General features: G+C 37.0%; 6 protein-coding genes across 10 annotated transcripts; 3 read left to right on the forward strand and 3 right to left on the reverse strand.

Annotated features, from left to right (window-relative positions):
- Window positions 1-1,437: 1,437 nt before the first annotated feature.
- Window positions 1,438-12,328, reverse strand: LOC121408330 (transmembrane protein 231-like). Its single transcript, XM_041599757.1, has 7 exons — window positions 12,161-12,328; window positions 9,930-10,096; window positions 8,251-8,379; window positions 7,309-7,452; window positions 6,164-6,245; window positions 5,306-5,411; window positions 1,438-3,958 (listed from the first exon to the last, which is right to left on the reverse strand). Exons 1-7 carry the CDS (start codon window positions 12,297-12,299, stop codon window positions 3,784-3,786), a joined length of 942 nt encoding a protein of 313 aa, XP_041455691.1. The 5' UTR covers window positions 12,300-12,328; the 3' UTR covers window positions 1,438-3,783.
- Window positions 12,329-17,671: 5,343 nt separating this feature from the next.
- Window positions 17,672-33,265, forward strand: LOC121408331 (gamma-aminobutyric acid receptor-associated protein-like 2). Its single transcript, XM_041599758.1, has 3 exons — window positions 17,672-17,942; window positions 21,393-21,621; window positions 28,118-33,265. The coding sequence occupies exons 1-3, from the start codon at window positions 17,909-17,911 to the stop codon at window positions 28,215-28,217; spliced, it is 363 nt and encodes a 120-aa protein (XP_041455692.1). The 5' UTR covers window positions 17,672-17,908; the 3' UTR covers window positions 28,218-33,265.
- A 1,756-nt stretch (window positions 33,266-35,021) lies between these two features.
- On the forward strand, window positions 35,022-38,679 carry LOC121409512 (gamma-aminobutyric acid receptor-associated protein-like 2). Its single transcript, XM_041601429.1, has 3 exons — window positions 35,022-35,236; window positions 36,518-36,746; window positions 38,452-38,679. The coding sequence occupies exons 1-3, from the start codon at window positions 35,203-35,205 to the stop codon at window positions 38,543-38,545; spliced, it is 357 nt and encodes a 118-aa protein (XP_041457363.1). The 5' UTR covers window positions 35,022-35,202; the 3' UTR covers window positions 38,546-38,679.
- A 2,420-nt stretch (window positions 38,680-41,099) lies between these two features.
- Window positions 41,100-60,443, reverse strand: LOC121408333 (tRNA-specific adenosine deaminase 1-like). 5 transcript variants are annotated; one of them, XM_041599760.1, is made up of 8 exons: window positions 60,300-60,443; window positions 51,742-51,819; window positions 51,125-51,179; window positions 49,129-49,262; window positions 47,798-48,728; window positions 46,961-47,151; window positions 45,036-45,135; window positions 41,100-42,523 (listed from the first exon to the last, which is right to left on the reverse strand). In XM_041599760.1, the coding sequence occupies exons 1-8, from the start codon at window positions 60,364-60,366 to the stop codon at window positions 42,304-42,306; spliced, it is 1,776 nt and encodes a 591-aa protein (XP_041455694.1). In that variant the 5' UTR covers window positions 60,367-60,443; the 3' UTR covers window positions 41,100-42,303. The 5 variants fall into 5 exon arrangements, with proteins under 5 accessions (XP_041455694.1, XP_041455693.1, XP_041455698.1 ...); XM_041599759.1 differs by having other exon boundaries at window positions 60,237-60,442; XM_041599764.1 differs by having other exon boundaries at window positions 51,020-51,179; window positions 60,300-60,387.
- Window positions 60,444-66,394: 5,951 nt separating this feature from the next.
- LOC121408334 lies at window positions 66,395-68,437 on the reverse strand. Its single transcript, XM_041599765.1, has one exon. It carries the CDS (start codon window positions 67,938-67,940, stop codon window positions 66,783-66,785), a length of 1,158 nt encoding a protein of 385 aa, XP_041455699.1. The 5' UTR covers window positions 67,941-68,437; the 3' UTR covers window positions 66,395-66,782.
- A 5-nt stretch (window positions 68,438-68,442) lies between these two features.
- On the forward strand, window positions 68,443-70,901 carry LOC121406854. Its single transcript, XM_041597726.1, has 2 exons — window positions 68,443-70,071; window positions 70,110-70,901. The coding sequence occupies exons 1-2, from the start codon at window positions 68,443-68,445 to the stop codon at window positions 70,899-70,901; spliced, it is 2,421 nt and encodes an 806-aa protein (XP_041453660.1).
- Window positions 70,902-72,089: the final 1,188 nt, after the last annotated feature.

Below are 72,089 nucleotides of genomic sequence, written 5' to 3' on the forward strand. Positions count from 1 at the left end.
ATAAGCGGGGTGTTTCTGAAATTTATGATAAAGAATGAGATTCGTTAGCTTGCTTTTAAATCAAATTTTATACAATTTCATGATATATTACATCATTTTATAAACAAATATTTTGTTTATTTGAACGGACGAATGAAATATGTTTGCAGATGATTTATTTAAAATGCGTTTCACATGGCGCATCATAAAAGATGGGCGACACGAAAGACGGACCTTGCAAAGACCTTTTCGTGCAATCGGCCCCTGGTTACGCTATCTCTATATATGGAGTTTGCTTTGGCAACGTGATAGAGCACAGTCATAGTATTTAATATCGACATTCTGCGTGCACGCGATTTTTATTGTGAAAGTGGTTTGTCACAATCAAGATCGGAGGCAATATTTCGTTGGCCATAGTGCTCAGACACCTAAAAAAATTATATTGTTCAAATAAGTGGCAAATATAGATATATATCTATGGCAAATATATATATATAGGTGTGTGTGTGTGCTAATGTGTGTTGTGTATAGAGCCAGACATTTTGAGAGGGCACAATATTGCGTATGGTGGAAAATTCCCTACATTTGGAGTGGTTCCTCGCATATTTTCTATTTGAAAGATTTAAGAGGTCAAACTTTCCGCTCGCAATTTTTAAAACCATATATCCCCATACGGCATTTTGTGATATATTTTGAAATAATTCTCAGACGGTACATCGTGTCTAACATTTTTCTCCCCCCCCCCCCCCTTTTACCCCTAACCCCCTTCTTGGTATTGAAACTGTTTTGGAAGGGGGGTCCCATGCAAGGGTTACACTTCGTAATTCCGAAGGTTCGTAATTCCAAAACACGTAAATTGCCTATACCTCGATGTTCGTTAATCCGAAAACGAAAAAGGGTTAGTTAATCCAAACATTTGTGGCGTAATTCCGAAGGTTCGTTAGTTCGAAAACGAAATGAGGTTCGTAATTCCGAAGGTTCGTTGATCAGAAAACAAAATGAGGTTCGTATTTCTGAAGGTTCGTTAGTCCGAAAACGAAATGAACAACGAACCTCATTTCATTTTTGGATAAACGAACCTTCGGAACAATGAACCCTATTTCGTTTTTAAATTAACGAACCATCGGAACAACGAACCTCTATCGTTTTCGGATTGTCGAACCTTCGGAACAATGAACCTTATTTCGCTTTCGGATTAACAAACCTTCGGAATATCCGAACCTTCGGAATAACGAAGCTTCGGAATTACGAATGTATATGTCATGCAAGCACCCCCATGTGTGTGCCAGTATGTGTGGGAGTATACATTTGTACACAATTATGTGAGTACACCATGGTGTACACAGTACACCCACTCTTCCACGTATTGCTCATCAATACCGCCATCTGTCTACGTCTCTGAATCTGTATTCTTTTAAATAATAACAATAAAAATGCTACGTAAGTTTTGGTGCAAAGTATCTCCTCGGCCCAGACAAAATTGGTGTCGCCCATGAAAACCCCCTTTCCACCAATAAGACATGAGAGTGAAAATATACAACACACCTCACCTGTCCTGCCGCCCCCATAGAACACAAAATCTGCAATCAAGGCAGATCTGGTTCCGAGGTGAGAAGGGTGCACAGTTGCACCCTTTAAAGGGGCTCCAAGAGTGACATTGGGTTACACATGAAAAAAGGGGGCTGTTACTTATATTCATAGAGTGTAGAACAATGAGAAGTAATGAAAAGTCTAACTTTTGAACAATTTTTTTTCAATAAGTTAATCAACGGCAAGGTGAAAATCACTTGATTTACAACTGATGTACATTACATTATAAAAAGAAATTTACAACTTTTCTTTGTACACTATTTACAATGCTATTATACAAAACAATGCAAAATAAAGTCAATGTGCTATTGGTTCCTGCTCAGGTAATCAATCCATCCTATACTGAAGTTTTGTCCTAAAACCTACATTTCTCTTACCCGCCAAATCGGTTTTGGCATCACATTTGTTTGAATATTAATGAGAACACACAACTAGACTCTGTTAAGCCCACCTTCCAAAAGTCAAATAATGAGCTATTAAGGGATATTTTGTAGGCAAGAAAATGTAAACATCAGCTTATTACATCTTTTAATATGCTTTTCACACTGCACTTATTTTCCTTAACCCCTTAAATCAGTGGGGCTAAGAGGGGGGGTCTTAGCCCCACCAATTTCCCGGGATTAAGCTTAGCCCACTTTGGTTTCACACTATGTTTTAGAAAAGTGGGCTTGCATATTACATAGTACAGTACTATCTTGGCCTGCAAAAAGGCAGGGTTAACTGGCTTCTTGCGTGCTAGCACCACAATTGCCATGCTAAGAGATGCATTATGAAACAAAACCGGGCTAAGGAAATGTGGGGCTAAGCATTAGCCAATCACAGAAGTCAATATTGCATGTTAATCATGCTCTGTGTGGCAGCAGGCAAAATCATCAATATTCATGACCTGTGCGATAGTCTGGGTTAAGGATAGTGCGGCCGGGGGTCAAGGATAGTATGGGGTTAAGGAAATGCAGTGTGAAAAGCATACAAGTCAAATCTGCCAAAGTCGGACAAATTTCTGTGATCCCAAAAGATTGTCTTCGGTAGATTCATCTGCATATCACACTCATGCAAATCCAACATTATTACCCTGGCTTTAACAGAGCAGCTGTTACTCTTCTCCGTTTCAGGGAACAAATTCCTGCAAAGATACATAATTGTCAAACTACATCAAAATGAGATGTAAAGATACATGATTATCTATTTTCCCTATTTTTTCCAACAAAACATTGATTTGCATTACACTTTCGGGATAGCTTATCAAGACTCAAGTATTCACTATTCCTTTGATCCTCCATTAATCCGAGGAACAGTGCATTTATTGAATAGTTTTGTATCATAAACTACATGAAAATAAACAAATATTTGAAAAAAAAATGTAATAGAATAAATATCAAAGAATTATTTAGTGTATTACATAATGATTTCTAGAGGTCAATTGCATGACTGAAGACCACATTATTTCAGGCTGGATATCGGACTTTTTCATCATTCCATTTAGTGAAAATCAGCCTTGCATAAAGTCTTTTGTTAACCATACTAGTGCAACGATAGGAAAGTCATGAAAATGCAACTGCTTAATAAAATTATCAAATTCAAGGGTAGATATGGAAATTTTTAAGGCATTTGATTTTCGCTTTGAAATTCAGATACCATCCAACAGGTGACTTATGGGTATCCTTTCTTTGAATTTTGTTTTCAATCACTTATGCATGAATGAGGGATCACATAGGTTGTACTATATCAAAGAGGAAACTCAAAGCTTTTATCAATTTTATTTGTGATTAAATTGTTATATAAACTAATAATTCTTAGTTTGTTTTTTTTCTTCTGAGATGCAATGTACAGTTAAGAAAAAAAATGTACATGCAAGCCTATCATAATCTTTAATATAAAAACAGGTACCTGGTACAAAAATCAAGTACCCCCTCAAATTTTAAATTTTGTACAGCAGCCAATGACAGAAGTCTTAGGAAATTCCTATGCATACATGTAGTTACAAAGACAACTAAGAATGATCCCTAGTATTCTTCCAATGTTTTCTTGAGTGACTACACAATCCAATTCACCTGGCATTGCGGAAGCCTCATGCTGCCTGATGTTGCCACAGTAAACAAAGGATTCATAACTCAACGATTCCCACTGGAACCCCATGATCCCTGTACTAAGCCAGGAATGCACAGTAGTCGAAGACTTACTGAAAAAATTACAAGCAAGCTTGATTATCAACTATCACGTGAAATGATTCTTGTAAGTCAGAGGGACCGGATGCTGCACGATGGTGTTGACGATCTGGTTCTCAAAGACAAATGCCTTGACACGCTCCATCAGAAATATGAAGAGGAACAAAACCGAGAGGTATTGAATCCAACCGTACTTGATGACCTGCCAGAAACCTGGAATATATGTGCACTGGAATTAAGGAAAACAAGCTATTCTTCAATTTGTATTTTAAAGAAGGGGTGTTGATTTGCCATTTTTGAAAAAAAAAGTTCAACAAGCACACACAAAAAAAGGTTTTCACTCCCAGATGAAGGTGACTTTGGTCAACTCTCTACATGATTAGATACCAACCTAATTTCCAGGTATACATGTACTGCATTAAAATCTGGGGGGGGTGCTTAAACAACCCCCCAGCACCCCTGCTTCCCATGGCATTAGGAAATAAGCAGTAGCTATAATCCTTAGGTAAATGACAGGCTAGTCCAATCATTCAGGCTCTCAAATCTTTTTTACATTGTAAAAGCAGTTCCTTCCATAATTCAGTAAAATGACATATAAGGCTTATGCTGCATCTTTTAGCAATAATCCGTCTTTGTATAGCAATAATCCGTCTTTGTATAGTGGCTTTCTTGGCATTCCCCATTGTTCTGTCTGTGATGAAATATGAGAAATGGAAAAGCCAATTATGGGTTTCCTGTCGGAAAGATAACTTTTGACAAGGTGCTTTAAGTTTCTTCTTGATACTACTATTCAATTACGTAATGCATAAAGGCTCAAAGGGCCATTTTTTAAGAAAAGGTATATCATTACCAAAAGAGGCCACGAGATATGTAATACATGTAAATTGAAATTTGAAATTGTTATAGAAAAAGAATGAATGACCACTACAAATTTGTGAGACTGGCATGTTACATAATACTCAACTATGACTGGCTTTAAATGACTGTGAAACAAATAGTTTACTACATTAAGGATTGGATACCCCTTCTATTTCTCAATCACCAACACTCGCATGAAGGAGTGCATTTTGTGGTGGGGTTCACTAACTTTTGTGCACAACCGTACATATTATGGCCACCGCACACCTTACGACTGTTCGCGATCCGATTTTGGAAAAAATCACATTTTGCTCATTTTCTGAAAATGTGAATGGAACATATCATTTTATTTAGATGTTTAAATTAATTGAAAGAATACTAGTGAAACCATTTTGAAAGATTGCAAGCGTTTATTTCGAAGTAAAGGCCTAATTAGTTTCAAATCGTAGCCAATCGTACGACTGCTATGACGTCATTACAACTAGATATTAAATTTGCTTTTATTCTAAGAAGAATGATAGCATAGTCACAGATTTGAACATAGGTAAGGTATTCGTACGATGATTTAGAACATTACACAGTAAGATAATCTAAATCTCAATTTTAGCATCAAATTCTACTACATTTTAATCTGAAATCCGGTCGCAGACCAATCGTAAGGTGTGCAGTTGCCTTCAAAGTTCAAACTACTGGAGTTAGTATGAAAAGGATATACAATGGTCTCTTCTGGGTAGTAAATGGTTCCCTTGATGGTAAAAGGCTGGCCTGCTCCCCTTCCTGTCAACCAGATTGGGTAGTCACACTCAAAACGTGTGGAAACTAAGAGAGAAAGAGAAGAGGTGAGAAAGAGAGAGAGGGGGGGAGGGAGACAAAGAGAGAGAGAATGAGAGGGGGTGAGAGGAAAAGGGGACAGAAAATTTTTGTGAGAGAAAGATGAAAGAAAGAGAAAGATGTACAGAGAGAGGAGGAAAGAGGGAGAGGTAAGGAGAGACATACAACAGGAAGGAGTGAGGAGCATAGATGAGCAAGATGGAGGACAGAAATGAGTATGTGGAAGAGGGATAGAAAAAAAAAGTTAGTATGAGTAAGGTCAAAAATAAGATGGATAAAATACTGGTCAGTAACTACTTCCTAATCATACATAAGTACAACTACAAGAATAAAGTAAACAATAAGGAATTCATTATCTGCATCTAGTGCTTTATCATTCCAGGTATAAGTAATTCAGTTATAAGAAATATTGTGATCATACGGGCTACTGCTATTTTTAATGAACCACTATAATAACACTTTCTTGATCTTCATTTAACTTGCTCTGAATTTTACTCCACTGCAAGTGTGAAAATTCATTTCAAAGGCTTAGCTAATAATCATTTCAACCTAATCCAAGACAGTTCGCTCCAGGAGCATATGTGATATTTATGTTGTTATCCCTAGTCTGATTCCTTGAAAACTTTATTTCCCTCTCTCTCTCTCTCTCCTTTTTTACAAATCATTTTATCACAAGGATTGAATTCCCCTACAACGCCCCCAACACAGATTAGACCACTCAATTACTTTTTTGAACTCACTATTTCTCTGTTGATAGGAGGCAAAGATCTTGCTTAACGTATAATCTTCAGCAAATACACTGGTTGAGTCAATAATGGGGACCTGAAGAAATAAAAAACAAAAACAAATACCATTATTCAATTTGAACAGAGTAATTAAATGATTACATGTCAACTCAACTAAAATTCAAAGTACAGTCAAACAAACACTTTGATGTCTCTGATACAAAACTATTTATAAATTGGGTAATCAACAAACTTAATTAACGAAAGCCATCAATATCATAGTTTATCAACTAATGACATGTGCACTACCCTTTGCAAACAAAAATGAATGACTTGACACCTTGTAAACTTGAAAAAAATTGAAAACTTGACACGTCACAAAACCCCACTGTAAGGATAAATAATAATAATAATAGGCATTTATATAGCGCCATCTATCTAGAAATATTCTATTCCGAGGCGTGTTGTTATTATTACCCCGGCTTTAGCTTGAGCTGCCTTTCAGCACTCATGCATTCAAGGAATTAATCCTGCCGGGTACCCATTCACCTCACCTGGGTTGAGTGCAGCACAATGTGGATAAATTTCTTACCAAAGGAAATAACGCCATGGCTGGGATAAATATGTCATGAGCACATGATAATTATATACCTCTATGACTGGAAAGGGTATCTTCTCCCAAATAATTTGATACAATATTTATATGGTATATCTTCATGCTTGGATAATCAGTCTAGGTATTCTTTGCAGTGATGGAAATTTGATTTGCGCCAAAGTAAGGCATGACTGCAATGAATGAATCCTGATGTCAATGATGTCATAATCCTATATGAGTTAGTAAGCATATGTGTAAATTCGTTTTTCAATGTAAATAACTTGAGAAATGCTACTTAAGAGTGTTTATTAAAGGTGTTATGAACTAGATTTTAATACAGCCCGTGATATTCAAGGTTATTTATTTAGAAAATCAATATTCAAACTACGGCAAGATTTGCCATTTATTGCATAATTGCTTGTTACCCCAAAAAGTAACCCTTAGAAGAAAGGAAATCGCTCCCCAAATTCTGCTATCACCCCTATGTGAAGAACAGCCCCTAAAACCTGTTATTGACCCAGGTATGAAACACTTCAGCCAGGATAAGGAATCATATTCTACTTACTTCATATCTTGTGTCATATCCCTTGTGGGCTAGAGGCTGTTTAAGTCTAAGACGAAGATCTCCATCCATATTCAGCTCTGCACCAGGTATGGCTGAGGTATGACTGACATATCCCATGGCTTCCATTCTAACATCACTGAATCTCTGTATTTCAAAAGTAAAAATTAAATAACACATCTTTGTTGTATAAAATACAATGTTCATGTACGCCGTAAACTAGGGTGACTTCTTTGGCCCCAACCAAAAAAGCGTGTTGTTTTATTTTTTGATAATAATAATAATAATAATAGTTACATTTATATAGTGCTTAGAAACCAACGTACAAAGCACTATATAAATGTAAATATTATCATTATCATTCAATGTAATAATACTTATTTTTTGTTGTGTCTAAAGTCTCCCCAGTTTATAACTGAACTCTCTATTTAGGGTACTCTTGGAAAATTCAACTATTCTTTTCTGCTGGCATGCCTGAATGAATAAATTTAAACATTTGTAATTCAGAGCTACCTGTAAAAACAACAACATATATTCATGCCTCACAACTCAATAATTACTATTTGGAAGACATTTCATAGCACTTATTAATACAATTGTATGTATGTTTTATTTATTTAAATACGGGATTAAAAAACCTGCTTTCAGCCGCAAGGCTGTTTTTCAGCAAGTCTGTACATAAAAAGTTGAAAAAACATATAACAATAAATTATAAATCATGAAACAAAATGATAAAATACAAACATTTAAACACACATAAGTTACATTGTACATGATAAAAATAAAGATTTGAGATAAGAAAATAAGAACTAAAAAAGCAACAAAAAAATATATATATACACATTTAAAACATAAACAAAAGTACAATCAAATATACATGATAAAAAATGAAAACAATACAATGGTCAGAAATTCAGTTTTCTGTTGTTGTTTTTTAATACTCACATATAATCTGTAGTCAAAAATGAAAATGAGTTGAGCTCCATGTACTTTCTCAGAATCAAGAACAGGTACCTCAATAGAGAAAATAAATTTATCCTTCTTTCCATCTCTGTTTGAGTCTTCTTCTCTCGACTGCATCCATAAATAAAACGGGAGAATAGAAAAATATAATTGGATCATTGCTTTCAATGAGGTACATTTGAAGTTTAACCCTCAAATGGTTCTTATATCCTCTTTAGAGGACAAATCCACCCAAACAAATGGTAGATTTGAATAAAAAGAGAAAAATCAAACAAGAATAACACTGAAAATTTCATCAAAATCAGATATAAAATAAGAAAGTTATGACACTTCAAAATTTCGCTTAATTTAAGAAAACAGGTTTTGGATATCCTGGTCGGTTTGCAAATGAGGGAATTGATGATATCACCCACTCACTTCCTATTGTATTTTATTATCTGAAATATGCCTACACCATATTTTAATTTTCTCCTCATTACAATGTAAAATAAAGTTTTATTCCTCATTAAATATGTGGAACTGTCATTGTTTTATCATCTAGCGGTTAGGTCACATTGGTCACTATTGTCAAATTTGTAAGAATTGAAATACTGTATGATTCAAACAATAAAAAACAAAAGAAACAGTAAATTAGTGACATCATCAACTCTCTCATATCATTGAATTGTGCATATAACTGTTTTGTGAAAAATAAGCAAAGCTTTAAAATATCATAACTTTCCAAGTTATCTGATTTTGATGAAATTTTCATTGTTATGGTTGTTTGATTTTTCACTATATGATTAAAATCAACATTTTCTGGGGTGGACTTGTCATTTATAACATTGTGGTCCCCCCCCCCCCAAATCAAATAAGATCAATGTCTCTCCCACAAATTAAAACTAAGTATGAAGTTGATCCCTTAAATTTCTTAGTTAATGCAAGAACAATATTTGTCAATGTATATTGACTTTTGTGTACTTTGGCCTTGATATCCCCAAAACTAATTAGATCAGATATTCCCATATATATATATACACGCATACTTGAGTCTTGACAAAAAAAAATAATTCGATCTGTTATTTTCAAATACATTTTAGTTATTTTGAGAATGATGGACAGACAACCCCAAACCATAATGCTTCTGCCAAACACCTACGGTTGGAAAAGCTACTGAGATGAAATGACGGGGTCAAGAGATTTCCCTTTTCCCATCATAAACAATTACAAAAAAAATGCTACTCCAGAAATTATTCTGCTGAAAGTAAACATGGGAGGCAAAGCCTGAAAGACTTTAACAATATCACATTGCACATGGTACTTTATTTCCACAAAGAGGTTTGCAAAACAGGTAATGAAGATTTGCTCTTTAATAAAACCTGAAAGTGAAGTTTAAAAAAAATCATGGAAAACCTGTTTGTACCTTCCAACTTCATATGTAATTAAAGTGCTCCTTATCTACCTGCCCCACATGTCATTTACATGCATTCCCACCAAGAAGTTTGCAAAACTGGTAATGAAGAATTGAAGATTATGCTCTTTAAAACTTGAAAGCGAAATAAAAACATTTTATGAAAACCTGCTTGTGCCTTCACATGTAATAAAGTGGTCCCTTACTGTCCCTATCTACCAACCCCCCCCCCCCGAAAAAAAAATCTTGACTGGAAAATAAAAATTCTTACCTTGACAAGAGGTATCCGAAGGTTTGCTTGTTCAAGAAGATTAAAGTTGAGGTACGTACTCCAAGTAATATAACCATTCTGTGAATCAGTTTGGAGGATGAGAAGGATCTGATGTTTGAACTTCACATCAGGTTGCTCTCTGTAGTATGCTTGTTTGATCCAAAAACCTGAACATATTTGAGAGAGGGAGTAGGAAAAGGAAAGGAGATGACGGGGGATAAGTGAGAGAGAACGAGAGAGAAAGGGATTTTAATTACAGCAGATGAATGGATAAAGTCAGTAGGCCAAAAATCAAGTCCACCTCAGAAAAATGTTGATTTGAATCAATAGAGAAAAATCAGACAAGCACAATGCTGAAAATTTCATCAAAATCGGATGCAAAATAAGAAAGTTATGACATTTCAAAGTTTCACTTATTTTTAACAAAATAGTTATATGAACGAGCCAGCTACATCCAAATGTGAGAGTCGATGATGTCACTCACTTACTATTTCTTTTGTTTTTTTATTGTTTGAATTGTGCAATATTTCAATTTTTACGAATTTGATGATTAAGACCTCCTTGCCTGAAGCACAAAATGTTAAAATAATGGAATTCCACGTGTTCAGGGAGGAATGAAACTTCATTTCACATGACAATGACGAGAAAATCAAAAATTTTCATATTTCATATAATAAAATACAAAAGAAATAGTGAGTGAGTGATGTCATCAGTTCCCTCATTTGCATACCGACCAAGATGTGCATATAACTGTTTTGTGAAATGAAGCGAAACTTTAAAATGTCATAGCTTTCTTATTTTACATCCGATTTTGATGAAATTTTCAGTGTTATGCTTGTTGAATTTTTCTCTTTTTATTCAAATCAAGATTTTGTTAGGGTGGACTTGTCCTTTAAGAAAATAGAAATGGAACTTTCTACTTCTAGTTCTAATTAGTGTCAGGAAAACTTTTCATTGCAACCAACTCATGAGGTCATTGTATGCCGCGGGGGGGGGACACTCACATATATTGGTGGTACAGGGATGTGCCGCTTTGTTGACCCCCTCTTTCATACCTAATTTTCAGTTCTCTAGATACTCCGAATGACAAAGTTCCGTTCAGAAGCCGCCCCGCCCACTTGCAAGACCCTCGTTACAAAACATTTCAGTTCCCTTGACCTGCCAAAATTGTCCACCGCAAGCTCCGCATGCTAGAGCTTCCCAAGCACGGCTTCACAACTCCCATGGCTGGCAGCTCTATGCACCAATGGCACCCATATATACATGCACAGCACTAGCGTGCACCATACCTACTGTCCGCGATCCTGTTTTTCACACTGCCTAGTAAAAAAAGTATGTATTTAGTTCCCAAAAACTAAATATTTTACCCTTGTGGTCAGTTCGTTAGACCACCATTTCAGGGATTCGAGAGGCACACCCCCATCAAAAAATGATTTAAATGCGCACTCTAGCTCTGTGTATGAAGCTGTGACTGCAGAGTGACGAACGATCCCTATTCAATTTTTCTACAGAGGCTGCAATAAATCCTTGAATGCAGAGAAAACCATGTTTGTAGTTTTTTTGAGTTATATTTCATTTTAATTTCATATTTTCCTATAATAATGCGGACATATTCTAGACAAAATTTGAGGCACAGGAAATACTATTTCTTTGCATGATAAATTGAGTGCGTAGCTTTAGGACCCCTTTTACATCGGGCGGCAAAATCAAGCGTTCAGAAAACACAGTGACAGTGGGAATTTTGTATCAGTGAGTTTCGGATATTTTCTTCCTGGTTAAGGATATTTAGAATACTTCTTACAAATTAGTGAAAGATAATTTGTTCAAATATTAAAATTGGCAGAGGTTTTAACATTTGAAAACAAAGTGCGTAGCTTTTAAAATGTTCCCCCATTACACTAACCTCGTGTGTGTGAATACCGGTCTAAAAAACAGCCATTATGATTTGTCATAAATATGATTTGTGAAAATTAAGTAACAAGCAAGAAAAGCAAGGTTCTAAATTTCATTTTTAGTGCAATGTCTTTGGCAATATTATAGAGAAATAAACTGAAAAGGTTACAACTATCGAATTCATATTTTTGTACAATCCGAAGACAAAATGAGAAGGTTTCAATTTTAGAGTCCGGACACATAAAAAGAACTGACAGAAAAACAAGTAGGTGGGACTGAACAATAAAATAGGTATTGACATTTTCATTATGATAGCATATTATACAGCATTTACTAACCTTCACTTCTGTACGCGATCAAGAATGGTGGTATTACTGTAAAAAGAAAAGCTATAACAGCAAATATAGTAGCTTTGGTGCAAATGCTGGCATTATATCTTGTCCGAATTGGACTCGAAAAAAGTTCCAGAACCGCCATTTTGACGCTTGTCGGCTGCTATGGAATTCATGAATACCGGTACACCTATAATTAATTATAACTGGATCATCAGGATCAGATTGAGTCTGATGTCACATAATGAATATGCATATTTACACATTGGTTGAACTCGAGCAAGTACTAATTGTTCATTTTTTTTCCATCTTTTTTATTAAATCCATGAAAATCCATGAAATCACAGAAAATATGATTAGGATTTTGATGATAATAATAATAATAATATATATGATTTGTATGGCGCCAAATCCATAAGAATATCAAATGCTCTAGGCGCACTAGTGCAAAGTAGAGGTGAAAAAGAAGGAAAAGTATTTAGATTAAAAGTGCTGAAGACAAATAGAAGCGATAAATATCAATTGTAGGCCAAATTAAACATATAGGTTTTAAGATTAGATTTAAACATTTCAACAGAGCTACTATCTTTAATGGTCCGAGGAAGAGAATTCCATGCGGATGGCCCAGCATAGGCAAATGTACCCCCCACTTTGATGATATATCCTCAATTACAATAATTAATGACCATGGGCGTCATGCATTATAGATCCATTACTTGAAATAATTCATCATCATCAGCTAGCATCGCCGCGAAGTTTAAAAAGTGATTCAATTCATTGTGATTCAATTCAATATGATTGAATTGCATTTATTTCATTCAACAACTTCAATTTGATGTTGAGGCAATGGAAGTGATGAGCAAAAATATTTGGGTCTTTGCAAAGAGCAAAGCCACTAACCCTGATGGAGTGTCTATTATTTTTTTTTTTAATTCAGATCCAAAGAAAAAATTATTATTTCATGTATAGGCCTACTTTCAATCATACATGCGATCCGTATCTCACTAAATAAATAAAGCAAGCTCTGAAAGCGAGCTGATATGCTACCCTAAATGTATTATTTTCATTAATTGTTTGATATAATTACTGTGGAAAATATCTCCCAAAATGTCATAGCAAGCGAAGTATGCAAGCAAATATTGGTCCTGGTCATTATATCGAATTTCCTCATAACCCCATTTTCATTTCCTTTTCTCTACTTTTTTTTGGGGGGGATCGAGTCTTGAAAGTTTTTGCGGGGGCAGTCCCCAACTACTATGCCAGTGCTTTAGGCATTATACTCATAATAATGCACGGTCCTTAATCTGTTTTGTTGATGTTTGTATGGATATTGCCTAACTCCTTTGATTACTTTTGTCTACATTGAGTTTGAAAACTCGAATTAGCACTTGGAAAATGTACTGTATATCGGGTAATAATAATTTGCGCACAATTTATTCAAAAATTATCATGAAATTGATTTTCATACAAAAATTCTCACAGTTAAAAGTACAATTAAAATGATTAATTGAAGTCAAGGATTTTGCTGGATCTCAAAATTCGAAGGCTTGTGCGCACTAGGCTGAAAATATATCTTTAAAAAGGATGCTCCAGGCGGTCTGAAGATATTTATACTTCAATAAATAGTGTAAAATTCTCAGAGCAAAATGTTGAAAATTTCTCGGATAACAAAGTTTTTTTAATTTTAAAGAGTGACGGGTGAAACAGTAGGCATGTCTTCATGAATATTATTTAGGTGGGCTGATGATATCACATCCCCACATTCTTTTTCTAATGTTATTACATGAAATCATAATTGTTTCATATTTCCAAAAACGTGTAAAAGAAGTGTCTCCATTGTGGTGAAATAAGGTGCAGCAAGAAATAACTAATGCTCTTAATCACTTGCAAGGGCGCCGGAAGCGGGGGGGCAGGGGGGGCACTTGCCCCCCCCCCCCAAAGAAAATTTTTTGGGGGCAAAACGAGATTTTGCCCCCCCCCCCCAATGTGCCCCCCTAAAAGTAGAAAAATGATATTATTTAAGGACAAAAGTAAACGATGAAGGCACTTTTCTGCCTAAGAATTGTCATTTCTTTTGTCAAAAATGAAAAAATTTCGCCCCTTACGGGGCAATTACACATCTTAGTAAGCCTTGCGTCTTTTGACGAACATGTCCCTCTCTGAAACATACTTTTGATAAGCCCCTTTTTCCATCTTATTACAGTGTGTGTGATAACGGTTAACCTTTTAAACCCCCATTCCACAGAGAACAAGACCGCTGGAAGACCTTTAAAAGACCATGAATTTTGGTTGATCTTTCAGAGGTCTCTCAATGAACCTACAATGGTCTTTGAGGTCTTACACGAGTCCTGACCAATCTTTCAGTGGTCTTCGTGGTCTTCATGGGCTCCAAAACTTTTTGAAACGGTTCAAAACAGTCTTACAACGGTCTTACAGGAAAATTGTCTTTCAGTGGTCTTTCAGCAGTCTTTCAGCGGTCTTTCGATGAACTTTCAAAGGTCTTCATAGTCTTTTATTGATCTTTCGGCAGTCTCTCAAGATTTTTGCGGAGATCACTGTAAGACTCATGAGAGATTATTGAAAGATCATTGAAAGACCAGGCAAAGTCCATGGAAAGAATTCAGAAAGATCACTTATTGCATAAAAGATCTCTGAAAGACCAATTGAAAGATCTCGAGAGGACTAGTCTAAGACCAGTACGACAAGAAATATCCATCAGTCTTTCAGAGTTCTTTGAGGGGTCTTTCTGAGCCATTCCACAGAGATGACAAATTTCATTGATCTTGAAAACCGCTGTAAGACCTCACCAATTTTAAGTCTTTCAGTGGTCTTTCAATGGTCTCCGTTCTGTGGAATGGGGGCCTATTAATGAATACATTTCAGATTAAAAAATTTGCATGCTGGCTGTGTCGGCTAACAAACGCGCGGTCGCCCAGAAACTCTCAGACCGGGGTGGTGTTTCATCAACATTTTCGTCCGACAAGTTGTAAGATCTGACAACTTTCCTGTATTCTGATTGGTTGAGAAACATTGTTACCATATTAACGATAAAACATGACTTGTCGGATAAAACGTCCTACAAGTCCTTTCATGAAACGCTCCCCGGACCCGATATCACCAACGCGCGTCAACGCTAGTTTTATCTGGAATCTGGAAATAGCTGTAAAACCGAAAAGTACTGTTATAGAGGAATGAGTAGTTGCTAAATGAGAAGATGCTAGCTTGAGTCGGCGAATGGAGTGCAGAGCAGGAGTACTCATCTATCAAATAATCAAGCCTTTTCTTCAACCTTTTCTGGTTTACCATGTTTACCGTCTTTATCAGGACTACGCTCGTTTGAACAAAAAATTACTCGACTATCAACCGTCTACTTCTTCCTATCAATTTCACTTCTTCCTCTATCCACTTTTTTCGAAAACTCCACAATGTACCGTCAACCACATCCGCTGTTGAAATGTAATCGTTTTCTTCTAAATAATGTTACATAATGTACATTATGAACTGCCGTAGTTTGTTAGTTCATGAGTATTTACAAATGAATATTTCCTGGAATTTGATATTCATCATTTCCTAGTTATGGTCACATTTTCCCCAGAAAATATGTAAAGAAAAAAGAAGATTTTGAAGGGGTCATCCAAAAGTGCTTTACCAGCCATACAAAACATGCCAAAGGAAACACATAAATCGCGTAATGTTTTAAATTTTCAGAAAAAGTTTTAAATTGTTAGACAATAATTAAGCAGGTCATATTTCTTTTTCCTCCAGTATCAAAATATGAAATGTTTTGCCTATGCATGGATAATCAGGGACTCTCTCCAATGCTTAGGTCAGAAATGATTTAAATAGAATGGGGATTTAAGCGCTTATCGTCGTCTGCCACGTCAGAACAGTATGACATTTTGAATTTAAAAAGACATTCATTAGAATGTATTTTGTTTCTGTTGTTACGCTTCTTCTGCTTACACTCTTTGAAACTTATGATAATTATGCTCTCTCGCGTCGTCCGTGTATGTAAATGTACATAAATAAATATTTCTGAAAGGATATTGCATGAAAAATGTAATTTCTGGTATTTTGAGTCAATATAAGCGTATTACGTAATTTAATTGATCAGACACGAAAACCACATTCCGAATTAAGCGATCGTTTTGCGCGTAGATTTCATACGTTCTCATAAACTCTGAGTATAGTCTTTCGTAGTGAATTCTATGTTTAATTCTCAAGAAATTTATTTTTGAATTCTCTTAGAAACGTAACTTTTAAACTCCATTTTTACACAAAGTCCTTACCGTGGGGGCACGCCCTCTCCCCCTCGATCGCTTCGGTATCTCACGCTGTCAAAAATATTGTGCCCCCTTCGGGATTTTGCCCCCCAAAAAACTGAAAGTGTTCCCGCGCGCCTGATCACTTGTCAATCAAATTGTTTTAATTCTTAATTGGAAGATTTTTTTTTCAATAAACCTAATTTCATGTAATAAAATACAAAAGAAAAAATGGGGATATGAATATTCATGAAGACACAGTATAACTGTTTCACCGGAAGTATAATGGAAATCTTTAAGATTCAATAGTTCATTAATTGTTTTCCACTTTTGAGCAACTTTTCAATCATTTGGCAAAAATTTAGAAAAGAAATCAAGCAGATACAATTTATCATTTTATCAGATTGAGGTTAAAAATGAAAATCGGTTGATTGTTATCGCATTTGGCTAACTTGTTTGAACAGACAAGACTACTGCTTAATGGCGATTTCAGTTTCCTCGGAACGGACGCAAAATGTAACAAAATTTGCTGGTTTGCCAATATTTTCACAAAAAGTAATTTTTTTTTAGGTCTCGATCTTTTCATAAGTTCACACCACTATACCTTATTTTCTGTATATTCCTTAGTTTATTCATATATTGCATGTCTTTATTTCTCTCTGGATTTTTTTTTATGTTTCGTTTCCATTGGTTTCATGAGAATGTTACTTTTTGTTGGATAAAAATTATAAACTATTTCAGGAATTTGAATTGATATTTTGCTCTTTCTGAGGGTTCACATAATTTTGTGTTATCCGGTTAACGATTTAGGCTACTTTTAACTAGACTTAACTGATTTACTTTCAGAATAATTACTATTAAATAATTCAAGCGAAGTTTTATCAATTTTTAGTACAAAATGTTAGGAAATATTATAGAGAACAAAATAGAAGATGATTACAACTTATTGAATTCACAATTTCAGTGTAATCTAAAGACAAAAAAGAAGGCTTCAAAATATAATGTCCGGACACTCGACCCCCATCCTACTGAACATGCATGAAAATCGCAATTTGATGGTATTATGATTTTTTTTACATATTTACTGCACACATATGGGGGCTGAAGCCCTCCCCCCCCATGCATGCCGAGCTAGACGTATCACATGAATATTCACGATATACGAAACGCGCCGAAATAAACAATGACGTTATCACGAGATGCTGACACGGAAGTAGATGCGGTATTATAGCTTCAGCTGTTTTTGTGCAATGCCAATGAATATTGTAAACAACAGACAGCTAACCGCAGCAGAGTTGTTTCATATAGGAAAATCGGAAAGTCGAGATCATCTCAACAGTAACTTGTTACAAGCAGAACATTTATATGATTTCTCTCATATTATTGTTGGTGAAGCTATAGAACATTTTGTCGGGATTATTTCTGTGTGTGCTACGAGTGCGACAGGACATTTTTTCTGTTGGAAAAAGGAAACCAAGCACAAGACAAGAAGATGAAGTGGGAGTTCAAAGAGGAACATTCGGAAGGTGAATGACTATTTTCAATTCAATTAGATTGAACATGTAAAGGGGAGAGGCTAGAGGAGGCGGGATAGAGCCAGAGGTCAACCAAGAGGATTTTGTGATGATTTTTATAAATGTGATATTGATATTCAATTGACAAAGAGTCCTTACGACCTAGGCTTAGTAACTCTTCTTGGCGAGGTCAGTCAGGGCCGGGCATGGGGCGGGCAATGCCCGGGGGGGGGCCACTTACATTGACGAGTGGATACCATGCGCGACCAAAAAACACGTAAAAAGGATGTCTTTTTACAATAGGGCACGTTACGTACGTAACGTGGTAAGGGTGTCAAAAACACAAAAATAATGAAAAAAGGGTAGCCTATCTATTTTACTAGGAAACTTACGCGTTTAGGGTCGAATTTGAGGGGATGATGAAATAGAATTAAAATTTTTTATAAAGGATGGCCTTTTTGCCCCAACACTTCGTGTTTAGAGTCCGATTTGCGCGAGGTGTAGAAGGTGGGGTCGTACTAAACCAAATAAGGTAAAGCCGACGACCGAATGACCCGTAACAATAAAGCATTCCTGTACTTGTTTAGGGGCTCATTTCAGGGAATATTTGCCAAGAGTATCGTTTTGTTTCCAATACTTGTTAAGGGTTGGGTTTTACACGCCAATACTTGTTAAGGGGTGTATTTTCAGAATATTTAAATTACGTGTTTAGGGTGCTTTTCGAGACCCCATGGTCGCGCATGGTATCCACTCGTGAATGGAAGTGGCCCCCCCGGGGGGCAATGACTATACACTTGCCTTGCAATAATTAATGGAGGGGGCCCGTAGCCAGGCCAGGCGGCTTCTTGAGAGTCAGTAAATGAATTTTACTCTCAAGAATCCGCCTGGCTGGGGACGCCGGGGGAGGAGGAGTGGGAATAAGTCTTGAGGACTCCTACCTCGAGCGAAGTTCGTGCAGGCTCCACTCCACTTCAGTCTTCACTACCGCTACGCTACGCTCCACATTAAATTCTGTAATTAGAATGAATACATGTGTGTGATGCTGATCTTACTACTTCTCTTCCTTCAGTATTTGGAAACGTGTCTCATTCTAACTTGGTTCAGTAGTGGGGTCACAAAATAAAATTGACATATTCCATGTCAGACTAAGAAATGATTTAGGGGTGTTACGATACTGCAACAAATAACAATAAAATAATTTGAAATTTAATTTCCCTTTTTTTTATTACAGGAAATAATTACCCATATACAAACAAATCATAAATGATTACAGGAAATAATTAACCACATACAAACAAATCATAAATGATAATGGTCTTACGTCTAGGCCTTACGTCTCTTGAAATCAGTTCTGGCAATAATTCCAAATGATAGTATCCAAATAAAAGTCCAAGTTGGCTGGCGAAAATTCTTGTAAGTTAAAGTTCACAAGGATGGCGATGATGAAACTGATGTCGAAGCACGATAAATAACAAGAGTCACTGTAACGAGTTGAAATGTCCATGAAGACGATGTTGATGATTAATAGTCAATTTCAGCAATCCATGGGTTGAAGAGTGTTCATTAAACAGGTTGATGATCTCGATGAGAACTGAGAATTCCTCTCTCAAAATAACTTCAAACAGTTCATTGATGGCGGAAATAAAATTTTTTTCAAAAGTTATATATACGACTGGTTGCGCTTTCTTCGGAACGATGCTTATCTACAGTAGTGTGTATCATTGACTACAAGAATTGATCACCGGTCATTCATAAAGGTGGAAATAAAACTCTGCTCTGACGTAAAGTCTGGCGTGAAATTCTTAGCTCTGATCTGATGTGATGATGTCCTTGAAGAAACCGACAGTTATAAATACAAAATTTCAACTATTCTAGAAGCTTCTGGTATTGTCTTTAAAAAGAATGTTCTTCTTTCTGGGGCAATGACCTCAGTGAAATTAACATGTCAATATCATATAATCCTACTGTTCTTTTCACTGCAGGCTGGCTATTGCAGTGTAGGGTGTACATTTTTAAGGCATGCCATTCTGCCCTAGTTTATAAATGCAGCGATTCAGGAATCAACTTAGTTGCTCTTTGAACACCTTAAATTTTCACAGCATTTTCCTTAAGCCTTGGCCACCATACTATGTTCCAATAAAAGCCATAAACAAACTTTGTAAAGTTGGTCATGTGTCCCTGGTGATATCAGTAAGGTTTCTTTTACTTTTTAGGACAATTATAGAACAGAAATATATTTGCTAAAATTTTGCTACTGAAATTTATGATTCTTGAGTTTGCTTTTCTTTTTTTTTGCAATAATTTTGTAAGTGGCTTCATAAGCCACACTATGATAATTGAATTGCTTCAAACTAGGGAGAATATTTGTAATGTAAGATGAATCATTTACTGATTAAACTTAGAAGAGCAAATGCTGAGATGGCTTAACTCATTGCTTCAACTACTCCAAGTAAAATTGTTACATAGACATAAACAAATAAAAGAAAATAATAAGGATTGATATCAGTTACTCCTCTATGCAATGTTTTACAAATAATTTTTTTAGGGTTAGAGATTTTAAGAGTCCTCCAAGATCTGATTCAACTAGTTTGAATGAATTCCTTTTTTTTCCAGAAAGCACCCATGTCCTTGACCTCTGATGTTGCCAGAAGGAAACCTGATTCATTTCAACATTACATTGGTGGCTCAGTGAACTGAATATGATTTTTAATAAATCTTTCTTGCTAACCCAGACCACAGGACATCAGAGTCCTCCAAGATTCCATTTAAGTATCCAGAAAGGATTCCCGTCATCTTCTAGAAAGAGCCAAAGTCCCAGATCCCTGATATTGACAAGAAGACCTTCCTGGGAGGTGTTTCACAAAGATGTTCGTAAGTTACGAAGGATGTTCAAAAGTTATATACGACTGGTTGCACTTTCTTCGGAACGATGCTTATCCACAGTAGTGTGTATCATTGACTACAAGAATTGATCACCAGTCATTCATAAAGTTGCTCATAACTTATGAACACCTCTATGAAATACTTACCTAATGGCTAATCCCTGTCGACGTCGCATTGGCTCAGTTAACTGAATGTGATTTTAACAAATCTTTTTAACCCAGACCACAGGACATCACAGTCCAAGTCTCTTAGTCAACTACTGTGAAAGACTTCATATCTTGTTTAAAAAGCACCAAAGTCCAAAACCTCTGATATTGCGAGAAGTAAACCTCTGATTCGTTTCGACATTACATTGGCTCAGTGAACTGAATATATTTAATTTAATCTTTTGCTTTCTTGCTAACCCAGGCCACAGGACATCCTCCAAGATCATATTCAGGTACCCAAAAAGGATCCCTGTCATCTTCCAGAAAGCAACAACTTCCAGATCTCTGATATTGACAAAAGGAAACCCCAGATTCCTACCGACATCACATTGGCTCAGTATATGATTTTTTATATTTTGTTTTCTTTACCCAGACCACAGGACATCAGAGTCCTCCAAGATCCGATTCAAATATCCAGAAAGGATTCCCGTCATCGTCCAGAAAGCGCCAAAGTCCCAGATCCCTGACATCGACAAAAGGAAATTCCTGATTCCTGCTGACATCACAGTGGCCCAGTTTATGTGGATTATCAGAAAGAGGATACAGCTGCCTGCCGAAAAAGCCATCTTTTTATTTGTTGGCAAAGTACTCCCACAGTCAAGGTAATTTTTTTAACAGTCATGACTAGAAATTAAAATTATAATAATGATGATAATGATATGATTATGATAATGCTGATGATGATAATGATAATACTAATAATGATAATGAATAGTTATAATAATAGTACTGATGACAATACTAGCAATAAAACATTCATGATACTATAATTTATTCTAAGATATCTTTTTTTTACAGAATTGGCAGAATTATTATAACTATTCATTATCATTATTAGTATCGGCTATCTAGAAACTATAGTTTAACAGTTCTTGTAGGTATGGGTCCAGTTTTCATGCCTCCACCGACCATACATGTAGGTAGATACCAGAGGCATTATAGGGATTCCTGATAATTATATTTCCTTTTTTATGTTGTTTCTACAATATTTAGCATGAATTGGCACAAAAGAAAGAAATTCTAGGCAGATGATGTCCGGCAATGGATTCTTTCCTTTCAGATAAAGAATATACATGTAATAAGCAGTTGATCATGAGATCATAAATCTTTCACATGTTCATGAATCGTATCACAATGACTCATAACAATAAGAGAATTACAATCACATGAACGTGTACATTATGAAGTCAGAAAACAAACAGCATGTACATGTCAGGTCACATAGTTCACAGTCAGTATGGGGATTTCCCATTCATGCAGTTTATGCAGTTACACCCTTTGTAACACAGAACTCAAGCATTTTGAGCTCTAAATTTAGGTGGTTACATTTCCTTATTTCCATGTGCATGTACAGTTCATCTGGGCCCTGTTGCAGAAAAGTTACCGTTATGGTAACTTTACCATTCAGTGGTAACCACCATGGTAATGCTGATCAACAGCCAATCAGAATCAAGGATTCCATGCAACTTACCGCTGGATGGCAAAGTTACCATAATGATAACTTTTATACAACGGGGTTTTTTTTTATGAATGGAATTTCAAATTAAAAGAGAAATGCCAGTAGTTTCAGTAAACACTGATTTCATGAGAAAGTCTGTAAAACCAGGCTTAATTGTCAGTATATCATCGAGGATCTAGATCTCGTACAGTTACATAAACTTAACTTTGTGAAATCTTGAAATCTACGCTGAAAAATGTTCACACTGAAGATCACCAACACAGATAAGCGCACGTGGGACAGTGTATTATTATTGCTTTGAATGTCGGCCCAACGCTTGACCCGAATCCTGTGCTTATTTGCTAATTTCTCAGCAATTACACAATTTCTTCCAGAATCCTTTGGCACATATCTTTTGTTTATAATACAAACAGACAATTTGGTGGTCTTTTCATTGGATTCTGTACGAACTCATTTTGATGTCATTACCACAACTGGAAGTTACCTTCAAATGAACAACTAAAATATAGAGGATTGATGCTCGGCAGCAGATATTGGTCACCTTGAATGTCAAGTTGCATACATGTATGATGAAAGATATAAATCAGAATATTACAATTACAGTTGAAGGCTGTACTTGTGATACATGTATATTGTAAATTTGTACCCTGCATTTTTCAAACATTTACCGGTACATGGAATTACACATTTGTGTTGGTAGTGGTATACATGGAGTACAGGGCCTATATTCTATCTGTGGCCTTGCTCTACAAACAATGTTAGTGTGGCTATTTCACAACCATCCAAATGATCCAATGAACATGGTAGTCTAGGTTTTTTGTAAACAGTGGTAAGACAAGTCTAAAAATGTAGATGGGCAGCACATACAGTGCATACGGGGAGGTTTTCTAAATAGTCACGAGCAAATGAAGTGAGCAAGTGACAACTTTGACATTTCCAAAATGAAAACAAAGTTTGTTACAGATTTTAACACAGTATTCAATCTTCATATTTTTCCCTTATTTTCTTCCTTGATCATAGAACTTTTTAAAGAGAAAATGCCCCTCCCTTAATTGTTTGCTAGTCCTTGTAAATAGGAAGGAAAAAATCCAACCATTCTAATTAGAAAGTAAACTATATTTCAGAACGCAAACATGGATTGGTTCTGTTAAATGTCTGGTTTCTGTAGGTGAAAAAATGGTTGTTTAAACGTAGCCCCTACAAGACCTACATGAAGCAACTTTGAGATCAGCCAGGGATTAAATTTTCATTTTGATGTGAGTCAGAAAATAAACTGTAGTCATGACAACATCCAATGTATGTAGATAAAGAGGATGAGAAGGCTCAAATGTCAAAACTACATACAGTACTTGGGTATAAGTTACAATAGTGATATAAAAAAAGTGATGGTAATGTCGAAAGGGGAGAGGGTAAAAACAATCTGAATTCTTTTTAATCATGGACATTTAAAGAAAAAAAATCCTTGTTTAGTTTCTTTCAAGCTTTTCATTTCTCCAAATTTCAATTCTTCTTATCCTTTTTTTTTCATCCTATACTTTTTTTTTGCTTTCTTTCAAATCAGTAAAATCAGTGTGTCTGTCACTGCATTGAGGCCTGATGCATACTCTTGAAGAACATTTTCTGACAATGCCAGTGTGTCATTAACATTGAAATATTTTTGAATGGTCCTCATACTACATGTAGTAACTATAATGACCTAATTTAAATGATACTTTGACAACTTAAAGTAATCTGGTGTCCAGCTGATCATTCCGCTTGAGTTTCAGGTCATGTGATCAAGGCCAAAGAAAGTTCTGAACTTTGGCCATGTTGTGGCATCAGTGTATAAAAAGAATCATTTTGAATGTATTTTGATACTTGATCCTGTTCTTCCTTCCATTGATCATCTTTGAATGATTATCTATTTTGTATAAGTAAATATGAGTGAAAAAGGGATATGACATCAAAAGGTCATGAATTGAATATTAATGATACAAAACTGGAACAGTATAATAATGAGCACTACACTGTTGAAAATGCATGTACAGTTGTACATGTAGTGTTGTTTTTTTTATCAAATTTGAATGAATTTTTAGTACTTTGCTTGCTTAATTCTAACCAATAATTTCAACCTTGGATTTGTGTCCTGAAAGGAAGGTTTCAGGCCTTTATCTCACAAAGTATGTTTTATCTGTCAGTTACCATAGTAACAGTGCTTCTCAGGCAATCATAATCAAGGAAAGTTGTAATACCAGACAACTTGTTGAGCAAAAATGTTGATGAAATGCCCCCCCCCCCCCGACTAGTCCTCTAAAGTTGAACTCAGCCACATTAAAGCTAAATGACAGTAGTTGCAGTAAAACACTGATTTCGTGAGAAAGTCTGTAAAACCAATGTTTAAGTATTACTATATCATCGTCGATCTAGATCTGGTACAGTTACGTAAACTGAACTTTGTGAAATCATAAAATCTAAGCTGAAAAACAATCACACTGAAGTTCGCCAACACAGACAGGCACACGTGGGACAGTGTATATTATATTGCTGGAATAAAGACCCGACGAAAGTGCCCGAATCCGCGCTTATTTTGCTTATTTCTCCGCAATTACACAATTTCTTCCAAAATCCTTCGGCACATTTTTTTTTATTCATATAAACAGACACTGGGGTGGTCATTATATTGGATTCTGTAAAAAGTCATTTTGAGATCGTAACCAGGTCTCCGTAACACAAAGATTACCGATCAATTGCTAAACGAAATGACCAATCAATATGAATGTTACGCACGCATTTGGTTTAAAATACCGACCAGGGACCAATCAGTGCCGTTATTGCTTTTTTGCAATTCATCGCAAACCTTTGTGTTACGGAGCCCAGAACTGGAATTTATCTTTAAAATCCCATACTAGGCAAGACCAAAACTTGGAGTTTGTTTTTGGCATCATATCACATGTACATGTATGTTACATGAATGGATGGAATGATAGACACTACAGGAGTTCATTATTTTTGCTGGTTGGTGATATTAGAGTGAAAGGAAATGACAGTTTATTGCAGTGGACCAATTTGTCATTTGATATGACATTGATAACTTGATTACTCTGCCAATGACTCTATTGCAGAACAGATTAAGGCTTTCCTTATTTCCTGGCTTTTCACATTCTGCAAATGGGTAGACGTTGAGTTGGGATTCTAAATTTGTCAAATGGTTGGTTATTGCGTATGCAGCCTTGGGTGGTGTCAGGGTATTTGGATACATTTGGATACACACATTGATGTGTGCCAGTGCGGGACACTTTATGGCACGACTTGGCTATATCAGATCATGAAATGTCCTGACACTTTCACGACGTGTTTGCACATAGTTCACACAGTGTTCACGCACTGTCCCGACGTGCTTTCAGCAAATATTCACGACACCCTATTTTTTTACGTATCTAGCGCAAATTTAAATATTCAACGTTCTGGTGTTGACAGCTTGACACCCTGTATGTTCGTTGATCAGGACGACTCACACTGATCACGTGGTCTGCACTCACAATTTTGCACATATCATTCGCAAACTATGCGTGAAGTATGCGCGACCCTGTCTTGAACTGCGTGCCACTACCCTGGGGGTGTGCCTACTATTTTTTGAGCCATGAAATTTCTATTTCAATGCCACGCAGTGGCACAACTAGGTTGCGCATAGTTCACGAACAGTTCGTGAATTTGTGATGTGTGCCAAAATTTTCAACATGTTGAAAATTTTGATTTCACACACTGGCACGCACTGTCACGCACCTATCGTCAAGCTGGCGCGCATAGTTTACGCACATGAGTGCGTGCCCATGCGCAAAATATGTGGTAACCACAATGCGTGCAAGTGTCAACCAGGGTTGGTGATTTTTTTGATTTTTTTAAAAAAATCAAAAAAATCGATTTATTTGATTTAAATCAGATTTTTTTTATTTAAATCAGATTTTTTTTATTTTTTTTATTTTTTTAAAAGTTCCTTTGAAAAAAAGGGTAATTATCCCCCCCCCCCTTACTCTTACAATGACATCAATATTGATGTTATACATTTCACCCCTAATATTGTTCTTAACCACATATTTTGTAATTAAAATCCAGTAAAAATGGACAATTCAAAATAAATTTGAGGAATCATGTATCTGAACTTAATTCTATCATACATAGGCCTATGAAGGAATATTCCATAGGGAATTCCCAGTGAGTAGAGAAAATTCCCCTCTGGGATTTTTCATTCAAATATTTAAAAAATCCAAGAGAAAAAAAATCCCTTATCAAAACTGCCAACAAACCCTTTGCCAATTACTAATAATTCAAATCAATGATTTTTTTCAATTAGTCACAGCTTTACAATAGTCGAAGAGAGACTACAACTGTACATGTTTAGGATCTTTTTAGTTTGATAAAAAGCTCTTCTCTTGCTACAGATATAGATGCAAAACTCTCAGTTTTGGAGAACAATATAAGAGATAGCTTTAATAGTCAAAGGGTGACTTTACTTAACTATGTCACTGTGATTTTTTTTACATTAATCTACAATTTTTATTCCCATATTCTCTACAAAAAAATCTGTTTGATCCATGAAGTATGAAAAAGAATCTACTTACTTTTAACTTAAAGGATAAAAACTGCAAAACTGCTTAAATTACAACATATGTATTACAAAAAGAAGTATTTTATTTTAAATGAGACACAGCTTACAACTGCCAATGATTGTAACTGAAGTACCTGCATCTTAACATTTAAATGCAGTGTTAAATGTTTATTCTGAGTTTAGCAAATTGTTGTTATGGAGCTCTTTCCATTATTACATGCAGATACAAAACTTCCATTATTTGTGGCACTGAACATAAAATGGGCTGCAGTGACTTAAAAGGTTTATAAGAGAAAGCTTTTCTCAACAGTCAAATTATGACTGTACTACAATATGTTAATGCGATTTTTATAATTATGTTATTTAAAACATCAAATGTATGATAAATGTAACAATACGAAATAAGAGGCATGTTAAATATGTTGATTACATACAGGTATCATTTTTTATTTTACATGACAGAAGTAGTTACCGTATGTGTAGGCGAAGGATCAAAACTGGAAAACTGCCAACAAACCTTTTCTCATTGACTTTTATATATTATATATCTTTTTTTTACAAATTGCTCTCTGAAAAGTCTTTGGATTATGTGAAAACTTTATGTTAAAGAAATTGACTAATAATTGAAAAAGAATCTAAAATTTCAGAAGAAAAACTCGACATAATTTACAAAAAATGAGTACCTATTGACAACATACATCTGTATTTTTTTAAGGAATTACCTGATTTTATTAATTTGATTTTAATTTGTTTTAAGTAGATATGAATACTCTGTTGATCTTTTGTTGATATAAAGTTAATTCAAAGTTTTTCAGCTGACTTGAAGAATTAAAACTGCATTGAACAAATACTTTGTCCATGATTTGTACATTTTTCAATGGAAGTGATTTAAATCAATGATTTTTTAAAAAAAAAATCATGGTGATTTAAATCGCGATTTAAATCACGATTTAAATCGAAGTGATTTAAATCCGCCAACCCTGCGTGCAAGTGTCAACCGAGCTTTACACTATAATAACAACCTCTCTTTTTTCTACCTCTCTCCCATGCTCAGTGCCACTATGGGCCAGATCTACCAGGAGCACCGGGATTCGGATGGATTCCTCTACGTTGCCTACAGTGGGGAGAACACCTTTGGAGCTCCCTCACTATGAGGAGCCAGGATGGATCCCTCTCTTGCCATGTCCAGGGGACCCCTTCTCCTTGCATGGAGAACCACAGTGACTGAAACTGGAGATTGAGAACTTCTTGTTAGACTTTGGAAGAAAGAGCAAGCTGTGGCAGCAAAAGCCGTGGAAATCGATACCCATGCGGGGTCATTACCAGACCCAATCATTCTAAGTGCGGAGAACAGTACCATGAAGAAATTTTACAACGATATGATTTCCTTGATGATTTTACTTCACACTCATATGGGAAATGCTTCCTCTTTTTTCTTTTTATTTTCTGAGCAAAATAATTGGGTTTTTTTACTATTTGAAAGGAGTTTAATGCAGCTCTGAATTACCACTTGTAAGTAGTGTGTTGCTTCATACCTTTTGGAGTTTGGTATGTTGTGAGGATAAGTATATTTAAGGCTAAGTTCTATGATGATGATCATGATGAACTCTGGTAATCCTACATGTCTCTATGTACACCAGAAAAATATACAATGTGTGTAAATTGATCTCACCATTTGAGAGATTTCTTCAAGTGTTATTTTCCTCCAAACTCCAAATTGATAGTTTAGAAAAAAACAATTAAATAATTACAATTTTTCTTGAGTTATGGTGTCGTAACTTCACTGTATTTTTTATGCTTTATTGCATTTTGAATTGTATAGTACTGTACAAGTAAACACAAACGTATTGACCTGGAAGTAGTGTTGAACACATCATCTGAAACCATGTCGTTCACATCGAATCTGATTCCATCTGAGGCATTGTTTTGCAGGTCATCCATCCGTCCTTCCCTCCATGCGTCTGTCCATCCTTCTCGTTTTCATTCTCCTGATAACTAAAGAACTGCTTGAGGGTTAAACTTCATTGTTGGTTCATTTAGGTGTACAGAATGGATAATGATCTGTTAAAATTTTGAGGTCAGAGATCATTCTATACATTTTATCTGAAAATATCTTGATCTTGTAACAACTTGGAGAACCGGTTATGGGTTAAAATTTAAACTTTGCTCATGTAGTTTTTGTATGCGAGTGGGGATGATTTGATTAGATTTTGAGGTCAAAGTTCGCAGAGGTCATTATTCAAAATGTGAGGTGATAGGTGTGTGATATATACTTGATCTGCGAATGACTGAGGCATAAATTTTGAATGCCTGCGGATGAAACTCCATCTAGTTTTCACTTCAATTAATGCATTGAATACACCAAAATATCATCCTATAATCAAAGCACTCATACGTGTAGGCTAGTATGTCATAGGGGGCTAATTTATGGTTACTCTGTATATTTGACCAGCCACCCCAAAACCAACAAAATGTTACCAAAATTAATTTTGAGATTTTCATTAAGCCTTGAAAAAGTTCAAAATTGATAACCATCACAAAAATATGAAGACAAGGTTTGAAATTTGGGGTTCATTACAAGCAGTCGGCAAAGAAAATAGTGCCAAAGAAACTCCTGTATAATTTTTACATTTTGAAGACCAAATCACCATTTTGGCTATTTACCAAGAACCTGCACTGGGGACTTATCATTAGTTTTGGGGGTGGCTGGTCATATACTCTATGTGTTGATTCCACTGTTCGTAGTTTCTAAAAGCAAAAAAAATTATTAACATCTTTTGTTAATTCGGTGGCAGACTCCCCCCCCCCCCCTTTGAAAGTCACATCAAATATTTGTAATGGGAATATGAATACTGTGTATATCGTTCATACACAAATGAGGACCTTTTTTGCTTGTAAATTTTTTTAAAGGAAATCCTGGTTCTGCCCCATGCATTAACACTAGAGTAATAAGCATGAATTTAGTGCAGTGTGACCAAAGTATATAGCCATTAGTGAAGCCTTTCTCTATATATGGACTTGATTATTTTTTTTTTATTAATGCATGAACTCTGGTTTCAGACCAATGATTTAAACCCGTATTTGCATCTCAACTATTATGTAGTGTACATTTACCCAACTAATACTGTGTGTAGTGCAATACATGATGTATGTCATTTATGAAACTTAGAGGCCAACAGAATCAATTTACTAACAGATAATCTGTTTTTTTTTTACTTAGAAATAGAATATTGAGCCAAAAACTGATTCGTATGTTATTAATTTAAACAGAAAAACAGGCATTTTTCATTAATTTGTATCCAGGCAAAAAAAATCAAGCATTGGAATTTCCAGTTCATCATTGTCTAAAAATTGATTTTTTGTATTTTTTTCTGTGTAAGGAAATCCAACAGCCTTTTTTTTAAAACTTTTTTGTTTGTTTTGTATTAAAATTTAATCATGTGCCATGCCAATTTCATATTTTCTGACAATCCAGTACAACTTGTCAAGCTAAAATTGTTAAAAATGTTGCCAAACTGTATAAGTTATTAAATCCAAGTTATAGAATTTAGTATATATGTAGGTGGTGACTTGTAGACTTCCATATCAGACCACTGCTGACGTTTTGCGTAACAGCATCGGACTCTTATAAAGGCAAAGACAAAAACTGCATGCAGCCTCCGCTTTTATCATGGGCAGTCAAAACAATGCTACAATCATATCTGGTTTAAAGAGGCCACCTGCGTTGAAGTATCATTTGTCTGCTTATATGTAAGTTTGGTTTAGTATTCTCCATTGAAATAAGTATTTACACTACAGGAACTTGTCTGTATGACCAGCTGCTCATATAATCAATCGTTTTCTTTTCTCGGTCGATAAAAAGAAGCAAGTAACTAAACCAAACTAATACCTCGGTCACATTTGCTCTATGGGGGCCGTACGGCGAGTCGAAAACAGCCATTTTATTCATTTTTATTCAAACCACCTTATGGAGCTGTTACCACAAAAAAGGTACCGTAAAGCAAATGTGACCGAGGTACATGTATTACATCCCAACCATTCCATTTTCGGAACACATCCAGAGGTGGACTCGGTCCGAGCTGGCCTCAGTCCTGCTTTTAAAACTGGTGGTATTGCACGTGTCGAGCCGCCCCCAGGGCCGTATGTGTAACATCACCCTTACATGTAGATGTTTTAGATGCAGAAATTTTGGTAATTCCCTCTCATGTACTAACATGTAACCGGGGTCCCGTAACACAAAGGTTAGCGATTAATCGTACGCTTGATTTTCATGATCGACTGTACGTTGTAGTCAATGCAATCAATCATAAAAAGGTGCTATGATGATTGCTGAGTTTTGTGATATGAACCCCCAGATATTTTTTCGTTATGAGACAGCTGGTCACAAATATGTTCAGCTTAACAGTGCCTTTTTTTATTGATTGCAGATATTTGTAGCTTTTTTTATGGTTCATTTTCACATTTCACTTTTTTTTGTGTGCATTTTACATTTAGGCAAGTGTATCACTCACATGAAACTATTGCTTTCTTTGTAATATAATTTTTGAAAATGAATAGAATGTGTTGCCATTGCAGAATAATGATATTCATATTTACAGTCAGTTGCTATATAATGTTGCTTTTTAAATATTGCCTAATTTCATTCATGGTGCGCATTTATAATGTATATCAGAAAGTTTTTTTTTACAAATAACCATTTGGTGCTCCCCTCTTGTCCCCATGTTGACCCTCTTTCTCCTGTCTCTCTCTCTCTCTCTCTCGCTCTACTCTGTCTTCTCACCCCCCCCCATCTTTATGTACTCAGTTTAATGATACATGCACAGAAGGGTACATTTAGGTACATGTATTATAGAAAATATATTTTTCATGTTGTGATTGCCAATTTGACATGATAATGCCAACATTCCAAGCCAGGTTCAGTGCAGAGCTCATCTCATACAATAAACTTTGTGTAATAAAGCGAGGGTACCGACAATCAGGGTTTGGTAACTGACAACGTGCATATATGTACAAGAGAATCCAACAGCAGGGACCTGTTAAACAAAGGTTATCAATTAATCGCTAAGTGGAATGGCCTATCAAGACCAACGTTGCATTCGCATTTTGCTTAGTTGCCTGACTAGGTAGGAACCAATCAGTATTGTTCCTTGAAAATTAGTGATTAATCGCTAATCTCTGTGGTACGGGGCCATAATCAAGTCATGGAAATAAAGGATTTGGTATTATTAAAATTTAAGCTGCATGATGATAAATAACTGATTATTTTTTAAAGATTTTTTTTTTTTACAATCTCATCTAATTGGTGTTGTCTCAAAGCATAAATGGCAGGGGGGCACCCCATGATTTTTCAAGTTTGGTAGAAAAAAGAGAACGGGAGGGGGATGTCACCTTTGGTTTGTCTCCCCCCCCATCAATTTACCATGGCCCCATCACTTTCTACCGGTAATTTACAGGAATATTCATGTGATTGATTTGTAAAATAGATGACACTGTCAGGCTAAAGATGATGTTACAAGAAATATAATGGTATTTATTTGTAATTGATTGAAAATTTCTTTTGTAAATTCGAAACTGCAGAACCAAAAGCTTCTTTGTTTTCAAATCTACCCCAAAAATTATGAAATACACAAAATAGAACTTTGATTACATTTTCAGTGCTAAGCTTGTTTGATTTTTTTTTCAATTCAAGTCAACCCCTTGCTGGGCATGCAGGGCTTGACCTCTATTCATACCTGCAGGCCCCAATTTGAATTTGCATTTTGAAGATGAAATAATATAGATTAATGAAAATTTATGGTTTTTGAAATATTTTACTTGATCAGGCTCTCATTAAATTACCAAATCTCTGATATTAAGGAAAAATTCCCATATGTGTGTAATGTGCATACATTTATCATGTACATATGTAATGAATACATCAAAATTATGAAGAAGATATTTATGTACTAAAAGTTTAAAAGACTCTAGTTTATATATCATACAAGTGCAGTTTTTATGACAATAATATATGGTGTTTTTGTTATTGTACCATATTTGATCTTATCATTCCATTTTTCCTCAGAAATAATCTCATATTTTATCCGATTGTGATTGAATTGAAAAAAAATGAATTGATTATAGTGTGTAAATAGACTAATAGATAATTGAATTGCATACTTTATTGGATGTGTGAATGAAATGAAGGTTATAAATAAATAATGGTTAAAAAAGGAACAGAGGCATTCTATCTTGGTTTATTGGTTGTTAGAAGACGAAAGAGACTGTCCCGTTACCTTGCCCCACCACACAAAATTTGATATGTCAAATATATTATCGTGATTGGGATGTACGTCAACATAAAAGTATTCAGACGTGATGAACTGTGTGTATAAGACTCGTGTGAAAGGGGAGATCAAGGAGTACATAACAGCTGTGACAGAGATCACTCATGATGTAAACTGCACATATACAATGGCCCAGTAACACATGACTTAGCAATTGATTGTACTGTTGATTTTTATGATCAACTTCGCACAATGATCACTGCAGTAAAATGGAAACGACACTACAATCAACTGATAAGCTTTTTATAACAGGAATTAGAATTGAACATCTTTGCTGAGCAAACCCTTCACTTGAGTCAAGGGTCTGAATGTGAAGCCTATAATGCCTGGTGTACTGTGAAGGCCCTGCAAGTTCTATATGTGCTAGTCTTTGCATGGAGACCCACTTGTTGATCAAAGTTTCAATCAGACTATGAAAATACTTCCATGTTCCCTCCTCCCTCACTGCAGTAAGTAAACTATTTCTTTTTACTAGAAAATGGGAAATAGGAAAGAGAAAGAGAGTGGCCTCAAATATACTAAAAAAAGAACTATGGGCGCATGTAGGCTAATTACTATAATACTAATTACTAATACTTTGAAGACGGGTAATGGTGTTGATTTTTACCTGATTGCTAGGAAAGCACGAATGCTTGTAAGCAAGCAACTAGAGGACCGATGGGTTAAGGTCCTCTCTGAGGGACCTAGTAATGAGGGTAAATGCCTTACCAAAGGGCACTAGCGCACCAAGTGGGATTCGAACCCGGGTCACCGGAATCCAAACCCCCTGCTCTACCAACCGAGCTATTGCGCCTCCTCTACACACTAAAATATAATCCCAAATACACTAAAACTAATCCCAAATTTAGTGAACAAGTTTGTCATATAATTCCTGAGGATTTATTGATTTTGCAATTGATTCAGTCGGTTTGTAAGATTGCTTGTTGAAATGTTTTTTGCCTCTGGCCTTTCATCATTGAAATCAATAAAATATCAATAGACAAAAAATAAGACCATATGGTCTGCAGCCTCTTCTGTATTCAAGCATGCATTATAAGGAGCCTATACACAAAATTTCAAGATCCATGTCGATAAAGTGCATTGACCTGTGGCATGTAAGCAGTACTGGTGTAACGTTACACTGGATCAAGAGCTAGCTGTAATTTTTGCTTGAAAACTTATTATTTTTATCATGGACCTACAAAAAGTGATTTTATCAACAGACCATATTCACTTATAAATGATCAGAAAGGAAAACTAGAAATATAAGAAGCTTGCTCTGAAATTAACTATACATTTAGGCATGAAATTTTTGGTAATTGCAATGGTATCATTTGCAGGGATAATTGATTATCTATGATTAGTGAATACTATATTTGCACATGAAAAATTGAAGGGATAGAGCTAGTCAATCTGGCGCTGCACAGCTAGCGGCTGCTGAGCGCATGATCAACTGGGCAAAGCAAATTTTTGGAGTATTTCATTTCATGTCTACTTTCAAACAATAAAATATGGATTTTCATCTTTACCTTTTCATCTTTTGGACTGTCAAAGCTCATGTGACCACCGGTGTAACCATGCATGCACAAGGCCTATTCACTTCAAAGCTCCATCTCAATGAGTGCATTGACCTGTGACATAACTAACAATCCTGGTGTAGAAGTTACAGTGGATTAATTGCTGGTTGTTAGAGAGTACTACATGTACAAGGAACATATAAAAACAGGGTTTAAGTTGTTGTTTGCACAGAATCAGTGAATAGTCTTCTGCACAACCTACCCTGGAGAGAATCGTCTGGCATTTCATCTCGTAATTTATTTCCCAGTTAAGAGTCAAGATGAAGTGGGCTTTCAAAGAAGAACACTCCCTCGGTAAGCAAACATACTGTCAAGAAAGTAGCTTGGGGTACGTGTGTTCAATCTCGGTTTCTAAATTTAGACAGCAACTTGAATCATAAACGCCATTTCGAAACAAAGGGTGTGTTCAATATATATCTTCCATTCCCGGTCGTAAAAAGCAATCGTCTTTCAAATCACGATTCAGAGGAGAATATAGAAATAAAAAAACAGTTGGAAAGCCGTCAGCTCAGATTTTACGACCTCCAGGATCGCAAAATGTGACATATAACATTTAGTTTTGTTTGCAACGTCTTTAAATTTGCTATGGCAGTGGAAACATTTTTTATCACTCCTATACTGTACAACTTTGTGTGATGTTTAAATTTTCAGTGTTGCAAAATCTCATAATATAATGATCAACTAAGGTCAATAAAGAGTGCATTACATGTACATCTATAATGGAAAGGATGTATATTTATATTGAAGCATATTTGAGGAGAAGATCTATTCATTATATGCTCCTATATGTTTTATTGTTTGAAAATTGAAGATTTTATCAACATTCCATTTTGACTTTCTAAATGAGAAACAAAAACTAGAGAGTAGAGGCTTGTTTCCAATTAACCATATTTTTTAAGCATGAAAGTATGAACCATCTAACGGTTGCATACTGCTTTAATAGTACAGGGCCCGTCTTACAAAGATCGAGTTACAAGGATCCGCTCAATAACAACTGTGGACGGCCAGCAACATCAACATCTAAAAAATGCAAATTTGTTCAAAATATAAATGTGATGTACATTAAGACATTTATTGTTCTCTTCAAGATTCTGTGTGATTCTTTTTCTTTTAAGGAGATGTGCACATTCCCTGTAGAAAAATATTATGACACTGATGGATTTCCACAGTTATGATTGATTGGATCAATCATATCTCTTTGTAAGACGGGGCCCAGAGGGTCCATGCAAAAAGCCCATGTGAACTACAGGGGCCCGTAACAGAAAGCTTAACAATGATCGTAGAATAATTTTCTATGATTGATTCCACTGACTGCAATGTACAAACAATCACCAAATTCAAGTATACGATTAGTGGCTAACCTTTGTGTTACAGGACCCAGAATTCTAAGTCTTTAACTTAACAAGATTGGAGGGGGTGGTTCAGTATCACCCCCCCCCACAACTCAGAAGGCTAATTAATGCCATTAAGTTACAGACATCATTCAATCCTATTTTACTACATGGATGGTAAATTCAATTAAATTCATTCTAAAATTAGATTATTTCATATCTCAAAATGATCTCCACGATCCAGAATCCCGGTCAGCCGAATCTGCGAAAATCCGAAACAAATACCCAGACCGTGTATCAGTTATAGTGGAGAAAGCACCAAAGTCCAAAATTCAAGACATCGACAAGAGACAGTTCTTGGTGCCATCGGACCTGACTGTGGCACAGTTTATGTACATCATTAGAAAGAGGATTCAACTCCCTCCTGAGAAAGCAATGTTCTTGTTTGTCAATAAAGTACTCCCAGCAACAAGGTGAACATTCTATTTCCTTATTTATTCATTATTCATCAATCCATTCATTAAAAGGGTATTCCCTCCTGAAAATACAAACATTTATGGAGCAAATGCTGTCAAACATTTATCAAAATCTGATTACAAATAACAAAGACATTGAATTTTAAAGTTTGGAGACATTTTGTGAAAACAGTTATATGCTCGCCATCATGAATATTCAAGTGAGCTACGGTATACAGTATGTTCCCACTTTCCTTTTTCTTATGTTTCTTATATTGCATAAAATCGTAAACTATTTAATATTCTCAAGCATGCCTCCCTACTAATGGAATAATTTAAAGCAATGATTACCTTGCACATGATCAATCAGTTGTTAATCCATTTTTTTTTCATTCTCGGTGGACAAAATTTGAATAAATATGATTTCATATAATAAAATACAAAAATATAATTTGGGATATGACATCATCAGCAGCCTCATTTATTCATTAAGACATGAATAGAACTGTTTTACCGTAATTCTAAAGTTTCAAATGTCATAACTTTATTCCTTGTCTGACTTTGATGATTTTCTAGTATTTTGTTTGTCTGATTTGAAGGACAAGTCCACCTCAGGAAAATGTTGATTTGAATCAATAGAGAAAAATCAGACAAGCACAAAGCTGAAAATTTCATCAAAATCGGATGTAAAATAAGAAAGTTATGACATTTCAAAGTTTCGCTTATTTTCAACAAAATAGTTATACGAACGAGCCAGTTACATCCAAATGAGAGAGTCGATGATGTCACTCACTCACTATTTCTTTTGTTTTTTATTGTTTGAATTATACAATATTTCAATTTTTACGAATTTGACGATTAGGACCTCCTTGCCTGAAGCACAAAATGTTAAAATAATGGAATTCCACGTGTTCAGGGAGGAATGAAACTTCATTTCACATGACAATGGCGAGAAAATCAAAATATTCATATTTCATATAATAAAATACAAAAGAAATAGTGAGTGATGTCATCAACTCTCTCATTTGGATGTAACTGGCTCGTTCATATAACTGTTTTGCTGAAAATAAGCAAAACTTTACAATGCTATAACTTTATTTTACATCTGATTTTGATGAAATTTTCAGCGTTATGCTTGTTGAATTTTTCTCTTTTTATTCAAATCAAGTTTTTGTTTTGTTTTTTGAGAAAACAGAGGATTATGAAAGTGCTTTGTAATAATGAAATTGATAATTATTTCTTACTTGCCTCGAGACTAATTCAACAGTTACTAGTAAACATTTATTTACCTGTTCTCTCATCATCTATTTTTCTCAGATTTCTCATTGCATTTGTATGTTCATTGTAACATACATTTAGGAGCATTTATTTAATTGCATTGTGACGTACGGGTTTCTCAGATTCATGTTTCTGCTCATTAACAGCATCATCATTCTGTATCATTGTGCTTTTTTCTGAATAATCAGACATTATTACATTTTGATATAAAAGCATCAATACTAAACACTTTAGTTTGTATTTCATTAACATACTTCCATATTCTTTTGTTATGCATGTTCATTTAAAACAATAAAATTTGATAAAATTCTAATCAAATTATTATTGGTAGTTTTTCAAAGTACTCTTGTTCATTGAAAGCTATTTCATCACAAATCCTCTTAAACACTTACATACAATGTTTATGAGTATATATCCTTCTGTTCATCATACTTTCACTATACAGTGCCACGATGGGAGCAATATATGAGGAACATAAAGATGAAGATGGATTTCTATACATAGCCTACAGTGGAGATAATACCTTTGGTGCTTTTTGATATCTGAACAACATCAAGGATGGTATTCTTATAATTAATCTTCAGACTAAACCACAGTTTAAGTCTAGTTCTATGGTATACCAGGTATCATCTTTCTTTTGATCAACATTAATGAATGTAATAATACTGGTATAAATTTCATTACTTATATCGTCTAATTGTTCTCACTTCATAGTACAAAATTTGGGGGGGCATCATTGCCGTATACATTCGTAATTCCGAAGCTTCGTTATTCCGAAGGTTCAGATATTCCAAAGGTTCGTTAATCCGAAAGCGAAATAAGGTTCGTTATTCCGAAGGTTCGACAATCCGAAAACGGAATGAGGTTTGTTGTTCCGAAGGTTCGTTAATCCGAAAACGAAATAAGGTTCGTTGTTCCGAAGGTTCGTTTATCCGAAAACGAAATGAGGTTCGTTGTTCATTTCGTTTTCGGACTAACGAACCTTCGGAATTACGAACCTCATTTCGTTTTCGGATTAACAAACCTTCGGAATTACGAACCTCATTCCGTTTTCGGACTAATGAACCTTTGGAATTACGACTCTCATTTCCTTTTCGGATTAACGAACCCTTTTTCGTTTTCGGATTAACGAACATCGAGGTATAGGCAATTTATGTGTTTCGGAATTACGAACCTTCGGAATAAAGAACCTTTGGAATTACTAAGTGTAACCCATCATTGCATTCTGGAGGATTAAAATGATTTTTAGTTGGTGAGTAGGCAACTGGCACTTCATTAAAAAAAATGGTTTTAAATTTGATTAACATATAGGTCACCTTTATCAATCAAAACAATGAGAACACCAGCCTATATCATTTTGTACACTGGAAACCATACGTGTATGTATCATATATTCTGCTCAGCTACCTTAAGTCCAGTATCATCTCTCCTTGAGCACTAGCTCTGGCTCTCCAACTATTACTGATATATGCATTATGCTCCACATATGGGCATGCAAGAGTATCTCTTTTGGTCAAATCTTCCTCCCTGAAAAATCTTGTTAATTACTTTCTCTAAGAATTAACAATTTTTTTCCTCAAGTTAAATTCAATCCAAATGCACAGTTGGAAAGAGTTAATGCTTCAATTCAGTAATGGTAATTCTTTAGTGTAAAATATTTTGATAACCTGGGGATGTTTTCAGGCCTGAAAACTGATGCATCAAAAACAGTGTTTCCTTCTTGTGTTCTCTTGCTAATTGTACAGTTTTCTTTGAATTCTGAGCCCAAATATCTACATCATTAGAAAGCTCACAAAATCATTCTCAAGATGTTGCACCTTTTAATTTGGCCAAGATCACCATTTTCCCACCAAGATACAAATCAAGAAAATCTGAAATTTCAGAGTTGCATGAAATCCTGATTTCTGATTGCCTGCATAAAAGGTTTTCAAAATAGCAGGTGCTTGGCCTAGAAAAGGTGTGATCTTGATCCGATTAAATTAGTCCTTATTTTTAAACTTATTTGACTCTTTTGCTTCATCATTATGATGTAAAAACCAATCAAAACAAAAATAAAGTGTAAAAAAAAACTTTTGTCAGGTGAAAATAATGTACATGATTTCACATTTTAGAGCCAAATTTTCACCTTGAAGACAAAACTTTTTAATAAATTAAAAACACAAGGTTCGATTCTTCTCCCTTTCATGATACTAAAAGCATGAAATTTGATAGAGATCTAGAGCAGCGATGATAGATAAAATAAGTGTTTGGATCCACTTCAAAGATATTTTGGCTTGCCAAAATTTGTTTGTTGTTATGTAAATTGCTTACATGAAAGATTTTTCTTTATATTGAGGACCTATCTACTGCAGTTTTTTTACAGAATGAGTGTCTTTTCTTTTTCAATTTCAAATTACTTTCCCATCTCCAATATCAAGTTCAGATCCAATTTCAATTTGAATTTACACAAAAAATGTCCTATATCCTATGCACATATATATTTGTATATATTATAATTGAGCATTGACTTTCTGTAAATATGCTAATTTTCTATGTAATGTTATGTATGTTCAAAATGCTATGTTTAAATGCAAATTTCCATTTATTTATGTATTTATTGGACAATAAATGCTACCTTATGAATCTTTAGGTGTACAAACTTGGCCATAACTGAGGATCGTCACTAGACAAACAAGAACAGATCATAGTGGGATGAGATTTGTGATATGGAAAAAGAGGAGGAAAGGTAAGATGATGAAGAACATGAAGAGTACGAATCAGATTGAAAGGAGATGAAAGAGGAAAGAAGGGGGAAGGAAGGAAGAGGAAGGAGGAAGAGGAAGGAGGAGGAAGAGAAGAAGAAGAAGAAGAAAGAGGAAGGAGGAAGAGAAGAAGAAAGGAGGAAGGAGGAGGAGGGAGAGAAGAAGAAGAAGAAGAAAGAGGAAGAAGGAGGAAAGGAAGAGAAGAAGAAGAAGGAGTAAGAGGAGAGGGGGGAGAAGGAAGAGGAAGAAGGAGGAATATGAATAGGAAGAAGAGGAAGGGGAGAAGGAAGAGGAAGAAACCCAGCCCCTTCAGACAAAAAAATGATTTCAACCACATTCATAATATCACAAATACAAATTAGTGCAAATAGTTTATTTCCCATCACAGTCTCTCAAAGATCTTTATACAATATTTCCGATTGCACAATCGTTGTAAATACTAAGAAACAGTCTCCAGGTGATATATCTATATTAAACTATTTTCAAACATTTCTTTGACATATTAAGTGTTTTCTATCAATTCCAAAAGTTGTAAATGTATACCAAGCGAGCTTATAAAATAACCTACAATAACTTACCAAATTGTAACTTTACTTTCAGAAAGAATAGCTTTTATTTTTACTTACTGTCAAAATTTGCAAAATAGACAAAACAAAAATAGACAAAAGTGCATCATTGAGGGCATTTCTTTCCTGAAAGCTATTTCAGCAGATCTTGCACAGTATGCTATTACTTAAGAGAACCTCACATGGACTAGGTTGTTCCATGCGATAAAAATCTCGTGATTCATTTTCAGAGATGCCGAGTTCAAAGACCAGCGATGTATGATATTTCAAGCAGGGAGCCAGGACTTGGCAAAAGATCACCAGCCACATTGGAAGTTATTTAAAAAAAAAGAATATGAAATAGACATTATAAAAGCAGACATAGGTAAAAATTAAATAAATTAGAAATTTAAATTCTTAACTTCTGTGAGAATACTGTCATCTCAATAATGGTTGCGTTGGTAATGTTATTGTGATGTTGGTCAGGTACTACTCAATATACTCCGCTACAAAAAATGAATAAAATGCCATCAAAAATTTGCTCAGAATGATAATATTTTACTATTACAATGAAATATAACAATATGCTTTCTATGTGACATTTGAGTATGCCCTGCAGTAGTGTAATGAGGCATTTGAGGGGCCAGAGCTGGCGTTTGGGGCAAAAATTCTCAAATGTTGTGAGCAAGCAAAATGTTGACCTTTATAAAACAAAACTCTTATTTTGTTGTAGATTTTAACATGATATTAAAAAATGATGTTTTGAAAACTTTGAACAATAAAAGTAGCAGTGTAACAAGGCATTGCACTGAATGGGGTTCTTAACATCCGTTTTAACTTTAATACCACACCCGCAAAACATTTCAAACATTATAATGAACAAGAGAATGTGGTGCTTGAGGAGAAAATTGTCAAAGTGAAATTTGCAAAGCACTATTTTGAATTTGTTTATAAATTTTCATGCACAGCGGATTGTGCCAAAGATCTGATCTCTGTGCAACGGTGCCCTGCTCATTGAAACTGGGATAATTCAACCGGCTTTGTAACCCATGAGCTGAAAACCTTTAAAAGCTGTGTCCATGCCTTCTGGTAGTGACTGGCGGCCATCTTGAAATCATGGTATGTCTCGAGGTCTGCGTGGCATTGAAGTGTCTGGGGCAACTTGTCCTTGTGTACATCTGCTAAAAGCTTCTTGAAGAGACGAAAGAGTTCGTACTTGCAATTTTTGCTCCTGCAGCATACAAAAGATAAAGAATGAATCAAATATTGAACATATTAGGAAATTAAATCAGAAATGATAATACATGTACACATCTCACATTGATACCATAATTCATGTTTTATTGACCTCCAACAATTTTTTTTTAAATATCACACTTATTCTTCACTCTCAGTTGCTTAACTCTTCGTACTTGAACTGTAAACCCCTTAGACGTCAATACAGCAGCAAATTATAATTTGGGATTTAAAAAATATACATATAATCTGTTAATTTGAAGGCTATTGCTAAAAACATTAGCATTTTGAAAGAAAATATGATTGAATGTTTGCATGGTGGTATAGACGATCTCAGAAGTGATTTACGTATGCCATTTGTCGAGTCCCAAGTCCTAAAGCCAGCCTTCCTTCCAACTACTCAAGCCTCTTTTTAACTTTATCTGGTTTACAGTCCTTTTAAGGACTACACTCATTTCTGAAAGATACTCTATTTTCCATCCTTCCACTTTCTTGCCTCTCCATTTCACTTCTAAATCTATCCACCTTTCTATGACTCAACACATGGTAAACTATAAACCACTTCTGTGAAATATCATGTAGCAAGATTTTGAAGTTTTGATGGACTTTCCAATCTTAAAATAGTTGGAAAACTAACGTACAGTACATGTTACATGTATTAATCTACATAACTTTTTGTTGCCTTAACATACTTTTGTGCATTTCACAAAGACATGAATGCAAATACAGCCTTGATGTCACCCATGGGCATAAATCCTTTCTGGTTGGTCAACCATGCACAGTGTACACAACACCATGCATTATTCACAATGATTCTCATTCAAAAAGATTACAAACCGTATCGCCTAATTTTCCTGGGATCTCATGGCTTGTTCTACCCATTAAACCTTCTTCACTGCGCTTGGGATACATCATTCAGTTCAATAATTCTTTTAAAGGTCAAGTCCACCCCAGAAAAATGTTGATTTGAATAAATAAAGAAAAATCAAACCAGCATAACGCTGGAAATTTCATCTTAATCGGATGTAAAATAAGTTATGGCATTTCAAAGTTTTGCTTATTTTTCAAAAAATAATAATAAGCACAACTCAGTGACATGCAAATTAGTCAGTCAATGATGTCCATCACTCACTATTTCTTTTGTTTTTTATTGTTTGAATTATACAATATTTCATTTTTTTAAATTTGACAATACAGACCAACTTGACTGAACCATATAATATCAAACAATGTTAATTCCACGTGTTCAGGGAGGAATTACATGTAATCGTTGTTTCACTTGACAATGAGGAGAAAATTAGAATATCTCATATTTCATATAATACAATACAAAAGAAATAGTGAGTGGATGACCTCATCAGTCTCCTTATTTGCACACCGACCACGATGTGCATATAACAGTTCATTGTGAAATAAAGGGAAACTTAAAAATGTCATAACTTTCTTATTTTACATCTGATTTTGATGAAATTTTCAGTGTTATGCTTGTTGGACTATTCTTTTTATACAGATCATTTATTTGTTGGGGTGTACTTGTCCTTTAATTTTCAATTCTCCCTCATGTCCTGCGCTATCTTGTATGTCTTAGGGGAAAAAAGGGTCCAACCATATCTCATGCTAATGAACCTTTGTGGCACATGAAATGCACAAATTTACCTTAACAGATATTAGGTAAGCTTTTCAGTGATACCACAAACGATGATAATCTGACTTCCAGGATGTGCTCTCCTATTAGAGTGTATTGATTTTTTTCCTTCTATTTTCACTTCAAAGATCCCACAATAAGTCACCCATTAATAGCACTTTAGAAAAGAAATCCACAGAGGGACCTCCAATCAGGTCCTTCATAAGATAAATATGTAAATTTGTACACAAATTTTCAGATTTTCCTTATTATCTTTCAAATTGCATCTTGCCTCCTTCTGAGCACAACATATGTCATGGGACAATATAATTCACACCACATATGTCAAGATCAGGAGGAGATAATGTGTAATATGTAAAATAGAGGGGAAAATCTGAAAATTTTTGCACAAAACAGTGGAGAGTTGTCCACAAAATCAGCCATTTTGAAGCATGTTTGCCAATTTGAGGATCTCCATAGAAAGTACAAGACTTTTTAAACGTCCATAACTTGCTTATTTCATAACCAATTTTGATGAAACTTTTTTTTAATTGTTCCTCTCATTTGACTCTTTCCAATAGGATTCTTATGTTTTGGTTTCCTTTAACACATAACCAATTTGGAAGGCGAGTCAACTAAACCCAGTGCTCAACAAAATGAGCAACTACCACCCTATGTTCCAATACAATAACAGACATTTTGTTTTCTCTAAATATCTTCTCAAGCTTTACAATTTACATATGATTCTACAGGAATTTCATGGCTTTCTTATTTTTCAAGGGCTCTTCAGGGCATTTTAGGGGCTAATTCGCCCCACCGAGCCCCGCATAATTTTTTTCTACTAGGGCATCATATAGATGCACCAGTCGAAATACCAAAATACCTTGATTGGGGATCATTCCACCTCTTAGCCGTTGTACCTTGTCTCTTTCCATTGGCTGTCACCTCAAAGGGATGCTCAGGTACATCACTCCAAATGATAGCTGGATATACAGAGAAGTAGAAAGAAATATAAAGATTCATTTAATTTCTCTTCATTTCAGTAATCATTTAGGCACCTTAAGCAAAGGTCTGTACTATATTTTGATAATAGGCATTGATATAGCACCATCTACCTATTCCGAATTTGAATTCAAACTCACCTCATTTATACATGTATTATTTTTGTTAATGAATGAACCAAGATGATGGATGTCCGGGTGTGCTTTTGTGTGTGATGACGATGTTTCTCGGAGGGTGTGACTGTGTGTGAATGAGCATATTTCGCTTTCCCCCTCTTCATCTGATGTGTACATATATTAATAACTGTATTCTTTGGAGGCTTCTTATTTTCAAGTGTAAGCTTTTTGTTGCCCTCCTTTTCTTGTAATGATATTTCTACATACGAATGTACAATTTGAAGATGTTTCAATTATTATCAAGAATAAATTCAATTTGAATTTTTGAATTAGAATTATCTAGAAATAATCTATTCCGAGGCACATTGTTATCGTTATTACCCTGCTATGGCTTGAACTGCCTTCCTGCTGCGCTCAATGCATTCAAGGAATTAATCCTGCCTGGTACCCAGTCACCTCATCTGGGTTGAGTGCAGCAAAATGCAGGATAAATCTCTTGCTACAGGAAATTATGCCATGGCTGGAATTTGAATACACGTCCCACTGATTGAAAGACGAGAGTTGTAACCACAAGACCACGACGCCCCACAGGTGGGTAAAGTAGGTACCCTGCTCAGTGTCTTTCACAAAGGCATTCAAGCATTCCCGTATAAGGCTGAAATGGAAGGAACACACTCTAAGAGATACTGAGCTGGATTCTATGCTGAAAGAAGTCGCTCAGAGTTGTGGTAAGGTGCATAAAAATATAGACTGATGATGCACATGCAGTTTATAGTTCCTGTCTACATGTACATTAAGACAAAGAGAGCAATGTGCTGTATCTTTGGGACAAGAATGCCCGTTTCTCAAACCACTTCTTAAGCCTAGAATAGGCTGAAAACTTCATGACATATTCTTTGTCTGTGGCTACTATCCAATTAATGAATTGTATAGGGGCAAGTGCTAAAATTGCCATTTTAAAAGAAAAAAAATAATAAAACATTACCAAGAGAGGGTGCTGGATTATCCCTGGATACAAAATAACTCCAAATATAAATTTCAGTGGTAGAAAAGAGATCCAATAGCCACTACACTCTTGTAAGATTGGAATGGTAGATGATACTCAAGTACAATTAGCAATATTTGTCCTTTAGCATAGCTTCAGATAGACTTTAATTGACCTCATTCTTCATGATACACCTTAAATGCAAATTGTGTGTATTACAAAATTAATACATAGTGAAAATGGGTAATCTATCTATCAATTTTCAACTCAATTTCAATTCAATTTTCAAATTCACTGTGACCTCTGACCTGTGGGCTCTGAATTCAAATCTGACCTGCATTCATTCAAAGCAATCATTTTCAAGTTATAATCAGGCATGATATTCTCCTCTGAAAATTAGCCAAGGGTCGCTAAGTCACCGCCGAAATCCGAGGCGCCTTGGTCGGGTTTACAAGCTCTTGCATAGTAAAGAAATCAAAGTTATTTTTTTTTTAAGGTGATTCCTCATGATAGTTTTATCATTTGACTTAAAAGCAGTAAAAAACAGCATGAAAATGTTCTTGGGCAAAGGATTTCACATTAAAAAAAATTATATTAAATTTTTTTTTTTAATCTGAAAAAAAAATATGGGAATTCTGATTTTAATCGGGAGAATATCCTGCCTGGTTACAATACAGAAACCCATTTGGGGGACATTCTCCTCACCTGCTCCAGCTGGAGTCATCTTGCCCTTTCCTGGATCTCTCCTCCTCCCCACCTCCCCCTTAGAGTCTGGGAAGATGACCTTGGACTGCATCACGGTAGGCGAGTTCTGATGGTAACCAGGTGGAAGATGGCTCACAGACTGCACTCTTCCAATGATGGCACGATGCATGGCATCACTGCTATATGGACACCTACAAGTAGAAGCAAAGTAAACGTAATACCTGTGGAGTGTCCCCTCATAATAAATACGATGAGTTTGTGGGGGTGAGCAAGGAATAGTTTTGGTGACCGAGTAAAGTGCATTCATTATTGGGATACAATAGCCCCCCATCAATATTACTAGAAAGGATTAGACACCCATGGCCAAGAACAAGACCTGAAGTTCCAAGGCCAAGTAATCGTCCACAAGGCCATTAGGCTGGCTTGAGTCACACAACACTACAAAACATTTTCCTTACGATTAGTAAGGCCTATTGACTAATTCATCACACACTTATTTAATGTTTGTGGTCATTCATTCAGATTCTTTTTTATTTCTGAAATATTTCCTAGAGTTTTACGGCCTCATCACAGCCTCATCTGAGGACCTACATTTACCAAAGGCTATGGACTTAAGACCTCAAAGACCAAGAGTGGCAAAGACTTTTTAAGGGCCTTCCCGGGCATAAACAGATCTCGAACATGGGATAGCTATTCTGTTAATTACTGAACAACTTTTTTCAAGAATCACAAGAGTTTCTGTCTGTTTGTAGCCTCATACACTATAATACTCATAACACACAAGTAAAGACATGTTGCTAAAATGGCATCAACAATGAACATCTATCATAAACTCACTTTCCAATCGTTACTGATGATAAATACAAAGGTTCTGAGATGAAATGGGACAGCAGAGCCCCCTGTAGACCTAAAACATTCCACTTTGCCATTTTATCACTGCAAGACATTGACATAGTCCTGTCCCCACGACCTGGTTTGATTCGCAGGAGTCCAACAATATGGTATTCTTCGCCCCCTGAGCGCTTCTCCTGAGGTCCAATGGGTGTTGGCTTAGCACCAGTCCTGTAAATATCTTTCTTTGGTGGTACGGGTATTGAATTTGTTATTTCGGAAGCACTACTATGTACAGTACGGACAGTACATTGACAAGATGGTGATTCTTCAGAAGCACTCATTGATTCTTGTGAAGTGTTCAAAGTTTCAAAAGTTACTGGTTTTTCACTTTTTACAGATGAAAATCCAGAAGGGCACTCCCTTAATTTGTCTGAATCCTGGACACCTGGATTTCCCAGAGTATCACATTTGAATAAATGATCCTTACTCTTGGATAGCACTTCTTCATTCAGATTAGAAGGCTCAAACCTGTTAGGTTGCTTTTCAGCAGTTCTTGAAAGCTCTTTTGAAGTGTCACTATCATCATTAGGGCTAGGTGAGCATGCACATTTTTCTCCAAGTTTGTTGAAACATGCTTTTTTCTTGATACAGTTTTTATTTTTTGAATCAGCAGGGCTTGAGCTGGGCTCCAAACTGTCTCCTGCATAATCCAGATGCAGCATCCTATCTGCTCCACAGTGACAGCTTGAATCCGGTCTTATTTTCTGTGCCATCGGGAGAATGGAACCATGTGACTCATCTTCTTCCGCCTTCCTCTTACTTGAATTTACCATGGAACTGTTGATTGGAAGGTTCTGTCTAACTTCGTGCTCTGACGTTGTCTTGGTGTCTGTACAACCTTGGTCAGCTTTTGGGAATATAGATGCGTCGCCACCTGCAAGGATCAGAACAGAACAGAACTAAAGTAGAAATCTGACTGAGAAAGAAATTAATCCCCAGTAGAGTATTATCATGTAAGCATGATGTACTCAGTGTGCACCACAGGGTCACTTGCAAAAATCATCAATATCCATTACCTAATCGTTTGAATTGAAATAAATTGTTTTAACCTTAAATATTGAATTTAGAAGAAAGTAAAACTTTCATAAAGAGTATACTGACACAGATGGATTCTTGACTATGTGCAATTTTGCCATTGCCAGATCTGAATTTCATTTCAGTTCTGTTCAGTTCAATTTCATTCCACTTTATACAGGAAATACACATCTTTCAATAAAAATGCATAATGTAAAATATAGATAAAGATTTATGCAGCCACCAAAGAAATGACTTACATGGGGTATGGCTGGTATAGAAATGAAATCTCACTCCTTCTTTCAGCCTGCATCTCCCATCTCCTCCTGGGCCTGAAAAGATGCTGTTGTCATGACAACCCATCAAAGCCAATCTCAACTGATGATAGAGATACCTAAAATTGACAGAAGAAGGTATACTTAGACTTCCCTGCAACTCTTCCTTTATTTTGTAAGATAAACATATTCACAGAGGAGAGAAGTTAGAAATAGTAAAACAAAAAATGACAGTCAAAAACATGTATCACAATGATTAGTGCATTGTAATGATTGTGCCATTGGGATTGTAAATGCTTATTCTTTTGCAATCTGGTCCATTGTTATAGGTGCAAAATCAAAATAATTTTCTAATAATTTTGAGAAATAAAAATATAATTTATAAACCAAGAACCTGTGAGACTAGGGCTCTGTCCAATTGTAAATTTGGTCAAAAATGTAATACATGTGTCCCCTGCATGCCCATGTGTCTTCCCCAGACCTGCTTTAAGCATTCCATTAAATCCATATTTTTATTCTTTGAAATAGATAAGAAATGAAATACTCCTAAAATTTGCTTTGCCCAATTGATCGTGGGCCCAGCAGCCGCTGTGCAGCGCCAGATCGACAAGGCTCTATCCCTTTAATCATTGAATGATACTATAACAACAGGGTAGCAACAACTCCAATCTTTTGCTGTACTAATTGAGCCAACACACCAGTCCATTATAGTCTCCATTCTTTCCTATCATACTTCTTTCACCATGGATTATAATGTGCTACATTAAAAATATGGCAATCAATGTTATAAAGCATGTATCAATATTTTTTGCAAAGCCTGCTATAATCATGACTGAAGAAGATTGATTGATGCTCTGAAGTCTATCAGATGTCACCAAATATCAAATTTTTATCCATAATGGATGTTGAAATAGGCTAGTGCAAGATTAAAGAAATAGGCACAGTGAAAACCGCAGTACAAATATTCTGAATTTTTGAATCAGAGTAGAGTAGACTTTAGATCATCTTCGATCATCATCAACAATATCTAATTGTGCAAATGAGGATGCACTTGGCAGTGATATGCACGTATAAGCATGTTGTTATTATTATCTGTCAGTATCAAAAAGTGCACTTTGTTATGACAGCTTGATGCACACTGTATAATATAAAGGAGGGCAGTAACATGTAACTTGCTTGCCAGTCATAAACATTCTTTCAAGGTCAGCTTCATGCATTACTAGCCAGAAACAATTGGAATATACAGTGCTTTACATAACATTTGTCTATCATAACACTCTTCACATTCAAAGGCAACGGACAACGCCCGTTTCTGGAAAATGGTGTTAAAGTTTCCTTAGGAAAGGTGAAGAATGATACCTTTTGCCAGTGGTTGACGTTAGGGTTACCAAAGACACTGCGAGGGGAAGACTGGACACTTAAGGAAGTTCTTTAAATGATCAACTAACTTCGTACAGAGGACACCCAACAGCACTGGTTATATAGACTTTCACATATCGGCATAGGACTGTGCATAAAACATATGGGGATAATGTTTGAGGGATGAAGGAGACGAAAAAGCGGCAAGACAAGGGGATGACCCCAAACTCTCAATTCCCAGAAATCTCTCAGATATATTGACAATTTTGTAAGTAATTCATTTTTTAAGAAAAAAAAACTTGAAATGTTTTAATCACCCCCTCTATCACCACCATACCACTTTTGACATATAACTGGGCGTTGTTCGAGCCCTGGTCACGTCTTTCGGATGGTGACGTTAAAGGTCGGTCCCAGACGTAAATAATCATATCTGATTATACACGTCTGACAAAACTCAAATACACACACACACATATATTTTGTACGCAACCCCACATGATGATATGCAAATATATACCTTACGGATTCTGTTGGGCTCCCTCTCCCCGTGTTTCATTAAATATGCTATTGAGTGTCCAGTCAGCCCCTTGGATTGTTTTGTATCGTCTTGTATTAGGGTTACCTGAGGAAGCCTCTCCTTGCCAGAACCTCTGCATGACTATCATTCAGTATGTCACCTTCAGTGGGAGAACAGAAAATCATTTATATTGAGACCAAATTCATATAGTCACAGTGGAAATAACTGTGAGAAACCAATGTAGATTGTTATATCATGACAGTGAGATCTGACATGAATTATGCAATCTATACATTGAGACAGTGAAATAACAAAAACTACTTGAATATTAAAACATGCTAAAAATCATGAATAAGCACACATGTCACGGACATGTGTTATACCATACCTTGGAATTACATATTAATCACTCACCTAATGCAGAATTGATCATCATTATTTGACCTTGGCATATAACCTGAAACTTAATGTACATAGTCTTTGTTGTACTTGATTACCAATATGTCAAAGTTTCATGAAATAGGTCCATATATATACTTTCTAAGTTATGATGACATTTCAAAACCTCAATCACAGTTAAGGTTTCAATATTGAGGATGCAGCCGCCATAGTAAAAATGGCGCCTATATCTTGCTTCAGCTATGCAGGTGAGACATAAATCTTACTTTATTGTGTACATTATCATCCTAAATTTGTGGTGTTCTCCTTCAATACAAGCATACCTGTTTTGCTCATCTTTGAGGCACCTATGCACTTTGAGCCTGATGCCATGGCCACCACTTTCCATTCTCCTTCTGAACCTGTCATTGATGAAACAGAAGAAAATTAGTTGCAAAAAAAAGTAATTCATGATCAAGAAATGTGCAGATGATGCAGTTCTGTAAATGAAAAAAATATATATTATCAACAGTTCTTTAGAAAACAAGTTAACTAATAATACTGAAAAGCTTTTTGACTTACCTACATGTATCAACAACAAGAAATGTACAGTAAAAATATACAGAAGATATGACAAATAAATGGTGTGATAAATAGAGCTCCGAGTGACTGTCACAAGATGTTAATTTAAACGCCGCATTTGATACATAAGGCAGACAATCACCAAGATATGTCAGCAGATAAAAAGATTGCCTCCAAAGATCGACAAACGACAACCACAGCAAACGACACTGGCCAATATAAAATGGTTACTTTTTTGGTCGAATTCTGTATTTTCAGGTTCTTTTTCAAATGAATTTACACTATCATTATCAATTCATACTCGAAAAAAATAGCCAAAAGCAGGAATGAAACCCAAGTCATTATACAGTGCGTCTCACAAAAAACGAAACCAAGATTTATTGATGATTTATCATAACTTAATCACAAATACAATAGACAAATGACCTACCATTTTAAAGCTTACAATCTCCTCTTTCATCTGGAATTACTTAAATTATTTCTCATTCACGCATGAGTGAGCAAAAACAATTTGAAAAGGGGATTCCAAAAAGTCACTTGGCGGGCCGTATCTGGGTTTTAAAAAGAAAACCACATTTTCAAAAAGTTCAATATCTGCTCTTTAATTTGATACCTAAATTACAGAAAATGGTCAAGGAATAACAAAGTTCTGGTTATTTGAAATAAGGCTTGAATTTCAATAATTTCATAAAATGAAGAGGTTTTACAGGCTAGCGTTCAAACTCACTCAATGCTCTGTTTTGTTGACGATCAGCCATGCATTAACTCTTGTTACCGTGCGATAGCTTCTGACCCCTTATGCTTTCTCATTAGATAATCAACATGAAAACAAATTAAAGAAAACAATTTATGGTCAAAAATGTTCAGCAAAAAAAAATTATAATGAAAACAAAATAAAGATAAATAAATGATTTAGCATGTTTAGTAACATCTTAGTTTTGTATCATTTTTTTTTCTTGCTGAACGTTATTATTTAACTTCTCCTGGTTATATAGGCCCAAATAATCAATTTTCATTGATTGAAATTAATCTCAGCAAAAACAAAAAATTATAATGAAAACAAAACATAGATAAATAAATGATTTAGCATGTTCAGTAAAATCTTAGTTTTTTATCATGTTTTTTTTTTGCTGAGATTAATTTTAATCAATGAAAATTAATTGTTGGATTTGTGCTAACTTGAGATGATGAATGAAAAAAATATCTGCAGTATAAAAATTGCTAATAGAATTTAAGATACAGGTAGGGCCTATAGCTTATGAACCCATCACAGTCATTACATATGAAGATAAGTTCATTGGGTAATTTAAAGTACGGTGTTGAAATCTGGTGTTGGTGTTGTGACAACGCCAACACAAGCCACAACATCGAACTTGAAATCAGGCTGGGGTTGGGATTGACCTTCAAAAATATGACGTATATGGTGTTGAATGTCGTCTGCTGAACCCAGCACTGCGGCTGGTGTTGACGATCTACGTACAATTTCCCCATTCACCAACATCAACACCCAGGGACTGGGAAAATCATTATTTCAAGTTCGATGTTGGTGTTGGCAATCTCAAGCTAGTGAACAGGCGGCGAACACGATGAAACACCCCCGTAAATTAGCTTTTACAGTTAAGACGAGTATAAATCATTTGAGCTTTATATATTTTGATGCAGAATAATGTTCACTCTTCCGAATTCTTGAAATAATTAAAGCAATGGTAATTAAAGCATTTCTCTCCGATTTCATTTTCGTCGTCGAGACTTCTCACGTAAAGTTGAGATGATTTAGCAGCGCAGGGCAGAGGCGTGACGTCATGTGCTATCGATAACGCATTTGGTATCGTTCCTCTGAATCCAGCTCGGTGTTGGAGCTCCGTTCAGCGGCCTTTTTACGCTCTCAACACCAACACTGTACTTGAAATCACCCATTGTTATCAGCCCATATGTCATGTTAAAGCAAATAGTCTCGACTCCTCAACTTTAAAATAGTACATATATATTTTTTATATTCTTAAAGCTTATATTCTTATATAAACTTCCATAAAGTTATCATTTAAATATGACCAACGCAGCGTTCTCGCCAGAAAAAAATTCACCCATGTCGGGGACTCCCGGGGGGTGGGTGTGGGAGCGCGGAAGCGACGGCCTTTTCATCATATACAGTGCGTATCAAAAAAAAGTTTACACTTTGAAAAAATCCTATAAAATTATACATTTGTAATATCCTGAAGATTTTTCCACATTTTAACATTGGTACAGATCCATTTAATCAAATGACGATATAAATGTCGAAAAATATTTCCGCTTGAGTGAGCACCACTTACTTTTGAAAAGTTAGTGAAAAATGATTTGCGCAGAACTTTGAAATAGTTATGCGAATAAAAGTAGACCTTAATCATGAAGAACATGTATAATTCAGCTATTAGAATTGATTTGAAGATATCTTTTACCTTTTTTGACTTGTTTCCTTGCCCAAAACACTTCGAAGAGAGCATTTCACCCCACCCCTCTCCCCCACATACCGAGGCCATCGTGACGATATTTGCTTTACACTGAGCTGTGATTTACATGGAATGGCTTAAGCTTGATTTTCATTTTGTTAATCGTTGCCAAGCTTGGGAAAAGTGTGGAGAAACAAGTATTAAATGAAAAATGAAATGTAAACCCACTTTCAATGATAAAAATTTAGTGAAATAATGCTGGAGATGTCTGATATAAACTTTTGTTCAGATTCAGTTATGTCCTCAGATCCAGCTGGCACAAAAAGGGTAAAGGTTGTGCTTACTAAGTGTTGAAATTTCAATTTGGGTGGCAAAATCGTTACAAAATGCTTGAATGTATCCGTCTTATTTCAACTGACTAAAAGTGCAAGGGAAATGTATGAGAAATGTTTCGCAGGGTAAGTTTGATTTCGCTGTTTCCCCTTAACACAGCGTGAAAACAAGCATTTCTGCGCAAACTGATTTCTGCGAGCTTTACAAAAATGGACAGTGCTCACTCAAGTGTAACATTCTGACAAAACTTTTACTTTCATTGGATAGATGAGACCCAAACCCAAGATGATATGTGAAAAAATTACCCACATGTTGTATATTTTTTAATTCCCAGGGCTTTTTCAAAGTGTAAACTTTTTTTTGATACGCACTGTAGAGACGCTAAGGAAGCCCCATTGTGGCGTATTTTTAAGCCCACACAAATGCACATAAATGCTAGGCCTGGGAGTAAACATCGATTGATCGAATGGTTCGATTGGCATGCCGCCAATCACCAATCGATTAGCAAAACTTACACAAATCGAATGTTCGGGAGATCCCGATTATGACATTGGGATTTGGGAGAACTCGAATACCCAAGTAATAATAACAAAATGACAAGAAAACAATGATGACACTTCATACAGGTTTAAAAATTATGTTACCGAGATAATTTTTCAAAAATAATCAATGATTGTATTACATTCACAGTTACACACCAACATGAAAGCGCTCCGAATTTTTTTTAATCCCACCCAACCTTGCCCTTGATACACAAAATGAGTTCATTGTCTGCGTGCACAAAACAATAAGAAAACACACAACCAAGCTCACTTGAGCTGATTGGACCTTCGGATAGCCAATGAAACTGGGGAAACAAAGAAGAAGGCAGTGGTTCCCTTATCAGGAGAGGTCATGACTTCAGAAATAAATTGACCCCTTCCCCATCTGTGTGTCTGTGAGGGAGAGAGAAAGATAAGGGTGGGAGCCGGAGAATTCCTTTCATGTTTCAAAACAATAATGCAACCTTTTCTCTATCCCCCTCACACAATGAAAACTACATTCCAACATGCGCCCGTCTTCACCGGTACTTTCTCGACTAGTCTCCAAAAACTCCTTTGCTATTCGTTCATTGTGTGCAGAGAGGGCGGGATAAAATGACAAACACAGTACAACTCCTTTGCTATTCGTTCATTGTGTGTATAGAGGGCGGAATAAATGACAAACACAGTACAAGTACATGTTCCTTGTATATGCATTTATTCCAAGTTCCACTCCCATCATATCAGTAAGCGCAGCTACCGGTAGGTCATGGAGCATAGCCGGTGTGATGTGCGGGGCAGACGGAGGAATAGGTAACGGAACGACCGTACCGTGCCGTTATATGCCAGCAATAGCAGCCGCGAGCTAGCTGGGCGCCTTCCCACTTTGTGGTCTTAAGTTGGTGGGACTTCGGCGCAACCTGATAAATGAAGTTGATATCACTAAGATGAGTTCATGGAGTGTATTATTTTTTTCTGAATATTTCCATTTAATTATTCCACGCATGTCGCTGAAATTTTACGCATGGTTCCACTTGGTCTTCATTTCCGCACGCATGGTGTTTGAACCATGTGTATTATACACTGGCGAGAACGCTGGACCAACGTTTATGATCGTTGTCATTTTTAGCATTGTTTCTGTAATTAGTCATTGTTCAATTGCGGATTGATTTTTTACACACTTTTCTGTTTTATCATTGCAATTAAAGCACTTCATTACCCACTTTGACATGTTTGCAGCAATTTTCACATTTTGCTTGTGTTCGGTTACTCGTCATTCAAAGGAATGTTTAGACTCTAAACACTCACATTTGTATTTCTTGCTTTATATCTGTCAAATGAAAATAAATTAGATTTTTCACATGCAGCCTCTCATATTTTCCTGTTTAGTCTAGTACAATCAGACACATTGATTTTGTTTACTCCATTCAAACCCTATTTTTACCTCAACAAATAACATTTAACACATATATTTGCAAAATTATCATTATAAATAAGTATTCTATGAAAAATCAAAATATTGAAGTAATCACGTCGAAATTACTTAATTATACAATTTTTATGTCGGACAAGTGTGTGTGTGTGTTTGAGTTTTGTCAAACGTGTATCAATCAGAAATGATTATTCACGTTTGCGACCGACCTTTAACCTCACTAGATGTCCGAAAGACGTGACCAGGGCTCGAACCTCTGCATCAATTTGTAACTTCCCCACAGCTTGGATTACAGGCGCACGCCACAACACCCAGTTGTGTCGGACAAGGGTCTCTTTCGTTGAAATATCAATGAAAGGTGTCTCTAAAAGGACACCGTGTTCTAAATAAGGGAAACAATGAAAATTTTTATTTTATCCAGTTGTGTTTGTGAATCCTTAAAGTTTTTTCTCTTTTTACCTTATAAAGTAAGCTCCATACATCGATTCTACAATCAGTAATAAATAAAACATTACTTGATCTCCAAATGTATAATTTTGTGAAAAATCATCATTCCGAAATAAAAGGTTCAGGTGGCGATGAAGACTAAATATTTTTTTGATACTATCAATATCAAACGATGTCACGGACTTGGAAGACAAAATTGCCTTCATGAAACAGAAAGCGTTGATTTGTCGCCAATCTTCTTATCTCGGCAACAGGCCCCGGATTCCCCACAGGCAGGATGGTAACTAACCCAGGGAGCCCAGGGGCTTACCGTGTATTTGGCCATAGACACAGGACTTGGGTAATTTATGGTCAAAATATTTATCAAACTGAATTGTGAAAACAGAAATTATGCACTTACCACGATTATATGGATGAAGGTCTAACGTGTGGCAGTATCCTGACATCAAAGCACAGACTGGAACCTCAAAAAAATGAAAGTTCTCTCCTTCTACCCCAGTCTCGATCGGCCATTTTGTTATGAATTTTGAAAGAATTAGGAGAGGTCGACAGAACTTCTTGTTTTTTTGAGGTTCCAGTCTGTGCCTCGATGTCAGGATACTGCCACACGTTAGGCCTTCATCCATATAATCGTGGTAAGTGCATAATTTCTGTTTTCACAATTGGGCAGTTCCACGGTTACGGAGTGACATTCAGAAACAACATTTTTGCATTCAAACAAAGATATTACCCATATTTAAATAGTTATTTGCAAAGAAATGGTACCTGACAGTAGTTGCTGAAACCCACTTTTCTAAATAATGAAATTCATTATTTTGATCCACTGAATTAATGAGATATGAATATTCATAATCATGGTTACGGAGTGACGCAAAATGGACATGCAGATTTGAGGAGAAAACATATTGCTCAAACTCTGTGAATTTTGAATCGCTATCATAATTTTGATTTATTGCTTGGATTCTATGTTGTTCTAACTTTGATATGCTGCATTACATTAAAAAATTGGTGTACTATTTCATTAATTACAGCTTAAAACGTAAGCCCATACCCGGTTACGGAGTGACATGAGAAATATCTACTCATGGGCAACATAAAATGAACTCATATTTTAAAAAATTTTATTTGATATGATGTAAAATGATGACCTTCAGATTATCCAAAAGAAAATTTCACAAAACAAGCAAGAGTTTTCTGTTAAATTGAAATTAAGTAAAAACCAATATATGTAGTCCCATGTATAGAATTTCTTGTATGGTTCGGATTCTCCTATAATGAGATGCGCAAGAAAAAAAATTGTGTCTAATTATGCTCCCCTTTTGTATTTATGAAATTCTTTATGAGATTTGATAGAAAAATTTGATCCAGATTTGAAAGAGAGCCAATATAAATTTTTGGAAAATGTCCACTTTTGCTTGGAATTGCCCAATTCAGTTTGATAAATTTTTTTACCATAAATTACCCTACTGTCCCTAGTCCCGTGTCTATGGCCAAATACATGGTAAGCCCCTGGGCTCCCGCCTGCTTCGCGGGTGGGAGCTCCCTGGGTTAGATTGTAATGAGCCCTTGAGCAGGGTGACCAGACGTCCCGTATTTTCCGGGATCGTCCCGTATTTTGCTCCTTATCCCTGCGTCCCGACAAACCCTTCCCGGGACGCCTTTGACCCGTATTTTAGAATATTGAACAAAATGTAGTTAATACATTTAAAAGTGACGAATTTTCATCAAATAACCAACAGATGATGAAGCAGAGACAACAATAAAATCGATAACTAAACCTTTGCAAGTTCTGTGGTGGTTTTCTTGCTAAATTAACCCAATACATTGCAAACTGGCCTCCTGCCTGTGTGTGGCAGGTACTGGCTAGGCAATTAGGATTGGAGCAGATTCTCAATGGTGCAAACAATGACATGATAGACAGTTTTTCCACCATAATAATAACAAATCGGTGGGAAATTTGTATAATTATATTATTGCTACTCTAGTTACTGATTGGGAGATGTAATCGGAGAAACAAGTTATGACTTTTCATAACTAGATCTAGTTGTTTCAGCTTTCGTTGTGTATCATGCCGTGATGTCTTCTAGTTTTTAAGTTGACAATGTCTCACTTTGAAATTAATTCATTTCTGAAACATTTTTTTAAAAATTTAATATATTAAAAAAACACCAAATATCATGATTTTTGCTTGATGACTGGATTGTTTTTGATTGCTTGAAGTTTGATCTTTTTTATCCTATCTTCATTCTTCTATCCTTCCTGCTTGCCCTTTTTGTTCCATCTATCTTTATTCCCTGATCCTTTTTCTCTCTGTGTTCATTTTTCTTTCTTTCCTTCTTTCTCTTACCTGCCTTCTACTAAATTTCCTTTTTTTATTTCCTTCATTTTTTTCCTTAAACTTTTCTGTTTCCTTCTCACTTCCTCTCCTTATTCTTTTTGTTCTTTCTCTCCTTCCATTTTCTTTTTTTTTCTCATTATTTCCTCCCTCTCTTTCCTCCTTTCTTTCATTCTTTGTTTTATTTTTCATTTATTCTTTCCCTTATTCTTTCTTTCCCTCCCTTCCTTCCTTCTTGTTTTTCTTCTTTCTTTGTTTCTTACTTTCAAAGAAGGAAGGAAACATGACTTTTCTTTGTTTTCTTTCCTTTCTTTTTTCTTACTGTTTTTCTATCCTTTATTTTGTCTTTGAATTCACATATTTATTTATCTTCTCTTCCTTTCTTTCTATATTCAATTCAAAAAATTATTTTATTCTAACTTTCTTTTATTCTTTTTTTTTCATTTTCCCCTTCATTTTTTTTTCTTTCTTCTCAATCTCTTTTCTTTCATATTTTCTTTCTCTCCTTTCTTTCTTTCACCCTCCCTTCCAATTCTTTATATTTTTTTCACAAGTCTAACACTGTGTAGCCTTCTTTGTTGATCTTTTTTACGATTGTCCCGTATTTCATTTTGTGAAATCTGGTCACACTGCCCTTGAGCTTGCGTGCATGAGACCGAGGGAGAGAATAGAAGAGTCGGGGGGAAAAAACAACTGTTCCCACACGCAAATCTACGCATGGGACCACTGCAGTATGACTTCAGAACTTCAGGATGCTTACCGTTTCTCGATTGTTGTAAAACTGCAGCCAGTAAAGTCCATTCCCGTCCATTTTCTGGCTTACCTTTCCTTGGTAATGATCTCTCGTAGTGTCTCATGCACATCTCAGATATTTCTTGGTGAAATGACATTTTCTGGCTTTCCCATTTCCAGGACAGCTAAAGCTAGCTCGGGCAGTCGACCGAGCGGAGCCGGCCGGTCGTCTCGACGGTACTGGTACGACGGTCCATCGGCATCGCTGCGCTGCATATATATATGGGCCATGAAAAGGCCGGAGAGTGGACTGTACATCCGCGAGAGCGATGATTCAATAATTTCAAGCACTGGCGAATCCAGGAGGGGGGGGGGCAAAGCCGCCCCTTGACCTTTTGAGAGGCACAATTAAAACTTGTAATGTAAAATGTCGTTAAAAAAAGTGTGCCCCCCCCCCTTGGAAAATCCTGGATTCGCCCCTGATTTCATTTAGACCTAGAATAGACATTCTTACTACATTTTTATCATTTCATTTATTGATTTCCGTTTCATAATGTTGTACAAAATATAATGAAATAACATAACAAAGTAAAGATTATTAAAATACATGATATCATACATAATTATAGATTTCATAAACCATGGACCTATTACAACGGATAAACACAATTAAAAAAAAAGGGGCTTGCCAAAAAAAATTGTATGAAAGGCAAGCCCCAATTTGCACACACATACCTAATTTGCACACACATACAAAAAATAAGTTCGTAATAATAATAATAGTAACAGTAATGAATATATTGGATAATATTCATAAACGGAATACAATCAGGAAAATCAATCACGCTAGCGCGGAGCGCGAGCTGAACATAGTTATTTGATATTCTGATCTGAAACGGGTCAATTTTAACATTATCTTCGAGATTTTCGACATTATCGAGATGAAGCTTGTCGATATTCCATTCTGAAAAGGGGACAGTGTTATCATCTTATAAATAAATCTTATAAGGCTAATGAGAGCTTGAGATTTGTTGATATTAAGGCCCTGCAAACTAGACATTTTATGCACTTTTGTAATTTTGAATAGGATGCATGATTATTTTTAACATTAAATGCGATAGCAAATCTCGAGCTGACAATGAAAAGGGGATTTTAAGTAGTTTTTTTTATAGAGCTAAAAAATAATGGTATTAAACCCATCAATCAAAATGCGAGCGCGTAGCGCGCTAGCTGGGACAGGCCTACATTTGGACAATCAGACCTGAAAAGGGATGACAGACGACAATAGGTACTTGGTGAATCAAATAACGCGAGCGCGCAGCGCAAGCTGAAAATGTTGATATTCATACCAAAAAACGGACATTTTACAAAAGCACTTTTAAAAATCAATTTGTAAATCAAACAAATTAATGAAGGTTCGGTGTCCGAGCTGAAATATTTTTTGTATGCTGACCTCAAAACTTTATAGTTTTTAGCTCCATATCAGCCTATTGAGAAGCTATGTGATTCATCAAACGGGCAATGCAAGCGCAAAGCGCGAGAGAAAATTTGATCTATTGACATAAAATACATATTTTTTTTATTTTCCAAGTCTTAATCTCACCTTACTTTATTCACGCATATTCCTCCCCTTATTTTTCCTTTCTTGTTTCCTCCTCTCTTTCCCCCTTCTTTTTTTCCCTTTTTTCTTTCTTTTCCCCTTTTTCTTTTTTTTTTGCTCCGCCAATAGGGGGCCCAGGCCCCTCGGGCCCCCTGGATGCGCCTATGTACATCAGATTATCCAAAATTAAATCTCGTGCTTCGCGCTCACAAAGTATGAATTAGGCTTTGTGAGATATACTTGAACTTGTTTGTAAGAATGAAAGACGTATATGTATAAAACTCGGCACCCCACTCTGTAGACTTGTTAAGAGGTTGAACGCTGCATTTTTGAGTACAAATGTCCTACTTGGCACAAATGTTCCTTGAGTCAAAAGAAAAAGATTCATCCAAAGAGACACGCTGTATCTATGCAAATAAGCAAGTAATTTGCATAAATTTGCATATTATGTCGATATAGGAAAAACAAGTAATTCAGAATAAATATTTCACCAGAACTGCCCTAAAATTTGAAATAAAGACTTAGGGTAAGACAGGGAAGAAAACTGTCATAAAATAATTGGGCTATCCTTGTTTATTATTACCAGGGTGACCAGATTTCACAAAATGAAATACGGGACAATCGACAAAAAAAAGATCAACAAAGAAGGCTACACAGTGTTACACCCAGTGGCGTACCTTGAGTCACGGCATTGGGGCACCAGCAAAAATTTTGATTCACCTAGTGAGCGCGCGAAGTACGCTCAGTTGCTAGGTATACTGACCTATAGAGACATTTTAAGGACAGTGTCATTAAACGAATATGTATGTTACTGATCACATAATGCGAGCGCGAAGCGCGAGCTGAAATTTTTGTATATTATTGACCCCAAACGGACACTATATTGTAGGAATCTATTAAGAGTATACATATCTCACCATAATAATCTAATGTGAGTACCAAGTGCTTGCTGATTTATTTAGAATTACATGCATTCAAACACATAAAGCACCTGCAGTCATTGTAATCATGATTAACATGCACTTCTCACTAATCAAATATTGGGAGCGCGAAGCGCGAGTTAAAAATTAGGAAATTCACACCTGAAGAGGGGCATTCTAAGGCTTGTTTGTAGGAATTCACGTAGTCCATGCGTATTTCACTAACCAAATGATGCGAGCTGAAATTTTTTATATTCAGATCAGAAAAAGGGACATTTTAGGGACTGGTTTTAGGAATTCATGAAGAGCGGACATATCTCACTAATCCACTAATGCGAACGTAAGCGCGGACGTGAAATGTTTGATATTAAGACCTTAAAATGATATGTCACTGCATAAAACAATAATAATTCGTAGTGCGAGGAAATATATTTGGTGTATATTGACTTGAAAACGGGAGGTTTTAGTACAACAGGATTATATATCTCGTTAAACAGACAATGCGAGCATCAGGAACAATGAAGACATAGGCCCTGAGCAAATTATGTTTCTTAAAGTTATAATATATTTTTTATTTTTATGTAATATAACATAATAATATAACATAATTAACAATGATTTTTCCTTCCCACTACGTTTCTCTCACTTTCTCCCTCTTTTTCTCTTTTTCCCCCGTTTTTTTTTTGGGCCAGCCGATTGGGGGTCACGTGCCCACCATGCCCCCCGTAGTTACGCCACTGGTTACACCTGTGAAAAATTATAAAGAATTGGAAGGGTGGGTGAACGAAAGAATGAAGGAGAGAAAGAAAAGACGAAAGAAAAGAGATGAATTGAGAAAAAAAGAAAGAAAAATTAAGGGGAAAATGAAGGAAAAATGAAAAAAGAATAAAAGAAAGTTAGAATAAAAGAAAGAATAAAAGAGCGAAAAATGTTACCGTCATTCTTTGAATTGAATACAGAAAGAAAGAAAGAAAGAAAAAGAAAGGAATGGCAAAAGAATACAATGTGTGAGAGACAACAAAAAGGAGAGAAAGAAAAAAGTAAGAAAAATGAGGAGGAAAGAAAGAATGAAAGAAAAATGTTTCCTTCTTTCTTTGAAAGAAAGAAGCAAACAGAGAAAGAAGGGAGGAGGGAAGGAAGGAATTAAGAGAGGGAGGGAGATAAAGAATAAGGGAAAGAATTAGAAGGAAAAGTAAAATGAAGAATGAAAGAAAGGAGGAAAGAGAGGGAGAAAGAATTTAAGTGAGGAGGGAATGAAAACATAATGGAAGAAGAGAAAGAATTTAAAGAAAGAGGAGAGGAAGGGAGGGGGGAGAAAAAAGTTTTAAGAAAGAAAGAATATAAAAAGGGAAATTTGATAAAGAAGACGGGTAAGAAAAAGGGGGAAAGAAAGAAAAATGAACAGAGAGAGAAAGGATCAGGAAAGACAAATAGGAAATAAAGATAGATGGAACAAAAACGGGCAAGCAGGAAGGATAGAAGGATGAAGAAAGAAGGATAGAAAAGAAAGAAAGAGGAAAAAAGTTCAAACTTCAAGCAAAAAAATCCAATCATCTAACAAAAATCATGATATTTGGTGTTTTTCAAATATAATTTTAGAATTAAAAATAATGTTTTAGAAATGAATAAAATTTCAAAGTGATTTTTTTTACTTAAAAATTAGATGAAACATCGCGGCATCATACACAACAAGACTCAAAACGAAAGCTGAAACAACTAGATCTAGATATGAAAACTCAATAACTTAATTGTTCCTCCGAGATTACATCTCCAAATCAGTAATATGAGAACCCATAATATAGTCATACAAATTTCCCGCCGATTTTGTGATTATTTTGGCATGTTTGGTGGAGAGAATCTGCTCAGATCCTACATGCCTAGCTAGTAGCCTGCCACACAATGGCAGGAGGCCAGTTAGTTTACGATGTATTGGGTTAGCAAGAAAATCACCGTAGAACTTGCAAATCGTTTTTATTGTTGTCTCTGCTTCGTCATCTGTTGGTTATTTTGATGAAAATTCGTCACTTTTAAATATATTTTGTTCAATATTCTGAAATACGGGACAAATAGGCGTCCCGGGAAGGGTTTGTCGGGACGCCGGGACAAAGAAGCAAAATACGGGACAATCCCGGAAATACGGGACGTCTGGTCACCCTGATTATTACCTAATTTACATAAATTATGCAAATTACAATTAAAAAAAGAGTATTTTTTTCAAGAATCCTGAACTGTTTTAGAAATAACGGCAATTAATACGAAATGTCAACATTCTACATGAAAGAGAATATATTAGCGAAAACATCGATATATTTCATGACAGTATTAGTGTCTTAATTTGCTTAGAAAGAGGGCAAATATGTCAAAATGTATGACGTGATATTGCGCTAAAACGAGACCAAAACATCCTCTATGTCACAGTCACACTCACGAATCGGACAATAAAGCGATCAATGGTATGTCATTCGAGATAACACATTCTCAACACAATAGCTTCCATCGGCTTCTCGTATCGCTTTTGTTGGTGTGTCTGCCACATCGTAATCTGTGATACACACGGGCAAAATGCATTTCGGTATCGGTAAAACACTATTAATTTTGTTTTATTTGTTTCTCTTGGAAAATTTACAGGAGACATTGCTTTGCAGGTTACTGCTTAAATGAAGCTCTGGCACATGAATCATGACGAATGTAACCTACCTCAATCCATATTTTAATTTTGTTAAAATATATATCTTTTGGAGACCCCAAAGTGGCAAAACTGCATTTCCCCGGCATTCCCGCTACTTTACAAAACCAGTTTGACTTGTATTATCTATCAGATGTTGTTTGAAGGTTTGCATGGTGGCATGTACAATTGCTGATGTGGTTTACGGTACACCATGTGGAGTGTTATAGAAGCAGTGGATAGAAGAAGAGAGGAAGTGGATAGGCGAGAAAGTGGAGATTTTGAGAATAGAGTATTCTTTCTTGAGAATAGTCCTGAAAAGGACTGTAAACCAGAAGGAATGTTGAGTGAGAACAGCTTGAGTAGTAGAGCTGATGAGGAGATGCTGGCTTGCGTCGGCGGGTAGAGATGATGAGTAGTAGAGAGACTCGACGTTTCGGACAGGTTGACTGTCCGTCTTCAGGAGTGAGTGTTCGCTCGGCGTGCGGCGGTACTTATGGCGTGCGTGCGGACGTGGGGGAAAGCTCTAGGCCGGCGGTCACGGCGGGTTGACGTCGTAGGTGGCGCTCTGTGTGTGGGTCGGCGGTTTTTGGCGGGAAACGAGTGGGCGTCGTATGCGGACGTGGTGAGTAGACGGCGGCGTGAGTTACGGCGGCGTGTGTGTGTGTCGGCGGTGTGTACATCAATGGTGGCGTTCTGTGCGTGTTGGTCGGCGGACTCGTCGGGTGAGCTTCGGCGGGAGTGAGTGGGTGGCCTGGTGTACGGATGAGGTGTTGGGTCGTCGGCGGAGGTTGTAGCGAGGTGTCGGTGGCGGTGGTGTGTGTGTCGGCGGAGTCCCTGGTTGAGTTGGTGATGCAATCGGACTGCTGTGTTGGGTAGGAGGGCTCGGTGGAGTGACGGTGGACGGCTGGTTGTTTGTGGATTGGTTAGAAGTTTGATGGTGACGTAGGATTGGGTGCCAGATGCTGTTGATGTGGAGGCCAGGGTCTTGAGGCACAGTGTTGTGTTGATGTATCTCAATGGCTTCCCTGACCCTTCTGGTATTCCAGTGCCGGATGTTGGTGATTAGGTGGCTCCTTTCCCATTCTATGCGGTGATTCTCTTGTTGTGCGTGCTTGACGATGGCGGATCGGTCCCAGTCGCTGCGTCGGTGGTGGGTCTTGTGTTCCTTGAGTCTGGTGTCGAAGTCTCGGCCGGTTTCCCCAATGTAGACTTTACCGCAGTCGCAGGGGATCTTGTAGACGCCTGGTTGTTTGTTGGATGGGTGCTTGTCCTTATGAGAGTGAAGGATGGAGTGTAGTTTTCGAGAGGATTGGTGTCTGACGAGGATGTTGGCAGAGTGAAGGATGCGTTGTAGTCGGTGTGAAGTCTTGCCGATGTAGGGTAGTACTATGGTGGCGACGGGCTTGGTTTCGGATGGGTTTTCGGTGCTGTCGGTGCTGGGTTGATGGTTGGTTGAGTCTTGATCCTTCTTCTGGGGTAGTGGTTGATGGTGGTGAGTGCATTGGTCACGTGCTTGAGTTCTTGATGTAAGTGTGCCTTGTCGCTGAGTTGGTGGGCTCGTCTGATGAGTGTGTTGGCGACTGATTGGTGGATGGACGGGTGGTGGTGTGAGCGGAAGTTGAGGTAGCGGTCTGTGTGGGTAGGTTTCCGGTACACCTGGTGAGATGGGAATCCAGACGGTGTCTTAGTGATGAGAACGTCTAGAAATGGAATTGAGTTGTCGCGTTGGGTCTCCATGGTGAACTTGATGCTGGGGTGCTGGTTGTTGAGGTGGTTGAGAAACTGGTGAAGGTCGGGTGTGCTGTGCGGCCAGATGACAAAGGTGTCGTCGACGTAGCGGAGCCAGAGTGAAGGAGGTTTGTCCGCAGTCTTGAGTGCTTGGTGCTCAAAGTGTTCCATGAAGATGTTAGCGATGATTGGTGAGAGAGGTGACCCCATGGCTGCTCCTTGTAGTTGTTTGTAGTAGTTGTTGCGCCATTTGAAGGAGTTGGAGTTGAGACAGGTGAGGAGGAGGTCGTGGATCTGGTCTGGTGTGAGATTGGTTCTGGATGCTAGGTCTGAGTCGGTGATCAGGCGTTGCTTGATGATGTCACATGCTTGGTCTACAGGTACGCTGGTGAAGAGGGAGACGACATCAAAGCTGACGAGTGTGTCGGAGGGCCGGATCTTGGTTTTGGAGATGACGTCTATGAAGTGCTTGGAGTTGGTGACATGGTGCTGGGTCTGGCCTACGAGTGGTTGGAGGATGTTGGCCAGATGGCGTGCTGTGTTGTAGCAGGGTGACCCACGAGTGGAGATGATAGGGCGGAGAGGAGTGTTAGGCTTGTGTATCTTGGGTTGTCCGAATAAGATAGGTGACTTGGCTGAAGACGATCTGAGTTGGAAGTAGAGTGCCTTGGGTAGTGCATCGGATCGGTGTAGGGTCAGCAGTTGTTGGTTGATTTTCCTTTCGTTGGCCTGAGTTGGGTCTCTGTTGAGTTTGGAGTAGGTGTCCTTGTCTTGGAGAATCTCTTCGATCTTGTCATCGTATGCGTCTTGGTCCATGATAACGGTGGCGTTGCCCTTGTCAGCCTGAAGGATGTGAATGGCTTGGTTACGTCGGAGGTCCTGGATAGCAGAGCGTTCGTCTTTGGATAGGTTCTGTTTAGGTGGCTTGGCGTCGGAGAGGGCATTGGTTACCTTGAGTCTGATTGCGTTGGCGGCCTCTTTGGAGAGAAAGCGGAGCTTGGGTTCGACTTGCTGTACGATGTCGGAGAAAGGGATCTTCTTAGGAGCTACGGCGAAGTTGAGTCCGAGAGAGAGTACTTTGTGTTCGGCTTGGGTAAGTTGGTGTCGGCTAAGGTTGATTACGGTATCCTTGGTTGCTTCGGTCGAAGGTTGTTGGTTGGCTTGCGTAGGCTTGCGGGAGTAGAGTCGGTCGAACTTGTTGATTTGCTTGAGCTTGGTGGACTGGAAGGTTTTGCGAGATGTGTAGTCGTTGAATGCCTGAACTTTATCTAGATCGTCTGGTTTGAGTCGTCGGCTAAGTTGAGTTTGAGTAGAAGAGATGCTTCTAATCCTGCACCAAGCCAGCTTAGACCTCACTCGCGAACGTATCGCACGCACCCGACACCAACTCCACGATCTAAACTCAAGCATCTCTTCTACTCAAACTCAACTTAGCCGACGACTCAAACCAGACGATCTAGATAAAGTTCAGGCATTCAACGACTACACATCTCGCAAAACCTTCCAGTCCACCAAGCTCAAGCAAATCAACAAGTTCGACCGACTCTACTCCCGCAAGCCTACGCAAGCCAACCAACAACCTTCGACCGAAGCAACCAAGGATACCGTAATCAACCTTAGCCGACACCAACTTACCCAAGCCGAACACAAAGTACTCTCTCTCGGACTCAACTTCGCCGTAGCTCCTAAGAAGATCCCTTTCTCCGACATCGTACAGCAAGTCGAACCCAAGCTCCGCTTTCTCTCCAAAGAGGCCGCCAACGCAATCAGACTCAAGGTAACCAATGCCCTCTCCGACGCCAAGCCACCTAAACAGAACCTATCCAAAGACGAACGCTCTGCTATCCAGGACCTCCGACGTAACCAAGCCATTCACATCCTTCAGGCTGACAAGGGCAACGCCACCGTTATCATGGACCAAGACGCATACGATGACAAGATCGAAGAGATTCTCCAAGACAAGGACACCTACTCCAAACTCAACAGAGACCCAACTCAGGCCAACGAAAGGAAAATCAACCAACAACTGCTGACCCTACACCGATCCGATGCACTACCCAAGGCACTCTACTTCCAACTCAGATCGTCTTCAGCCAAGTCACCTATCTTATTCGGACAACCCAAGATACACAAGCCTAACACTCCTCTCCGCCCTATCTTCTCCACTCGTGGGTCACCCTGCTACAACACAGCACGCCATCTGGCCAACATCCTCCAACCACTTGTAGGCCAGACCCAGCACCATGTCACCAACTCCAAGCACTTCATAGACGTCATCTCCAAAACCAAGATCCGGCCCTCCGACACACTCGTCAGCTTTGATGTCGTCTCCCTCTTCACCAGCGTACCTGTAGACCAAGCATGTGACATCATCAAGCAACGCCTGATCACCGACTCAGACCTAGCATCCAGAACCAATCTCACACCAGACCAGATCCACGACCTCCTCCTCACCTGTCTCAACTCCAACTCCTTCAAATGGCGCAACAACTACTACAAACAACTACAAGGAGCAGCCATGGGGTCACCTCTCTCACCAATCATCGCTAACATCTTCATGGAACACTTTGAGCACCAAGCACTCAAGACTGCGGACAAACCTCCTTCACTCTGGCTCCGCTACGTCGACGACACCTTTGTCATCTGGCCGCACAGCACACCCGACCTTCACCAGTTTCTCAACCACCTCAACAACCAGCACCCCAGCATCAAGTTCACCATGGAGACCCAACGCGACAACTCAATTCCATTTCTAGACGTTCTCATCACTAAGACACCGTCTGGATTCCCATCTCACCAGGTGTACCGGAAACCTACCCACACAGACCGCTACCTCAACTTCCGCTCACACCACCACCCGTCCATCCACCAATCAGTCGCCAACACACTCATCAGACGAGCCCACCAACTCAGCGACAAGGCACACTTACATCAAGAACTCAAGCACGTGACCAATGCACTCACCACCATCAACCACTACCCCAGAAGAAGGATCAAGACTCAACCAACCATCAACCCAGCACCGACAGCACCGAAAACCCATCCGAAACCAAGCCCGTCGCCACCATAGTACTACCCTACATCGGCAAGACTTCACACCGACTACAACGCATCCTTCACTCTGCCAACATCCTCGTCAGACACCAATCCTCTCGAAAACTACACTCCATCCTTCACTCTCATAAGGACAAGCACCCATCCAACAAACAACCAGGCGTCTACAAGATCCCCTGCGACTGCGGTAAAGTCTACATTGGGGAAACCGGCCGAGACTTCGACACCAGACTCAAGGAACACAAGACCCACCACCGACGCAGCGACTGGGACCGATCCGCCATCGTCAAGCACGCACAACAAGAGAATCACCGCATAGAATGGGAAAGGAGCCACCTAATCACCAACATCCGGCACTGGAATACCAGAAGGGTCAGGGAAGCCATTGAGATACATCAACACAACACTGTGCCTCAAGACCCTGGCCTCCACATCAACAGCATCTGGCACCCAATCCTACGTCACCATCAAACTTCTAACCAATCCACAAACAACCAGCCGTCCACCGTCACTCCACCGAGCCCTCCTACCCAACACAGCAGTCCGATTGCATCACCAACTCAACCAGGGACTCCGCCGACACACACACCACCGCCACCGACACCTCGCTACAACCTCCGCCGACGACCCAACACCTCATCCGTACACCAGGCCACCCACTCACTCCCGCCGAAGCTCACCCGACGAGTCCGCCGACCAACACGCACAGAACGCCACCATTGATGTACACACCGCCGACACACACACACGCCGCCGTAACTCACGCCGCCGTCTACTCACCACGTCCGCATACGACGCCCACTCGTTTCCCGCCAAAAACCGCCGACCCACACACAGAGCGCCACCTACGACGTCAACCCGCCGTGACCGCCGGCCTAGAGCTTTCCCCCACGTCCGCACGCACGCCATAAGTACCGCCGCACGCCGAGCGAACACTCACTCCTGAAGACGGACAGTCAACCTGTCCGAAACGTCGAGTCTCTCTACTACTCATCATCTCTACTCGCCGACGCAAGCCAGCATCTCCTCATCAGCTCTACTACTCAAGCTGTTCTCACTCAACATTCCTTCTGGTTTACAGTCCTTTTCAGGACTATTCTCAAGAAAGAATACTCTATTCTCAAAATCTCCACTTTCTCGCCTATCCACTTCCTCTCTTCTTCTATCCACTGCTTCTATAACACTCCACATGGTGTACCGTAAACCACATCAGCAATTGTATTATCTAATTGGAAAACACAGATGTATGAGACATCAGACAACATGATTCTTGAAAAAAAAATATTTTTGTTTATTTAAGCCAACGGGAGCCTTTCGAATTTACCCCATCCCCTCTCCGTATTTCGACTTTAAATACAAAAAATATCTTGTTTTAAAGCCATCGGCAAGGCAAATTGCGTTTTTTTTGTTATAATAAAGCAACTTTTATATCTTACATTCATCATTATTGATATTATTATAATTATTATTAATATTATTGTTATTATAATTATTATTATTATTGTTATTATTATTATTACTATTATTGTTCGGCCGTTTGTAATAGTGCTCTAGCACAGTAAAGGCTGTAACCCAACAGGAGCATGCCTAGGATACCCTTTCCCTTTTTGGTTTTATGTATTAAAAAATAGTTTATTGTCTTTAGAACTCTTAAAAGATTACTTTTGTTTGTACTGATACCTTGGAATAGATTGAGGAGAAAATACTCTTCAATTGACATGTAGAGGAGCTGTGGTAAATTGAAGAACAGCCACACGGCCCTTTATTGATTCCACTCTATGTTGAATTTAAATATTTTGAGAGCCCAATCGGAAGAAAGATACATTTTTTCTCAGTGACGTACCGTGGGCCACGGCAATGGCAAAAAAATCGAGTCACTTAGGGAGCGAAGCGCGCTAAGTTTTTAGGTAT

This window comes from Lytechinus variegatus, chromosome 2 (assembly GCF_018143015.1).
Source record: "Lytechinus variegatus isolate NC3 chromosome 2, Lvar_3.0, whole genome shotgun sequence".
Lineage (NCBI taxonomy): Eukaryota > Metazoa > Echinodermata > Echinoidea > Temnopleuroida > Toxopneustidae > Lytechinus > Lytechinus variegatus.

Bases quoted from the DNA above. Each gene is read 5' to 3' on its own strand.
- LOC121409512 (XM_041601429.1), top strand. From the start codon at position 35,203: ATGAAGTGGGCTTTCAAAGAAGAACACTCCCTCG. The intron at 35,237-36,517 runs GTAAGCAAACAT...TCCACGATCCAG, and splicing joins CAAAGAAGAACACTCCCTCG to AATCCCGGTCAGCCGAATCT. The intron at 36,747-38,451 runs GTGAACATTCTA...TTCACTATACAG, and splicing joins AAAGTACTCCCAGCAACAAG to TGCCACGATGGGAGCAATAT.
- LOC121408334 (XM_041599765.1), bottom strand. From the start codon at position 67,940: ATGGACCAAGACGCATACGATGACAAGATCGAAGAGATTCTCCAAGAC.
- LOC121406854 (XM_041597726.1), top strand. From the start codon at position 68,443: ATGCTTCTAATCCTGCACCAAGCCAGCTTAGACCTCACTCGCGAACGT. The intron at 70,072-70,109 runs GTGACCAATGCA...CCACTACCCCAG, and splicing joins TACATCAAGAACTCAAGCAC to AAGAAGGATCAAGACTCAAC.
- LOC121408330 (XM_041599757.1), bottom strand. From the start codon at position 12,299: ATGGCGGTTCTGGAACTTTTTTCGAGTCCAATTCGGACAAGATATAAT. The intron at 7,453-8,250 runs GTGAGTATTAAA...TTTGAAATACAG, and splicing joins TTTTTGACTACAGATTATAT to AGATTCAGTGATGTTAGAAT. The intron at 3,959-5,305 runs ATATCCTTTTCA...ATTCCAGTGCAC, and splicing joins TACCCAGAAGAGACCATTGT to ATATATTCCAGGTTTCTGGC.
- LOC121408333 (XM_041599759.1), bottom strand. From the start codon at position 60,366: ATGTCATTTCACCAAGAAATATCTGAGATGTGCATGAGACACTACGAG. The intron at 48,729-49,128 runs GTAAGTCATTTC...TGATCCTTGCAG, and splicing joins CTATACCAGCCATACCCCAT to GTGGCGACGCATCTATATTC. The intron at 45,136-46,960 runs GTGAGGAGAATG...CTGTATATCCAG, and splicing joins GATGACTCCAGCTGGAGCAG to CTATCATTTGGAGTGATGTA.
- LOC121408331 (XM_041599758.1), top strand. From the start codon at position 17,909: ATGAAGTGGGAGTTCAAAGAGGAACATTCGGAAG. The intron at 17,943-21,392 runs GTGAATGACTAT...TTCTTTACCCAG, and splicing joins CAAAGAGGAACATTCGGAAG to ACCACAGGACATCAGAGTCC. The intron at 21,622-28,117 runs GTAATTTTTTTA...TCCCATGCTCAG, and splicing joins AAAGTACTCCCACAGTCAAG to TGCCACTATGGGCCAGATCT.